At 54.9% G+C, this 70,785-nt stretch overlaps 1 protein-coding gene across 1 annotated transcript; it reads left to right on the forward strand.

The window, feature by feature from the left end:
* Positions 1 to 29,640: 29,640 nt before the first annotated feature.
* On the forward strand, positions 29,641 to 49,422 carry LOC142924195 (uncharacterized). Its single transcript, XM_076066003.1, has 11 exons — positions 29,641 to 31,774; positions 33,393 to 33,550; positions 35,081 to 35,217; positions 36,456 to 36,602; positions 37,626 to 37,764; positions 42,318 to 42,399; positions 44,083 to 44,255; positions 45,243 to 45,303; positions 46,444 to 46,561; positions 47,050 to 48,387; positions 48,687 to 49,422. Exons 2-11 carry the CDS (start codon positions 33,452 to 33,454, stop codon positions 49,024 to 49,026), a joined length of 2,634 nt encoding a protein of 877 aa, XP_075922118.1. The 5' UTR covers positions 29,641 to 31,774; positions 33,393 to 33,451; the 3' UTR covers positions 49,027 to 49,422.
* Positions 49,423 to 70,785: the final 21,363 nt, after the last annotated feature.

A 70,785-nucleotide genomic window follows, 5' to 3' on the forward strand; every position in this document is an offset into this window, starting at 1 on the left:
TGGGATTGGGAGGGTGAACGAGTGTGTGGGAGGGTGAGTGGGTGGATGAACGAGTTATTTGAATGGTGAGTGTTTGGGTGAACGAGTGTATGCTAGGGTGAACGAGTGAGTGGGAGGGTGAACGAGTGAGTGGATGGGTGGACGAGTGAGTAGGAGTGCGAGTGGGAGGGTGAACGAGTGAGTGGGAGGGTGAGTGGGATGGTGAATGAGTTATTTGAAGGGTGAGTGTATTGGTGAACGAGTGTGTGCGAGGGTGAACGAGTGTGTGCGAGGGTGAACGAGTGTGTGCGAGGGTGAACGAGTGAGTAGGAGGGTGAGTGGGTAGGTGAACGAGTGAGTGGGTGGAGGAACGAATGGATGGAAGGGTGAGTGGGAGCGCGAGTCGGGTGGTGAACGAGTGAGTGTGAGGGTGAATGGGTGGGTGAACGAGGGAGAGGGAGGGTGAGCGAGTGGGAGGGTGAACGAGTGAGTGGGTTGGGGAACGAATGGATGGAAGGGTGAGTGGGAGCGTGAATGGGAGGGTGAACGAGTGAGTGGGAGGGTGAGTGAGAGGGTGAACCTGTGAGTGGGAGCTTGATTGGGAGGGTGAACGAGTGAGTGGGTGGGTGGACGAATGAGTAGGAGGGTGAGTGGGAGGGTGAACGAATGAGTGCAAGGGTGAGTGGGATGGAGAACGAGATATTTGAAGGGTGAGTGTTTGGGGGAACGAGTGTGTGCGAGGGTGAAAGAGTGAAGGGGAGGGTGAGTGGGTGGGTGAACGTGTGAGTGGGAGGGTGAGTGGGAGGGTGAGTGGGAGGGTGAACGAGTGAGTGGGTGGGTGGGTGGACGAGAAAGTGGGTGGAGGAACGAATGGATGGAAGGGTGAGTGGAAGGGCGAACGAGTGAGTGGGATGATGAATGGGTGGGTGAACGACTGAGTAAGACGGTGAGTGGGAGCGTGACTGGGAGAGTGAACGACTGAGTGGGACGGTGTGGAAGGGTGAACGAGTGATTTGGATGGTGAGTGTTTGGCTGAACGAGTGTGTGGGATGGTGAACGAGTGAGTGGGAGGGTGAGTGAGTGGATTCGTGAATGATTGAGTTGGATGGTGTAGGAGTGAGTAAATGGGAGGGTGAACGAGTGTGTGCGAGGGTGAACAAGTGAGTGGGAGGGTGGATGGAAGAGTTAGTAGGAGGGTGAGTGGACGAGTGAGTGGGAGCGTGAGTGGGAGGGTGAACGAGTGAGTGTAAGGGTGAACGTGTGAGTGGGAGGGTGCGTGTGTGGCTGAACGAGTGTGTGGGAGGGTAAACGAGTGATTGGGAGGGTGAGTGGGTGGGTGAACTAGTAAGTGGGTGGGTGAACGAGTGAGTGGGACGGTGTGGGAGGGTGAACGAGTGTGTGGAAGGGTGAATGAGTGAGTGGGAGGGTGAATGAGTGGATTCGTGAACGAGCGAGTGGGTGGAGGGGTGGACGAGTGAGTAGGAGGGTGAGTGGGAGGGTGAACGAGTGAGTGGGTTGGGGAATGAATGGATGGAAGGGTGAGTGGGAGGGTGAGTGGGAGGGTGAACGAGTAAGTCGTTGCGTGGAGGAGTGAATGGGAGGGTGAACAAGTGATTGGGAGGGTGAGTGGGTGGGTGAACGAGTGAGTGGGAAGGTGAGTGGAAGGGTGAGTGGGAGGGTGAACGAGTGAGTGGGTGGGTGGACGAATGAGTAGGAGGGTGAGTGGGAGGGTGAACGAGTGAGGGGGTTGGGAACGAATGGATGGAAGGGTGAGTGGGAGCGTGAGTGGGAGGGTGAACGAGTGAGTGGGAGGGTGAGTGGGAGAGTGAGTGGGAGGGTGGACGTGTGAGTGGGTTGGAGAACGAATGGATGGAAGGGTGAATGGGAAGGTGAGTGGGTGGGTGAACAATTGAGTGGGATGGTGAATGGGTTGGTGAACGAGTGAGTGGGTGGGTGGACGAGTGAGTATGAGGCTGAGTGGACGAGTGAGTAGGAGGGTGAGTGGGAGGGTGAACGTGTGAGTGGATTGGGGAACGAATGGATGGAAGGGTGAGTGGGAGGGTGAGTGGCTGGGTGAACGAGTGAGTGGGAGGGTGATTGGGTGGCAGGATGAGTGGGTGGGTAGGTTAATGAGTGGGAGGTTGAGTGGGAGGGTTAGTGTGAGGGTGAACGAGTGAGTGGGAGCGTGAGTGGGAGCGTGAGTGGGAGGTGAACGTGTGAGTGGGAGAATAAGAGGGTGGGTGAACTAGTAAGTGGGTGGGTGAACGAGTGAGTGGGACGGTGTGGGAGTGTGAACGACTGAGTCGGAGGGTGAGTGGTAAGGTGAACTAGTGAGTGGGTTGGGGAACGAATGGGTGGAAGGGTGAGTGGGATCGTGAGTGGGAGGGTGAACGAGTGAGTGGGAGGGTGAGCGTTTGGCTGAACGAGTGTGTGGGAGGGTGAACGAGTGAGTGGGAGCTTGAGTGGGAGGGTGAACGAGTGAGTGGGTGGTCGGACGAGTGAGTAGCAGGGTGAGTGGGAGGGTGAACGAGATATTTGAAGGGTGAGTGTTTGGGTGAACGAGTGTGTGCGAGGGTGAAAGAGTGAAGGGGAGGGTGAGTGGGTGGGTGAACGTGTGAGTAGGAGGGTGAGTGGGTGGGTGAACTAGTAAGTGGGTGGGTGAACGACTGAGTGGGACGGTGTGGAAGGGTGAACGAGTGATTTGTACGGTGAGGGTTTGGCTGCACGAGTGTGTGCGAGGGTGAACGAGTGAGTAAATGGGAGGGTGAACGAGTGTGTGCGAGGGTGAACGAGTGAGTGGGAGGGTGAGTGGGTGGCTGAACGAGTGAGTGGGTGGGTGGATGGAAGAGTGAGTAGGAGGGTGAGTGGACGAGTGAGTGGGAGCGTGAGTGGGAGGGTGAACGAGTGAGTCTGAGGGTGAGTGAGTGAGTGGATTCGTGAACGAGTGAGTTGGATGGTGTACAAGTGAGTAGGTGGGTTTGGGAGGGTGAACGTGTGAGTGGGAGGGTGAGTGGGTGGGTGAACGAGAGAGTGGGAGGGTGAGTGGGAGGGTTAGTGGGAGGTGAACGCCTTGACTCACACATCACCTCACCTCGTCTCTCCTCACCTATTGACTCAGCTCTTCTGCCTCTTAATCACCCATCTACTCACCTCGACTCTCCTCACCCATCACCTCACCTCGTCTACCTCACCCATCACCTCACCTCGTCCCCTTCCTCACCCATCGACTCACCTCGTCTGCCTCCTCACCCCTCACTTCACTTTGTTTCCCTCCCATCACCTCACCTCGTCTCGTCTCCCTCCCATCAACTCACCTTGTCTCTCCTCACCTATCAACTCATCACCTCGCCTCGTCGCCTTCCTCGCCCATCAACTCACCTCGTCTGGGTTCTCACCCATCACGTCACCTCGTCTCTGCTTGCTCATCACCTCAACTTGTCTCCCTGCCATCACCTCACCTCGTCTCTCCTCACCCATCACCTCGCCACGTCTTTCGGCAACTGTCACCTCAACTCTTCTAACTCCTAATCACTCATCTCCTCACCTCGCCTCCCTCCTCACCCATGACCTAACCTCATCTCTCCTCACCTATCACCTCACCTCGTCTGCCTCCTACTCACCCATCACATCACCTCGTCTCTCCTCACCTATCACCTCAAATCGTCTCCTTCCTCACCCATCAACTCCCCTCGTCTGCCTCCTCACCCATCACTTCACCTCGTCTCCCTCCCATCACCTCACCTCGTCTCTCCTCACCCATCACCACATCTCTTCTACTTCACCTCGTCCCCTTCCTCACCCATCACCTCACCTCTTTACTGCTTACTCATCACCTCACCTCGTCTCCCTCCAAACCCATCACCTCACCTTGTCTCTCCTCACCCATCATTCACCTCGTCGCCCTCACCCATCACCTCACCTTGTTTCTCCTCACCCATCACCTCACCTCGTCACTCCTCATCTATCTCCTCACATCTTCTGCCTCGTAATCACCCAAAACCTCACCTCGTCTAATCCTCACCGATCAACTCATCTCGTCTACCTCACCCATCACCTCATCTCCCTTCTCAAACGTTACCTCACCTCGTATCTCCTCACCCATCCCCTCAACTCGTCCTCTTCATCACCCATCCCCTCAACTCGTCTCTCCTCACGCATCACCTCACCTTGTCTCTCCTCACCCAACACGTCATCTTGTCGATCCACACTTAACACCTCTTCTGTCTCCTAATCACTTATAACCTCACCTCGTCTCTCCTCACCAATCAACTCACGTCATATGCCTCCTCACCCCTCACTTCACCTCGTCCCCTTCCTCCCCCATCAACTCACCTCGTCTGCCTCCTCACCCCTCACTTCACCTCGTCTCCCTCCCATCAACTCACCTTGTCTCTCCTCACCTATCATCTCATCACCTCACCTCGTCCCGTTCCTCACCCATCACCTCACCTCGTCTCTGCTTGCACATCACCTAACCTTGTCTCTCCTCACCCATCACCTCATCACGTCTCCCCCCCATCACCTCACCATGTCTCTCTTCACCCATCACCTCATCTCGTCGACCTCCTCACCCCTCACTTCACCACGTCTCCCTCCCATCACCTCACCTCCTTTCTCCTCACCTATCAACTCACCTCTTCTGCCTCCTAATCACCCATCGCCTCTCCTCGACTCTCCTCACCCATCACCTCACCTCGTCTACCTCACCCATCACCTCAACTCGTCCCCTTCCTCACCCACCAACTAACCTCGTCTGCCTCCTCACCCCTCACTTCACCTCGTCTCCCTCCCATCAACTCACCTTGTATCTCCTCACCTATCAACTCATCAACTCACCTCGTCCCCTTCCTCACCCATCACCTCACCTCGTCTGCCTCCTCACCCTTCACCTCACCTTGTCTCTCCTCACCCATCACCTCACCTCGTCGGCCTCACCCATTCACCTCACTTCTTCTCCCTCCTCACCCTTCACCTCACCTTGTCTCTCCTCACCCATCACCTCACCTCATCTCTCCTCACCTATCAACTCACCTCGTCTGCCTCATAATCACCCATCTCCTCACGTCGAAATCCTCACCAATCACCTCACCTCGTTTACCTCACCCATCACCTCCCCTCGTCCCGTTTCTCACCCATCGACTCACCTCGTCTGCCTCCTCACCCCTCACTTCACCTCGTTTCCCTCCCATCTCCTCACCTCGACACTCCTCACCCATCACCTCATCTCGTGTACCTCTCCTCGTCCCCTTCCTCACCCATCACTTCTTCTCATCTGCCTTCTCACCCATCACCTCACCTCGTTTCTGCTTACTCATTACGTCACCTTGTCTCTCCCCACCCATCACCTCACCTGCCTCCTCACCCATCACCTCACCTCGTCTGCCTTCTCACCCATCACCTCACTTCGTCTCTCCTCACCCATCAGCTCATCTCGTCTCTCCTCAACCATCACCTCACCTCGTCTGCCTTCTCACCCATCACCTGACCTCGTCTCTCCTCACCTATCACCTCACCTCTTCTGCCTCCTAATCACCCATAACCTCACCTCGTCTCTCCTCACCCATCAACTCACCTCGTATGCCTCCTCACCCCTCACTTCACCTCTTCTCCCTCCCATCAACTCACCTTGTCTCTCCTCACCCATCACCTCACCTCGTCTCTCCTCACCTATGAACTCACCTCTTCTGCCTCCTAATCACCCATCGCCACTCCTCGACTCTCCTCACCCATCACCTCACCTCCTCTACCTCACTCATCACCTCACCTCGTCCCCTTCTTCACCCACCAACTCACCTCGTCTGCCTCCTCACCCCTCACTTCACCTCGTCTCCCTCCCATCAACTCACCTTGTCTCTCCTCACCCATCACCTCACCTCGTCCCCTTCTTCACCCACCAACTCACCTCGTCTGCCTCCTCACCCCTCACTTCACCTCGTCTCCCTCCCATCAACTCACCTTGTATCTCCTCGCCTATCAACTCATCACCTCACCTCGTCCCCTTCCTCACCCATCACCTCAGCTCATCTGCCTTCTCACCCATCACCTCACCTCGTCTCTCCACAGCCACCACCTCACCTCGTCTCCCTCCTCACCCATCACCTTACCTAGTCTCTCCTCACCCATTATTTCTTCTCCCACATCACCCATCACCTCACCTCGTCTCCCTCCTAACCCATCAACGTACCTCGTCCCCCCCCCAACCCATAAACGCCAACCCTTAAACACCAACCCTTAAACGCCAACCTTAAACACCAACCCATAAACGCCAACCTTAAACACCAACCCATAAACGCCAACCTTAAACACTAACCGTTAAAAGCCAACCCTTAAACGTCAACCTTCATTAAACGCCAACCCTTACACACCAACCCATAAACGCCAACCCTTATTAAACGCCAACTCTAAAAGCCAACCCTTAAACCCCAACCCCTAAACATCAACCCTTAAACACCAACCCTTAAACGCCAACCCTTAAACACCAACCCTTAAACGCCAACCCTTAAACCCCAACACTTAAACATCATCCCATAAACACCAACCAATAAACATCAACCCTTAAACACCAACACTAAAACGCCGAAGCTTAAACGGCCAACCCAAAAAACACCAACCCTTAAACGCAAACTCTAAAACGCCAACCCTTAAAGCCCAACCCTTAAACACCATCCGATAAACATCAACCCGTAAACGCCAACCATTAAACACCAATCCTGAAACGCGAACCTTTAAATAGCATCCCTTGAACGCCAACCCTGAAACACCAATCCTTTAACGCCAAAGATTAAACAACCAGGTAAAAACTTAACTGTTTAATGGTTATTCCATCATATCTGCCGGGTACTAGTCTATTTTTCCGAGTTAATTTCCCCCCGGATCCCCAGCGTTTGGCATTGTTGCTGCATTGGCATTGTTGCTGCATTGGCAGTGTTGCTGCATTGGCGTTGTTGCTGCATTGGCGTTGTTGCTGCATTGGCATTGTTGCTGCATTGGCGTTGTTGCTGCATTGGCGTTGTTGCTGCATTGGCATTGTTGCTGCATTGGCGCTGTTGCTGCATTGGCATTGTTGCTGCATTGGCGTTGTTGCTGCATTGGCGTTGCTGCTGCATTGGCATTGTTGCTGCATTGCACCGCTCGTGTGTCCCAGTTAACTTCCCCCCCCGCATCCCCAGCTCTCTCGGCCTCCCACTGCCAGCCCCACCTATTTCCTCCCTGTCCAGCTTCACGTCCCTCTCCGAGCGTCCACGCAACACCCCCCCCTACCCCCCCCCCTCTCTCTCCCCTTGCCCCTCCCCAGTCTCTTACCTATATAACCTCTTACCACGGCATCTCTCTCCCACTTCAGCAAAAAAAAATCTTGCTGTGGTTTTTCCCACCTGATGATGATTGCTTGTGTTGCAATCGAAACGTCGCGATTTGTTTTATTTGATTTTATTTCTAACTACGTGACTTTACCGAAAGAACCAAAGAGTATGGATTCCTGCAGTCACGAAAGCTTTAAATGAAGATTTTACCTTACCTTTATTATTTTTCTATCGACGCGACTCTACCAAAATAACCAAATAATTATTTCCGGCAGTCACGAAAGTCTAAGTCAAAACTTAGCCAGATCTTCAAACCTCAAGATATCAAAATACAACTCGTGAATAAAAAGCACGGATCACTGGATACAGACGGGGAACAAAGATTAATAAAACCCTAGGAATACATGTGGTAACAACTATGTCATCACAAAAACTTGGTTAAACATAGACCAAATAATACTTAGTAAGCATTAGACCGAGGGCCATCTAGAAGAAATACAATGCAAAACAGGTCAATCACACACAACCAAGATAATATGTATTCCATAGAATCAGTCTCCCAACCGCCTTTGTCTTCCAAACCACGACGGACGCACTGTAAACACTGCTCAAAACATACCTTGAGTCACTTAAAGAGTCAACACCGCAAAAAGGGACACATTCTAAGATAAGGTGTGGAAAATCATGTTTATTGTTCTCGCAACTCACAACCCATCAGAGTGAACGGAACACATGGTAACGGGAGGTCAAACTTCAAGAGACGGCGCCCCTCTTCGTGAGAGACAAGAAAATGTAACACCTCCAACCGGGAGGGAAGAGGAGGAGGTAGAACGCAGCCTGACAAAAGGAACCCCTCCTCCTTCCAGATTAATTATTGCAGAAAGTTGAAAAACTAGAAAAACACACTTAGGGGCAATTTGGAGCATCTGTTTCCATTGATCGCGGGGTGGCTTGCGGAGGGGGACGGGAACCAGGTCTTGATGAGACTTAACAGTTACTTCAATAAATTAAAACAGACACACACACACGTACACCGGACAAACAACTGCCCCCACAAGCTGAGAGCGAAATCAAAGGAATTCCGGTCCTTTCTGAGAAGGCGAGCCGAGGGGAGGGAATTTCAGATATAAGCAGAGACACAACACACACAATTCAGTTCTGCAAGTGGCAGGCTCCGGCAATCTGTCTCTGTAACAGGCACATCGATAGGGAGCTGCATCGGCGCTAACCACTGCACCACCGCTCCCCTAACAGACACACACACAGTGCGCTAACCAAAGAGTATGGATTCCTGCAGTCACGAAAGCTTCAAATGAAGATTTAACCTTACCTTGATTATTATTTTTCTATCGACGCGACTCTACCGCTCCCCACACACAGTGCGCTAACCGCTGCACCACCGTTCCCCACACACAGCACGCTAACCACTGCACCACCGCTCCGCACACACACAGCGCACTAACCACTCCACTACCGCTCCCCACACACACAGTGCGCTAACCACTGCATCACCGCTCCCCACACACACAGTGCGCAAACCACTACACCACCGCTCCCCACACACACAGTGCGCTAACCACTGCACTACCGCTCCCCACACACACAGTGCGCTAACCACTACACCACCGTTCCCCACACACACAGCACGCTAACCACTGCACCACCACTCCCAACACACAGAGCACTAACCACTCCACTACTGCTCCCCACACACACACAGCACGCTAACCACTGCACCACCGCTCTCCACACACAGTGCGCTAACCACTGCACTACCGCTACCCACACACACAGCGCACTAACCACTGCACCACCTCTCCCACACACACAGCACACTAACCACTGCACCACCACACAGAGACCCACAGACTCACCACAGAGACACAGACTCACCACACAGACTCACCACACAGAGACTCACCACACAGAGACCCACAAACTCACCACAGAGACCCACAAACTCACCACAGAGACCCACACACTCACCACACAGAGACCCACAGACTCACCACACAGAGACTCACCACACAAAGTTCCACAGACTCACCACACACAAAAACCTACACTCACCACACAGATCCACAAACCACACAGAAACCCACAGACTCGCCACACAGAGACTCACCACACTGAGACCCACAAACTCATCACATAGACCCACAGACTCACCACACATAGACCCACAGACTCGCCACAGAGATCCACAGACTCACCACACAGAGACCCACAAACTCACCACAGAGACCCATAAACTCACCACCCAGAGACCCACAGACTCACCACACAGAGACCCACAGACTCGCCACACAAACTCACCACAGAGACCCATAAACCACACAGAGGCCCACAGAGACCCACAGACTCATCACACTGAGACCCTCACTCATCACACTGAGACCCACAGATTCACCACAGAGACCCACAGACTCACCACACAGAGACTCACCACACAAAGTTCCACAGACTCGCAACACACAAAAACCTACTCTCACCACACAGAGATCCACAAACCACACAGAAACCCACAGACTCGCCACACAGAGACTCACCACACTGAGACCCACAAACTCATCACATAGACCCACAGACTCACCACACATAGACCCACAGACTTACCACAGAGATCCACAGACTCGCCACACAGACTCACCACACAGAGACCCACAAACTCACCACAGAGACCCATAAACTCACCACACTGAAACCCACAGCCTCACCACACAGAGACTCACCACACACAAAAACCTACACTCACCACACACAAAAACCTACACTCACCACACAGAGATCCACAAACCACACAGAAACCCACAGACTCGCCACACAGAGACTCACCACACAGAGACCCACAAACTCACCACAGAGACCCATAAACTCACCACACAGAGACCCACAGACTCATCACACTGAGTCCCGTGTAGGCACCTTCAGGCTGCGTCGACCTAGAGGAGGCCCAGATAGGGTTCAGATTTTCCCGCCACCGCCTCCAATCTCCATAACCCGGAAGTAGACGCGGGGGTGGTGGGTGGTGCCCAGGGGAGGAGCTGTCGGTGGGCGTGGTCGCGTTGTAAGACGTCACTCGACGGGGCGTGGCTGCAATAACGTCTCTTCAGAATTTTAGACGGATGTGAAGGAGGCGGCTGCTGCTGGATCTACGGCTGCTTCATTTTCATCATCGACTTTCGAGCAGGTTCTGTCGAAGCCATCCACTCGAAAATCTTTACGAGGTGAGCTGTGTGTGTCCGTGTTGTGGATTCGTGGTGAGTGTGTGGGTCCGTGTTGTGGGTTCGTGGTGAGTGTATGGGTCCGTGTTGTGGGTTCGTGGTGAGTGTGTGGGTCCGTGTTGTGGGTTCGTGGTGAGTATGTGGGTCCGTGTTGTGGGTTCGTGGTGAGTGTGTGGGTCCGTGTTGTGGTAAGAGTGTGTGGGTCCGTGTTGTGGGTTCGTGGTGAGTGTGTGGATCCATGTTGTGGGTTCGTGGTGAGTGTGTGGGTCCGTGGTGAGTGTGTGGGTCCGTGTTGTGGGTTCGTGGTGTGGGTTCGTGGTGAGTGTGTGGGTCCGTGTTGTGGGTTCGTGGTGAATGTATTGGTCTGTGTTGTGGGTTCTTGATGAGTGGGTGGATCCGTGTTGTGGATTCTGGTGAGTGTGGGTTTGTATTGTGGGTTCGTGGTGAGTGTGTGGGTCCAAGTTGTGGGTTCGTGGTGAGTGTATGAGTCCGTGTTGTGGGTTCGTGGTGAGTGTGTGGGCCCATGTTACAGGTTCGTGGTGAGTATGTTGGTCTGTGTTGTGGGTTCGTGGTGTGTGGGTCCGTGTTGTGGGTTCGTGGGAAGAGTGTGGGTTCGTGGTGTGTGGGTCCGTGTTGTGGGTTCGTGGGAAGAGTGTGGGTCCGTGTTGTGGGTTCGTGTTGAGTGTGTTGGTCTGTGTTGTGGGTTCGTGATGAGTGTGTTGGTCTGTGTTGTGGGTTCGTGGTGAGTGTGTGGGTCCGTGTTGTGGGTTCGTGTTGAGTGTGTGGGTCCGTGTTGTGGGTTCGTGGTGAGTGTGTGGGTCCGTGTTGTGGGTTCGTGGTGAGTGTGTTGGTCTGTGTTGTGGGTTCGTGGTGAGTGTGTGGGTCCGTGTTGTGGGTTCGTGGTGAGTGTGTTGGTCTGTGTTGTGGGTTCGTGGTGAGTGTGTGGGTCCGTGTTGTGGGTTCGTGTTGAGTGTGTGGGTCCGTGTTGTGGGTTCGTGGTGAGTGTGTGGGTCCGTGTTGTGAGTTCGTGGTAAGTGTGTGGGTCCGTGTTGTGGGTTCGTGGTGAGCGTGTGGGTCCGTGTTGTGGGTTCGTGGTGAGAGTGTGGGTCCGTGTTGTGGGTTCGTGGTGAGTGTGTGGGTCCGTGTTGTGGGTTCGTGGTGAGTGTGTGGGTCCGTGTTGTGTGTTCGTGGTGAGTGTGTGGGTCCGTGTTCTGGGTTCGTGGTGAGTGTGTGGGTCCGTGTTGTGGGTTCGTGGTGAGTGTGTGGGTCCGTGTTGTGGGTTCGTGGTGAGTGTGTGGGTCCATGTTGTGGGTTCGTGGTGAGTGTGTGGGTCCGTGTTGTGGGTTCGTGGTGAGTGTGTGGGTCCGTGTTGTGGGTTCGTGGTCTAGTGTGTTGGTCCGTGTTGTGGGTTCGTGGTGAGTGTGTGGGTCCGTGTTGTGGGTTCGTGGTGAATGTATTGGTCTGTGTTGTGGGTTCTTGGTGAGTGGGTGGATCCGTGTTGTGGGTTCTTGGTGAGTGTGGGTTTGTATTGTGGGTTCGTGGTGAGTGTGTGGGTCCGTGTTGTGGGTTCGTGGTGAGTGTATGAGTCCGTGTTGTGGGTTCGTGGTGAGTGCGTGGGTCGGTGTTGTGGGTTCGTGGTGAGTGTGTGGGTCCGTGTTGTGGGTTCGTGTTGAGTGTGTGGGTCCGTGTTGTGGGTTCGTGGGAAGTGTGTGGGTCCATGTTGTGGGTTCGTGGTGAGTGTGTGGGTCCGTGTTGTGGGTTCGTGGTGAGTGTGTGTGTCCGTGTTGCGGGTTCGTGGTGAATGTATTGGTCTGTGTTGTGGGTTTTTGGTGAGTGTGTGGGTCCGTGTTGTGGGTTCTTGGTGAGTGTGGGTTTGTATTGTGGGTTCGTGGTGAGAGTGTGGGTCCGTGTTGTGGGTTCGTGGTGAGTGTGTGGGTCCGTGTTGTGGGTTCGTGGTGAGTATGTGGGTCCGTGTTGTGGGTTCGTGGTGAGTGTGTGGGTCCGTGTTGTGGTAAGAGTGTGTGGGTCCGTGTTGTGGGTTCGTGGTGAGTGTGTGGGTCCGTGTTGTGGGTTCGTGGTGAGTGTGTGGGTCCGTGTTGTGGGTTCGTGGTGAGTGTGTGGGTCCATGTTGTGGGTTCGTGGTGAGTGTGTGGGTCCGTGTTGTGGGTTCGTGGTGAGTGTGTGGGTCCGTGTTGTGGGTTCGTGGTCTAGTGTGTTGGTCCGTGTTGTGGGTTCGTGGTGAGTGTGTGGGTCCGTGTTGTGGGTTCGTGGTGAATGTATTGGTCTGTGTTGTGGGTTCTTGGTGAGTGGGTGGATCCGTGTTGTGGGTTCTTGGTGAGTGTGGGTTTGTATTGTGGGTTCGTGGTGAGTGTGTGGGTCCGTGTTGTGGGTTCGTGGTGAGTGTATGAGTCCGTGTTGTGGGTTCGTGGTGAGTGCGTGGGTCCGTGTTGTGGGTTCGTGGTGAGTGTGTGGGTCCGTGTTGTGGGTTCGTGTTGAGTGTGTGGGTCCGTGTTGTGGGTTCGTGGGAAGTGTGTGGGTCCATGTTGTGGGTTCGTGGTGAGTGTGTGGGTCCGTGTTGTGGGTTCGTGGTGAGTGTGTGTGTCCGTGTTGCGGGTTCGTGGTGAATGTATTGGTCTGTGTTGTGGGTTTTTGGTGAGTGTGTGGGTCCGTGTTGTGGGTTCTTGGTGAGTGTGGGTTTGTATTGTGGGTTCGTGGTGAGAGTGTGGGTCCGTGTTGTGGGTTCGTGGTGAGTGTGTGGGTCCGTGTTGTGGGTTCGTGGTGAGTATGTGGGTCCGTGTTGTGGGTTCGTGGTGAGTGTGTGGGTCCGTGTTGCGGTAAGAGTGTGTGGGTCCGTGTTGTGGGTTCGTGGTGAGTGTGTGGATCCATGTTGTGGGTTCGTGGTGAGTGTGTGGGTCCGTGGTGAGTGTGTGGGTCCGTGTTGTGGGTTCGTGGTGAGTGTGTGGGTCCGTGTTGTGGGTTCGTGGTGAATGTATTGGTCTGTGTTGTGGGTTCTTGATGAGTGGGTGGATCCGTGTTGTGGATTCTGGTGAGTGTGGGTTTGTATTGTGGGTTCGTGGTGAGTGTGTGGGTCCATGTTGTGGGTTCGTGGTGAGTGTATGAGTCCGTGTTGTGGGTTCGTGGTGAGTGTGTGGGCCCATGTTACAGGTTCGTGGTGAGTATGTTGGTCTGTGTTGTGGGTTCGTGGTGTGTGGGTCCGTGTTGTGGGTTCGTGGGAAGAGTGTGGGTTCGTGGTGTGTGGGTCCGTGTTGTGGGTTCGTGGGAAGAGTGTGGGTCCGTGTTGTGGGTTCGTGTTGAGTGTGTTGGTCTGTGTTGTGGGTTCGTGGTGAGTGTGTTGGTCTGTGTTGTGGGTTCGTGGTGAGTGTGTGGGTCCGTGTTGTGGGTTCGTGTTGAGTGTGTGGGTCCGTGTTGTGGGTTCGTGGTGAGTGTGTGGGTCCGTGTTGTGGGTTCGTGGTGAGTGTGTTGGTCTGTGTTGTGGGTTCGTGGTGAGTGTGTGGGTCCGTGTTGTGGGTTCGTGGTGAGTGTGTTGGTCTGTGTTGTGGGTTCGTGGTGAGTGTGTGGGTCCGTGTTGTGGGTTCGTGTTGAGTGTGTGGGTCCGTGTTGTGGGTTCGTGGTGAGTGTGTGGGTCCGTGTTGTGGGTTCGTGGTAAGTGTGTGGGTCCGTGTTGTGGGTTCGTGGTGAGCGTGTGGGTCCGTGTTGTGGGTTCGTGGTGAGAGTGTGGGTCCGTGTTGTGGGTTCGTGGTGAGTGTGTGGGTCCGTGTTGTGGGTTCGTGGTGAGTGTGTGGGTCCGTGTTGTGTGTTCGTGGTGAGTGTGTGGGTCCGTGTTCTGGGTTCGTGGTGAGTGTGTGGGTCCATGTTGTGGGTTCGTGGTGAGTGTGTGGGTCCGTGTTGTGGGTTCGTGGTGAGTGTGTGGGTCCGTGTTGTGGGTTCGTGGTGAGTTTGTGGGTCCGTGTTGTGGGTTCGTGGTGAGTGTGTGGGTCCATGTTGTGGGTTCGTGGTGAGTGTGTGGGTCCGTGTTGTGGGTTCGTGGTGAGTGTGTGGGTCCGTGTTGTGGGTTCGTGGTCTAGTGTGTTGGTCCGTGTTGTGGGTTCGTGGTGAGTGTGTGGGTCCGTGTTTTGGGTTCATGGTGAATGTATTGGTCTGTGTTGTGGGTTCTTGGTGAGTGGGTGGATCCGTGTTGTGGGTTCTTGGTGAGTGTGGGTTTGTATTGTGGGTTCGTGGTGAGTGTGTGGGTCCGTGTTGTGGGTTCGTGGTGAGTGTATGAGTCCGTGTTGTGGGTTCGTGGTGAGTGCGTGGGTCCGTGTTGTGGGTTCGTGGTGAGTGTGTGGGTCCGTGTTGTGGGTTCGTGTTGAGTGTGTGGGTCCGTGTTGTGGGTTCGTGGGAAGTGTGTGGGTCCATGTTGTGGGTTCGTGGTGAGTGTGTGGGTCCGTGTTGTGGGTTCGTGGTGAGTGTGTGTGTCCGTGTTGCGGGTTCGTGGTGAATGTATTGGTCTGTGTTGTGGGTTTTTGGTGAGTGTGTGGGTCCGTGTTGTGGGTTCTTGGTGAGTGTGGGTTTGTATTGTGGGTTCGTGGTGAGAGTGTGGGTCCGTGTTGTGGGTTCGTGGTGAGTGTGTGGGTCCGTGTTGTGGGTTCGTGGTAAGAGTGTGGGTCCGTTTTGCGGGTTCCTGGTGAGTGTGTTGGTCTGTGTTGTGGGTTCGTGGTGAGTGTGTGGGTCCATGTTGTGGGTTCGTGGTGAGTGTGTGGGTCCGTGTTGTGGGTTCGTGGTGAGTGTGTGGGTCCGTGTTGTGGGTTCGTGGTGAGTGTGTGGGTCCGTGTTGTGGGTTCATGGTGAGTGTGTGGGTCCGTGTTGTGGGTTCGTGGTGAGTGTGTGGGTCCGTGTTGCGGGTTCGTGGTGAATGTATTGGTCTGTGTTGTGGGTTCTTGGTGAGTGTGTGGATCCGTATTGTGGGTTCTTGGTGAGTGTGGGTTTGTATTGTGGGTTCGTGGTGAGAGTGTGGGTCCGTATTGCGGGTTCGTGGTGAGTGTGTGGGTCCGTGGTGAGTGTGTGGGTCCGTGTTGTGGGTTCGTGGTGAGTGTGTGGGTCCGTGTTGTGGGTTCGTGGTGAATGTATTGGTCTGTGTTGTGGGTTCTTGATGAGTGGGTGGATCCGTGTTGTGGATTCTGGTGAGTGTGGGTTTGTATTGTGGGTTCGTGGTGAGTGTGTGGGTCCATGTTGTGGGTTCGTGGTGAGTGTATGAGTCCGTGTTGTGGGTTCGTGGTGAGTGTGTGGGCCCATGTTACAGGTTCGTGGTGAGTATGTTGGTCTGTGTTGTGGGTTCGTGGTGTGTGCGTCCGTGTTGTGGGTTCGTGGGAAGAGTGTGGGTCCGTGTTGTGGGTTCGTGTTGAGTGTGTGGGTCCGTGTTGTGGGTTCGTGGTGAGTGTGTTGGTCTGTGTTGTGGGTTCGTGGTGAGTGTGTGGGTCCGTGTTGTGGGTTCGTGTTGAGTGTGTGGGTCCGTGTTGTGGGTTCGTGGTGAGTGTGTTGGTCTGTGTTGTGGGTTCGTGGTGAGTGTGTGGGTCCGTGTTGTGGGTTCGTGGTGAGTGTGTTGGTCTGTGTTGTGGGTTCGTGGTGAGTGTGTGGGTCCGTGTTGTGGGTTCGTGTTGAGTGTGTGGGTCCGTGTTGTGGGTTCGTGGTGAGTGTGTGGGTCCGTGTTGTGGGTTCGTGGTAAGTGTGTTGGTCTGTGTTGTGGGTTCGTGGTGAGTGTGTGGGTCCGTGTTGTGGGTTCGTGGTGAGTGTGTTGGTCTGTGTTGTGGGTTCGTGGTGAGTGTGTGGGTCCGTGTTGTGGGTTCGTGTTGAGTGTGTGGGTCCGTGTTGTGGGTTCGTGGTGAGTGTGTGGGTCCGTGTTGTGGGTTCGTGGTAAGTGTGTGGGTCCGTGTTGTGGGTTCGTGGTGAGCGTGTGGGTCCGTGTTGTGGGTTCGTGGTGAGAGTGTGGGTCCGTGTTGTGGGTTCGTGGTGAGTGTGTGGGTCCGTGTTGTGGGTTCGTGGTGAGTGTGTGGGTCCGTGTTGTGGGTTCGTGGTGAGTGTGTGGGTCCGTGTTCTGGGTTCGTGGTGAGTGTGTGGGTCCATGTTGTGGGTTCGTGGTGAGTGTGTGGGTCCGTGTTGTGGGTTCGTGGTGAGTGTGTGGGTCCGTGTTGTGGGTTCGTGGTGAGTGTGTGGGTCCGTGTTGTGGGTTCGTGGTGAGTGTGTGGGTCCATGTTGTGGGTTCGTGGTGAGTGTGTGGGTCCGTGTTGTGGGTTCGTGGTGAGTGTGTGGGTCCGTGTTGTGGGTTCGTGGTCTAGTGTGTTGGTCCGTGTTGTGGGTTCGTGGTGAGTGTGTGGGTCCGTGTTGTGGGTTCGTGGTGAATGTATTGGTCTGTGTTGTGGGTTCTTGGTGAGTGGGTGGATCCGTGTTGTGGGTTCTTGGTGAGTGTGGGTTTGTATTGTGGGTTCGTGGTGAGTGTGTGGGTCCGTGTTGTGGGTTCGTGGTGAGTGTATGAGTCCGTGTTGTGGGTTCGTGGTGAGTGCGTGGGTCCGTGTTGTGGGTTCGTGGTGAGTGTGTGGGTCCGTGTTGTGGGTTCGTGTTGAGTGTGTGGGTCCGTGTTGTGGGTTCGTGGGAAGTGTGTGGGTCCATGTTGTGGGTTCGTGGTGAGTGTGTGGGTCCGTGTTGTGGGTTCGTGGTGAGTGTGTGTGTCCGTGTTGCGGGTTCGTGGTGAATGTATTGGTCTGTGTTGAGGGTTTTTGGTGAGTGTGTGGGTCCGTGTTGTGGGTTCTTGGTGAGTGTGGGTTTGTATTGTGGGTTCGTGGTGAGAGTGTGGGTCCGTGTTGTGGGTTCGTGGTGAGTGTGTGGGTCCGTGTTGTGGGTTCGTGGTAAGAGTGTGGGTCCGTTTTGCGGGTTCCTGGTGAGTGTGTTGGTCTGTGTTGTGGGTTCGTGGTGAGTGTGTGGGTCCATGTTGTGGGTTCGTGGTGAGTGTGTGGGTCCGTGTTGTGGGTTCGTGGTGAGTGTGTGGGTCCGTGTTGTGGGTTCGTGGTGAGTGTGTGGGTCCGTGTTGTGGGTTCATGGTGAGTGTGTGGGTCCGTGTTGTGGGTTCGTGGTGAGTGTGTGGGTCCGTGTTGCGGGTTCGTGGTGAATGTATTGGTCTGTGTTGTGGGTTCTTGGTGAGAGTGTGGGTCCGTATTGCGGGTTCGTGGTGAGTGTGTGGGTCCGTGGTGAGTGTGTGGGTCCGTGTTGTGGGTTCGTGGTGAGTGTGTGGGTCCGTGTTGTGGGTTCGTGGTGAATGTATTGGTCTGTGTTGTGGGTTCTTGATGAGTGGGTGGATCCGTTTTGTGGATTCTGGTGAGTGTGGGTTTGTATTGTGGGTTCGTGGTGAGTGTGTGGGTCCATGTTGTGGGTTCGTGGTGAGTGTATGAGTCCGTGTTGTGGGTTCGTGGTGAGTGTGTGGGCCCATGTTACAGGTTCGTGGTGAGTATGTTGGTCTGTGTTGTGGGTTCGTGGTGTGTGCGTCCGTGTTGTGGGTTCGTGGGAAGAGTGTGGGTCCGTGTTGTGGGTTCGTGTTGAGTGTGTGGGTCCGTGTTGTGGGTTCGTGGTGAGTGTGTTGGTCTGTGTTGTGGGTTCGTGGTGAGTGTGTGGGTCTGTGTTGTGGGTTCGTGTTGAGTGTGTGGGTCCGTGTTGTGGGTTCGTGGTGAGTGTGTTGGTCTGTGTTGTGGGTTCGTGGTGAGTGTGTGGGTCCGTGTTGTGGGTTCGTGGTGAGTGTGTTGGTCTGTGTTGTGGGTTCGTGGTGAGTGTGTGGGTCCGTGTTGTGGGTTCGTGTTGAGTGTGTGGGTCCGTGTTGTGGGTTCGTGGTGAGTGTGTGGGTCCGTGTTGTGGGTTCGTGGTAAGTGTGTTGGTCTGTGTTGTGGGTTCGTGGTGAGTGTGTGGGTCCGTGTTGTGGGTTCGTGGTGAGTGTGTTGGTCTGTGTTGTGGGTTCGTGGTGAGTGTGTGGGTCCGTGTTGTGGGTTCGTGTTGAGTGTGTGGGTCCGTGTTGTGGGTTCGTGGTGAGTGTGTGGGTCCGTGTTGTGGGTTCGTGGTAAGTGTGTGGGTCCGTGTTGTGGGTTCGTGGTGAGCGTGTGGGTCCGTGTTGTGGGTTCGTGGTGAGAGTGTGGGTCCGTGTTGTGGGTTCGTGGTGAGTGTGTGGGTCCGTGTTGTGGGTTCGTGGTGAGTGTGTGGGTCCGTGTTGTGTGTTCGTGGTGAGTGTGTGGGTCCGTGTTCTGGGTTCGTGGTGAGTGTGTGGGTCCATGTTGTGGGTTCGTGGTGAGTGTGTGGGTCCGTGTTGTGGGTTCGTGGTGAGTGTGTGGGTCCGTGTTGTGGGTTCGTGGTGAGTGTGTGGGTCCGTGTTGTGGGTTCGTGGTGAGTGTGTGGGTCCATGTTGTGGGTTCGTGGTGAGTGTGTGGGTCCGTGTTGTGGGTTCGTGGTGAGTGTGTGGGTCCGTGTTGTGGGTTCGTGGTCTAGTGTGTTGGTCCGTGTTGTGGGTTCGTGGTGAGTGTGTGGGTCCGTGTTGTGGGTTCGTGGTGAATGTATTGGTCTGTGTTGTGGGTTCTTGGTGAGTGGGTGGATCCGTGTTGTGGGTTCTTGGTGAGTGTGGGTTTGTATTGTGGGTTCGTGGTGAGTGTGTGGGTCCGTGTTGTGGGTTCGTGGTGAGTGTATGAGTCCGTGTTGTGGGTTCGTGGTGAGTGCGTGGGTCCGTGTTGTGGGTTCGTGGTGAGTGTGTGGGTCCGTGTTGTGGGTTCGTGTTGAGTGTGTGGGTCCGTGTTGTGGGTTCGTGGGAAGTGTGTGGGTCCATGTTGTGGGTTCGTGGTGAGTGTGTGGGTCCGTGTTGTGGGTTCGTGGTGAGTGTGTGTGTCCGTGTTGCGGGTTCGTGGTGAATGTATTGGTCTGTGTTGTGGGTTTTTGGTGAGTGTGTGGGTCCGTGTTGTGGGTTCTTGGTGAGTGTGGGTTTGTATTGTGGGTTCGTGGTGAGAGTGTGGGTCCGTGTTGTGGGTTCGTGGTGAGTGTGTGGGTCCGTGTTGTGGGTTCGTGGTAAGAGTGTGGGTCCGTTTTGCGGGTTCCTGGTGAGTGTGTTGGTCTGTGTTGTGGGTTCGTGGTGAGTGTGTGGGTCCATGTTGTGGGTTCGTGGTGAGTGTGTGGGTCCGTGTTGTGGGTTCGTGGTGAGTGTGTGGGTCCGTGTTGTGGGTTCGTGGTGAGTGTGTGGGTCCGTGTTGTGGGTTCATGGTGAGTGTGTGGGTCCGTGTTGTGGGTTCGTGGTGAGTGTGTGGGTCCGTGTTGCGGGTTCGTGGTGAATGTATTGGTCTGTGTTGTGGGTTCTTGGTGAGTGTGTGGATCCGTATTGTGGGTTCTTGGTGAGTGTGGGTTTGTATTGTGGGTTCGTGGTGAGAGTGTGGGTCCGTATTGCGGGTTCGTGGTGAGTGTGTGGGTCCGTGGTGAGTGTGTGCGTCCGTGTTGTGGGTTCGTGGTGAGTGTGTGGGTCCGTGTTGTGGGTTCGTGGTGAATGTATTGGTCTGTGTTGTGGGTTCTTGATGAGTGGGTGGATCCGTGTTGTGGATTCTGGTGAGTGTGGGTTTGTATTGTGGGTTCGTGGTGAGTGTGTGGGTCCATGTTGTGGGTTCGTGGTGAGTGTATGAGTCCGTGTTGTGGGTTCGTGGTGAGTGTGTGGGCCCATGTTACAGGTTCGTGGTGAGTATGTTGGTCTGTGTTGTGGGTTCGTGGTGTGTGCGTCCGTGTTGTGGGTTCGTGGGAAGAGTGTGGGTCCGTGTTGTGGGTTCGTGTTGAGTGTGTGGGTCCGTGTTGTGGGTTCGTGGTGAGTGTGTTGGTCTGTGTTGTGGGTTCGTGGTGAGTGTGTGGGTCCGTGTTGTGGGTTCGTGTTGAGTGTGTGGGTCCGTGTTGTGGGTTCGTGGTGAGTGTGTGGGTCCGTGTTGTGGGTTCGTGGTAAGTGTGTGGGTCCGTGTTGTGGGTTCATGGTGAGCGTGTGGGTCCGTGTTGTGGGTTCGTGGTGAGAGTGTGGGTCCGTGTTGTGGGTTCGTGGTGAGTGTGTGGGTCCGTGTTGTGGGTTCGTGGTGAGTGTGTGGGTCCGTGTTGTGGGTTCGTGGTGAGTGTGTGGGTCCGTGTTCTGGGTTCGTGGTGAGTGTGTGGGTCCATGTTGTGGGTTCGTGGTGAGTGTGTGGGTCCGTGTTGTGGGTTCGTGGTGAGTGTGTGGGTCCGTGTTGTGGGTTCGTGGTGAGTGTGTGGGTCCGTGTTGTGGGTTCGTGGTGAGTGTGTGGGTCCATGTTGTGGGTTCGTGGTGAGTGTGTGGGTCCGTGTTGTGGGTTCGTGGTGAGTGTGTGGGTCCGTGTTGTGGGTTCGTGGTGAGTGTGTGGGTCCGAGTTGTGGGTTCGTGGTAAGAGTGTGGGTCCGTGTTGTGGGTTCGTGGTCTAGTGTGTGGGTCCGTGTTGTGGGTTCGTGGTGAGTGTGTGGGTCCGTGTTGTGGGTTCGTGGTGAATGTATTGGTCTGTGTTGTGGGTTCTTGGTGAGTGGGTGGATCCGTGTTGTGCGTTCTTGGTGAGTGTGGGTTTGTATTGTGGGTTCGTGGTGAGTGTGTGGGTCCGTGTTGTGGGTTCGTGGTGAGTGTATGAGTCCGTGTTGTGGGTTCGTGGTGAGTGTGTGGGCCCATGTTGCAGGTTCGTGGTGAGTATGTTGGTCTGTGTTGTGGGTTCGTGGTGAGTGCGTGGGTCCGTGTTGTGGGTTCGTGGGAAGAGTGTGGGTCCGTATTGCGGGTTCCTGGTGAGTGTGTTGGTCTGTGTTGTGGGTTCGTGGTGAGTGTGTGGGTCCGTGTTGTGGGTTCGTGGTGAGTGCGTGGGTCCGTGTTGTGGGTTCGTGGTGAGGGTGTGGGTCCGTGTTGTGGGTTCGTGTTGAGTGTGTGGGTCCGTGTTGTGGGTTCGTGGGAAGTGTGTGCGTCCATGTTGTGGGTTCGTGGTGAGTGTGTGGGTCCGTGTTGTGGGTTCGTGGTGAGTGTGTGTGTCCGTGTTGCGGGTTCGTGGTGAATGTATTGGTCTGTGTTGTGGGTTTTTGGTGAGTGTGTGGGTCCGTGTTGTGGGTTCTTGGTGAGTGTGGGTTTGTATTGTGGGTTCGTGGTGAGAGTGTGGGTCCGTGTTGTGGGTTCGTGGTGAGTGTGTGGGTCCGTGTTGTGGGTTCGTGGTAAGAGTGTGGGTCCGTATTGCGGGTTCCTGGTGAGTGTGTTGGTCTGTGTTGTGGGTTCGTGGTGAGTGTGTGGGTCCATGTTGTGGGTTCGTGGTGAGTGTGTGGGTCCGTGTTGTGGGTTCGTGGTGAGTGTGTGGGTCCGTGTTGTGGGTTCGTGGTGAGTGTGTGGGTCCGTGTTGTGGGTTCGTGGTGAGTGTGTGGGTCCGTGTTGCGGGTTCGTGGTGAATGTATTGGTCTGTGTTGTGGGTTCTTGGTGAGTGTGTGGATCCGTATTGTGGGTTCTTGGTGAGTGTGGGTTTGTATTGTGGGTTCGTGGTGAGAGTGTGGGTCCGTATTGCGGGTTCGTGGTGAGTGTGTGGGTCCGTGGTGAGTGTGTGGGTCCGTGTTGTGGGTTCGTGGTGAGTGTGTGGGTCCGTGTTGTGGGTTCGTGGTGAGTGTGTGGGTCCATGTTGTGGGTTCGTGGTGAGTGTATGAGTCCGTGTTGTGGGTTCGTGGTGAGTGTGTGGGCCCATGTTACAGGTTCGTGGTGAGTATGTTGGTCTGTGTTGTGGGTTCGTGGTGTGTGCGTCCGTGTTGTGGGTTCGTGGGAAGAGTGTGGGTCCGTGTTGTGGGTTCGTGTTGAGTGTGTGGGTCCGTGTTGTGGGTTCGTGGTGAGTGTGTTGGTCTGTGTTGTGGGTTCGTGGTGAGTGTGTGGGTCCGTGTTGTGGGTTCGTGTTGAGTGTGTGGGTCCGTGTTGTGGGTTCGTGGTGAGTGTGTGGGTCCGTGTTGTGGGTTCGTGGTAAGTGTGTGGGTCCGTGTTGTGGGTTCATGGTGAGCGTGTGGGTCCGTGTTGTGGGTTCGTGGTGAGAGTGTGGGTCCGTGTTGTGGGTTCGTGGTGAGTGTGTGGGTCCGTGTTGTGGGTTCGTGGTGAGTGTGTGGGTCCGTGTTGTGGGTTCGTGGTGAGTGTGTGGGTCCGTGTTCTGGGTTCGTGGTGAGTGTGTGGGTCCATGTTGTGGGTTCGTGGTGAGTGTGTGGGTCCGTGTTGTGGGTTCGTGGTGAGTGTGTGGGTCCGTGTTGTGGGTTCGTGGTGAGTGTGTGGGTCCGTGTTGTGGGTTCGTGGTGAGTGTGTGGGTCCATGTTGTGGGTTCGTGGTGAGTGTGTGGGTCCGTGTTGTGGGTTCGTGGTGAGTGTGTGGGTCCGTGTTGTGGGTTCGTGGTGAGTGTGTGGGTCCGAGTTGTGGGTTCGTGGTAAGAGTGTGGGTCCGTGTTGTGGGTTCGTGGTCTAGTGTGTGGGTCCGTGTTGTGGGTTCGTGGTGAGTGTGTGGGTCCGTGTTGTGGGTTCGTGGTGAATGTATTGGTCTGTGTTGTGGGTTCTTGGTGAGTGGGTGGATCCGTGTTGTGCGTTCTTGGTGAGTGTGGGTTTGTATTGTGGGTTCGTGGTGAGTGTGTGGGTCCGTGTTGTGGGTTCGTGGTGAGTGTATGAGTCCGTGTTGTGGGTTCGTGGTGAGTGTGTGGGCCCATGTTGCAGGTTCGTGGTGAGTATGTTGGTCTGTGTTGTGGGTTCGTGGTGAGTGCGTGGGTCCGTGTTGTGGGTTCGTGGGAAGAGTGTGGGTCCGTATTGCGGGTTCCTGGTGAGTGTGTTGGTCTGTGTTGTGGGTTCGTGGTGAGTGTGTGGGTCCGTGTTGTGGGTTCGTGGTGAGTGCGTGGGTCCGTGTTGTGGGTTCGTGGTGAGGGTGTGGGTCCGTGTTGTGGGTTCGTGTTGAGTGTGTGGGTCCGTGTTGTGGGTTCGTGGGAAGTGTGTGCGTCCATGTTGTGGGTTCGTGGTGAGTGTGTGGGTCCGTGTTGTGGGTTCGTGGTGAGTGTGTGTGTCCGTGTTGCGGGTTCGTGGTGAATGTATTGGTCTGTGTTGTGGGTTTTTGGTGAGTGTGTGGGTCCGTGTTGTGGGTTCTTGGTGAGTGTGGGTTTGTATTGTGGGTTCGTGGTGAGAGTGTGGGTCCGTGTTGTGGGTTCGTGGTGAGTGTGTGGGTCCGTGTTGTGGGTTCGTGGTAAGAGTGTGGGTCCGTATTGCGGGTTCCTGGTGAGTGTGTTGGTCTGTGTTGTGGGTTCGTGGTGAGTGTGTGGGTCCATGTTGTGGGTTCGTGGTGAGTGTGTGGGTCCGTGTTGTGGGTTCGTGGTGAGTGTGTGGGTCCGTGTTGTGGGTTCGTGGTGAGTGTGTGGGTCCGTGTTGTGGGTTCGTGGTGAGTGTGTGGGTCCGTGTTGTGGGTTCATGGTGAGTGTGTGGGTCCGTGTTGTGGGTTCGTGGTGAGTGTGTGGGTCCGTGTTGCGGGTTCTTGGTGAATGTATTGGTCTGTGTTGTGGGTTCTTGGTGAGTGTGTGGATCCGTATTGTGGGTTCTTGGTGAGTGTGGGTTTGTATTGTGGGTTTGTATTGTGGGTTCGTGGTGAGAGTGTGGGTCCGTATTGCGGGTTCGTGGTGAGTGTGTGGGTCCGTGGTGAGTGTGTGGGTCCGTGTTGTGGGTTCGTGGTGAGTGTGTGGGTCCGTGTTGTGGGTTCGTGGTGAATGTATTGGTCTGTGTTGTGGGTTCTTGATGAGTGGGTGGATCCGTGTTGTGGATTCTGGTGAGTGTGGGTTTGTATTGTGGGTTCGTGGTGAGTGTGTGGGTCCATGTTGTGGGTTCGTGGTGAGTGTATGAGTCCGTGTTGTGGGTTCGTGGTGAGTGTGTGGGCCCATGTTACAGGTTCGTGGTGAGTATGTTGGTCTGTGTTGTGGGTTCGTGGTGTGTGGGTCCGTGTTGTGGGTTCGTGGGAAGAGTGTGGGTCCGTGTTGTGGGTTCGTGTTGAGTGTGTGGGTCCGTGTTGTGGGTTCGTGGTGAGTGTGTGGGTCCGTGTTGTGGGTTCGTGGTAAGTGTGTGGGTCCGTGTTGTGGGTTCGTGGTGAGCGTGTGGGTCCGTGTTGTGGGTTCGTGGTGAGAGTGTAGGTCCGTGTTGTGGGTTCGTGGTAAGTGTGTGGGTCCGTGTTGTGGGTTCGTGGTGAGCGTGTGGGTCCGTGTTGTGGGTTCGTGGTGAGAGTGTAGGTCCGTGTTGTGGGTTCGTGGTGAGTGTGTGGGTCCGTGTTGTGGGTTCGTGGAGAGTGTGTGGGTCCGTGTTGTGGGTTCGTGGTGAGTGTGTGGGTCCGTGTTCTGGGTTCGTGGTGAGTGTGTGGGTCCATGTTGTGGGTTCGTGGTGAGTGTGTGGGTCCGTGTTGTGGGTTCGTGGTGAGTGTGTGGGTCCGTGTTGTGGGTTCGTGGTGAGTGTATGAGTCCGTGTTGTGGGTTCGTGGTGAGTGTGTGGGCCCATGTTGCAGGTTCGTGGTGAGTATGTTGGTCTGTGTTGTGGGTTCGTGGTGAGTGCGTGGGTCCGTGTTGTGGGTTCGTGGGAAGAGTGTGGGTCCGTATTGCGGGTTCCTGGTGAGTGTGTTGGTCTGTGTTGTGGGTTCGTGGTGAGTGTGTGGGTCCGTGTTGTGGGTTCGTGGTGAGTGCGTGGGTCCGTGTTGTGGGTTCGTGGTGAGGGTGTGGGTCCGTGTTGTGGGTTCGTGTTGAGTGTGTGGGTCCGTGTTGTGGGTTCGTGGGAAGTGTGTGCGTCCATGTTGTGGGTTCGTGGTGAGTGTGTGGGTCCGTGTTGTGGGTTCGTGGTGAGTGTGTGTGTCCGTGTTGCGGGTTCGTGGTGAATGTATTGGTCTGTGTTGTGGGTTTTTGGTGAGTGTGTGGGTCCGTGTTGTGGGTTCTTGGTGAGTGTGGGTTTGTATTGTGGGTTCGTGGTGAGAGTGTGGGTCCGTGTTGTGGGTTCGTGGTGAGTGTGTGGGTCCGTGTTGTGGGTTCGTGGTAAGAGTGTGGGTCCGTATTGCGGGTTCCTGGTGAGTGTGTTGGTCTGTGTTGTGGGTTCGTGGTGAGTGTGTGGGTCCATGTTGTGGGTTCGTGGTGAGTGTGTGGGTCCGTGTTGTGGGTTCGTGGTGAGTGTGTGGGTCCGTGTTGTGGGTTCGTGGTGAGTGTGTGGGTCCGTGTTGTGGGTTCGTGGTGAGTGTGTGGGTCCGTGTTGTGGGTTCATGGTGAGTGTGTGGGTCCGTGTTGTGGGTTCGTGGTGAGTGTGTGGGTCCGTGTTGCGGGTTCTTGGTGAATGTATTGGTCTGTGTTGTGGGTTCTTGGTGAGTGTGTGGATCCGTATTGTGGGTTCTTGGTGAGTGTGGGTTTGTATTGTGGGTTTGTATTGTGGGTTCGTGGTGAGAGTGTGGGTCCGTATTGCGGGTTCGTGGTGAGTGTGTGGGTCCGTGGTGAGTGTGTGGGTCCGTGTTGTGGGTTCGTGGTGAGTGTGTGGGTCCGTGTTGTGGGTTCGTGGTGAATGTATTGGTCTGTGTTGTGGGTTCTTGATGAGTGGGTGGATCCGTGTTGTGGATTCTGGTGAGTGTGGGTTTGTATTGTGGGTTCGTGGTGAGTGTGTGGGTCCATGTTGTGGGTTCGTGGTGAGTGTATGAGTCCGTGTTGTGGGTTCGTGGTGAGTGTGTGGGCCCATGTTACAGGTTCGTGGTGAGTATGTTGGTCTGTGTTGTGGGTTCGTGGTGTGTGGGTCCGTGTTGTGGGTTCGTGGGAAGAGTGTGGGTCCGTGTTGTGGGTTCGTGTTGAGTGTGTGGGTCCGTGTTGTGGGTTCGTGGTGAGTGTGTGGGTCCGTGTTGTGGGTTCGTGGTAAGTGTGTGGGTCCGTGTTGTGGGTTCGTGGTGAGCGTGTGGGTCCGTGTTGTGGGTTCGTGGTGAGAGTGTAGGTCCGTGTTGTGGGTTCGTGGTAAGTGTGTGGGTCAGTGTTGTGGGTTCGTGGTGAGCGTGTGGGTCCGTGTTGTGGGTTCGTGGTGAGAGTGTAGGTCCGTGTTGTGGGTTCGTGGTGAGTGTGTGGGTCCGTGTTGTGGGTTCGTGGAGAGTGTGTGGGTCCGTGTTGTGGGTTCGTGGTGAGTGTGTGGGTCCGTGTTCTGGGTTCGTGGTGAGTGTGTGGGTCCATGTTGTGGGTTCGTGGTGAGTGTGTGGGTCCGTGTTGTGGGTTCGTGGTGAGTGTGTGGGTCCGTGTTGTGGGTTCGTGGTGAGTGTGTGGGTCCGTGTTGTGGGTTCGTGGTGAGTGTGTGGGTCCATGTTGTGGGTTCGTGGTGAGTGTGTGGGTCCGTGTTGTGGGTTCGTGGTGAGTGTGTGGGTCCGTGTTGTGGGTTCGTGGTGAGTGTGTGGGTCCGTGTTGTGGGTTCGTGGTAAGAGTCTGTGGGTCCGTGTTCTGGGTTCGTGGTCTAGTGTGTGGGTCCGTGTTGTGGGTTCGTGGTGAGTGTGTGGGTCCGTGTTGTGGGTTCGTGGTGAATGTATTGGTCTGTGTTGTGGGTTCTTGGTGAGTGGGTGGATCCGTGTTGTGGGTTCTTGGTGAGTGTGGGTTTGTATTGTGGGTTCGTGGTGAGTGTGTGGGTCCGTGTTGTGGGTTCGTGGTGAGTGTATGAGTCTGTGTTGTGGGTTCGTGGTGAGTGTGTGGGCCCATGTTGCAGGTTCGTGGTGAGTATGTTGGTCTGTGTTGTGGGTTCGTGGTGAGTGCGTGGGTCCGTGTTGTGGGTTCGTGGGAAGAGTGTGGGTCCGTATTGCGGGTTCCTGGTGAGTGTGTTGGTCTGTGTTGTGGGTTCGTGGTGAGTGTGTGGGTCCGTGTTGTGGGTTCGTGGTGAGTGCGTGGGTCCGTGTTGTGGGTTCGTGGTGAGTGTGTGGGTCCGTGTTGTGGGTTCGTGTTGAGTGTGTGGGTCCGTGTTGTGGGTTCGTGGGAAGTGTGTGGGTCCATGTTGTGGGTTCGTGGTGAGTGTGTGGGTCCGTGTTGTGGGTTCGTGGTGAGTGTGTGTGTCCGTGTTGCGGGTTCGTGGTGAATGTATTGGTCTGTGTTGTGGGTTTTTGGTGAGTGTGTGGGTCCGTGTTGTCGGTTCTTGGTGAGTGTGGGTTTGTATTGTGGGTTCGTGGTGAGAGTGTGGGTCCGTGTTGTGGGTTCGTGGTGAGTGTGTGGGTCCGTGTTGTGGGTTCGTGGTAAGAGTGTGGGTCCGTATTGCAAGTTCCTGGTGAGTGTGTTGGTCTGTGTTGTGGGTTCGTGGTGAGTGTGTGGGTCCATGTTGTGGGTTCGTGGTGAGTGTGTGGGTCCGTGTTGTGGGTTCGTGGTGAGTGTGTGGGTCCATGTTGTGGGTTCGTGGTGAGTGTGTGGGTCCGTGTTGTGGGTTCATGGTGAGTGTGTGGGTCCGTGTTGTGGGTTCGTGGTGAGTGTGTGGGTCCGTGTTGCGGGTTCGTGGTGAATGTATTGGTCTGTGTTGTGGGTTCTTGGTGAGTGTGTGGATCTGTATTGTGGGTTCTTGGTGAGTGTGGGTTTGTATTGTGGGTTTGTATTGTGGGTTCGTGGTGAGAGTGTGGGTCCGTATTGCGGGTTCGTGGTAAGAGTGTGTTTGTCTGTGTTGTGGGTTCTTGGTGAGTGTAAGGGTCCGTGTTGTGGGTTCGTGGTAAGTGTGTGGGTTCGTGTTGTGGGTTCGTGGTGAGTGTGTGGGTCCGTGTTGTGGGTTCGTGGGAAGTGTGTGGGTCCGTGTTGCGGGTTCGTGGTGAGTGTGTGGGTCCGTGTTGTGGGTTCGTCGTGAGTGTGTGGGTCCGTGTTGTGGGCTCGTGGTGAGTGTGTGGGTCCGTGTTGTGGGTTCCTGGTGAGTGTATGAGTCCGTGTTGTGGGTTCGTGGTGAGTGTGTGGGCCCATGTTGCAGGTTCGTGGTGAGTATGTTGGTCTGTGTTGTGGGTTCGTGGTGAGTGCGTGGGTCCGTGTTGTGGGTTCGTGGGAAGAGTGTGGGTCCGTATTGCGGGTTCCTGGTGAGTGTGTTGGTCTGTGTTGTGGGTTCGTGGTGAGTGTGTGGGTCCGTGTTGTGGGTTCGTGGTGAGTGCGTGGGTCCGTGTTGTGGGTTCGTGGTGAGTGTGTGGGTCCGTGTTGTGGGTTTTTGGTGAGTGTGTGGGTCCGTGTTGTGGGTTCTTGGTGAGTGTGGGTTTGTATTGTGGGTTCGTGGTGAGTGCGTGGGTCCGTGTTGTTGGTTCGTGGTGAGTGTGTGAGTCCGTGTTGTGGGTTCGTGTTGAGTGTGTGGGTCCGTGTTGTGGGTTCGTGGGAAGTGTGTGGGTCCATGTTGTGGGTTCGTGGTGAGTGTGGGTCCGTGTTGTGGGTTCGTGGTGAGTGTGTGTGTCCGTGTTGCGGGTTCGTGGTGAATGTATTGGTCTGTGTTGTGGGTTTTTGGTGAGTGTGTAGGTCCGTGTTGTGGGTTCGTGGTAAGAGTGTGGGTCCGTATTGCGGGTTCCTGGTGAGTGTGTTGGTCTGTGTTGTGGGTTCGTGGTGAGTGTGTGGGTCCATGTTGTGGGTTCGTGGTGAGTGTGTGGGTCCGTGTTGTGGGTTCGTGGTGAGTGTGTGGGTCCGTGTTGTGGGTTCGTGGTGAGTGTGTGGGTCCGTGTTGTGGGTTCGTGGTGAGTGCGTGGGTCTGTGTTGTGGGTTCGTGGGAAGAGTGTCGGTCCGTATTGCGGGTTCCTGGTGAGTGTGTTGGTCTGTGTTGTGGGTTCGTGGTGAGTGTGTGGGTCCGTGTTGTGGGTTCGTGGTGAGTGCGTGGGTCCGTGTTGTGGGTTCGTGGTGAGTGTGTGGGTCCGTGTTGTGGGTTCGTGTTGAGTGTGTGGGTCCGTGTTGTGGGTTCGTGGTGAGTGTGTGTGTCCTTGTTGCGGGTTCGTGGTGAATGTATTGGTCTGTGTTGTGGGTTTTTGGTGAGTGTGTGGGTCCGTGTTGTGGGTTCTTGGTGAGTGTGGGTTTGTATTGTGGGTTCGTGGTGAGAGTGTGGGTCCGTGTTGTGGGTTCGTGGTGAGTGTGTGGGTCCGTGTTGTGGGTTCGTGGTAAGAGTGTGGGTCCGTATTGCGGGTTCCTGGTGAGTGTGTTGGTCTGTGTTGTGGGTTCGTGGTGAGTGTGTGGGTCCATGTTGTGGGTTCGTGGTGAGTGTGTGGGTCCGTGTTGTGGGTTCGTGGTGAGTGTGTGGGTCCGTGTTGTGGGTTCGTGGTGAGTGTGTGGGTCCGTGTTGTGGGTTCATGGTGAGTGTGTGGGTCCGTGTTGTGGGTTCGTGGTGAGTGTGTGGGTCCGTGTTGCGGGTTCGTGGTGAATGTATTGGTCTGTGTTGTGGGTTCTTGGTGAGTGTGTGGATCCGTATTGTGGGTTCTTGGTGAGTGTGGGTTTGTATTGTGGGTTTGTATTGTGGGTTCGTGGTGAGAGTGTGGGTCCGTATTGCGGGTTCGTGGTAAAAGTGTGTTTGTCTGTGTTGTGGGTTCTTGGTGAGTGTAATGGTCCGTGTTGTGGGTTCGTGGTAAGTGTGTGGGTTCGTGTTGTGGGTTCGTGGTGAGTGTGTGGGTCCGTGTTGTGGGTTCGTGGGAAGTGTGTGGGTCCGTGTTGCGGGTTCGTGGTGAGTGTGTGGGTCCGTGTTGTGGGTTCGTCGTGAGTGTGTGGGTCCGTGTTGTGGGCTCGTGGTAAGAGTGTGTTTGTCTGTTTTGTGGGTTCTTGGTGAGTGTGTGGATCCGTGTTGTGGGTTCTTGGTGAATGGGGTTTGTATTGTGGGTTATTGGTGAGGGTGTGATTCCGTAGTGTGGATGCGGGTTCGTGGTGAGGATGTGAGTTTGTGATGAATGTGTGAGTCCGTGTTGACGATGTGAGTCCACTTGTGATCGCGGTGACCTCGCCCTCCACTGACTCTCTCCTCCGTCCCCCCCCTCCACTCTCCACGCAGAGACACCGAGATATTTACGGAGCACAACAACGCTACTCTCAGAATTAGCGCCATGGTATGCGTGACCCCTTTTGCTCGACATATGAACCACACCAGGACTTACAAAACACCACCCACACTGATGAACACCCTCACTTACAAACACCACACCAACACCCTCACTGACGAACACCCTCACTGACGAACATCCTCACTTACGAACACCACCCACACCTATGAACACCCACACTTACGAACACCACCCACACTTACAAAGATCCACACTTGCGAACACTACCCACCTACGAACACCCACACTTACAAACACCACCCACACTTACAAAGATCCACACTTACGAACACTACCCACCTACGAACACCCACAATTACGAACACCACCCACACTCATGAACACCCACACTTACAAACACCCACACCTTTGAACACAGTTTTGTTACAGCCTCAAGGGGACCGTTGTCTTTGTGTGTGTGTGTTGACGAGTCTACTGCACCTTTGTCTATGTGTGTGTGTATGTGTGTAGCGATAGTGTAGCGGTTAGCGCGCTGCGCTATGAACCTGGCGACCCGGGTTCGATTCCCGCTCACGGCCAACACCAGTGACGATTATCTGAACCGGTCCCGGGCCTCCCCTAGGTCGACTCAGCCTCAAATGAGTACCTGGTGCGGTGTGTAAACATCGCCACTAGGGAGAAAAAGGCGGTCGGGCGTGGTGCTGGCCACCCACCCCCTCGTGTACCGTTCCGGCCTTCATAGGTGCTCGCTAACAGCACTTGCCCCCTACAGTCTGTTAAGGCTATATGGGGGATCTTTATTTTTTATTTATGTGTATGTGGGGAGCGGTAGTGTAGCAGTTTGCGCACTGCCACGAACCTGGCAACCCGGGTTCGATTCCCGCTTATGGCCAACACCAGTGACGATTATTTGAACCGGTCCTGGGCCTCCCGTAGGTCGACTCAGCCTCAAATGAGTACCGTGTGTGGTGTGTAAACATCGCCACTGTGGAGACAAAGGCGGCCGGGCATGGTGCTGCCCACCTACCCCCTCGTGTGCCATGCTGGGCTTCATAGGGGCTCGCTATAAGCACTTTCCCCAACAGTCTGTTACAAGCTATACGGGGGATCTTTGTCTTTGTACGTGTGTGTGTTTGTGTGTGTGTAGACAAGTCGAGCTGGACCGAGTGGGAGGCAGCCTCCATCTATCACCACGTGGAGCGCGTTCACCTCCGGCACCGGATTAATCCGCAGCAAATCACCCAAAGGTTAGAGAGAGAGAGAGATGAGCAGGAAAATCGTCAAAGTCTAAGAATGATAGCAGCTCAAATAGCAGCAGCTCAACCAAGTGGCCTGATATCATCAAATCATCATCATTGTCATCGCCTGGAAATGCACAGCAGCAGCGAAAAAACACTTTGATAAAAGCGTGACGATGGTGATTCCTCAAAATGTGAAGGGGAACAAATCCACGCAGTGACCACCACGGAGACCCACAGAGACACACATAGAGACCCACAGACACCCAGCCACCCACAGAGACACCCATAGAGACCCTTAGACCCACAGAGACACCTATAGACACATAGAGACTCACAGATATACCCATAGACACATAGAGACACCCATAGAGACCCATAGACACACAGAGATACCCAAAGAGACTCCAAAGACACATAGAGACACCCATAGAGACCCATAAACACACAGATACACCCCACAAAGAACCATAGATCCACAGAGACCCATACCTTAGCACGGTTAGCTACGTGCAGTGCGAACGAAGTTCATCATCCGTACACGCACCCTGTACCGCTCCGTGGGTCTCTGAGTATCGGTCTCTGTGGGTCTATATGGTTCTATATGAGTATAGGTCTTTGTGGGTCTCTGGTTCTATATGAGTGGCAGTCTCTGTGGGTCTCTATGGTTCTATATGAGTATGGGTCTCTGTGGGTCTATGAGGGTCTCTGTGCGTCTCTGTGGGGCTCTATGGTTCTATATAAGTATGGGTCTCTGTGGGTCTCTGGTTCTATATGAATATGGGTCTCAGTGGGTCTCTGAGGGTCTCTGCGTCTCTGTGGAGCTCTATGGGTATCCTTGGGTCTCTATGGTTCTATATGAGTATGGTTCTGTGTGGGTCTCTGTGGGTCTCCATGGTTCTATATGAATATGGGTCTCTGTGGGTCTCTGGTTCTATATGAGTATGGGTCTATGAGGGTCTCTATGCATCTCTGTGGGGCTCTATGGTCTATATGAGTGGGTCTCTGTGGGTCTCTGGTTCTATATGAGTATGGGTCTCTGTGAGTCTATGAGGGTCTCTGTGCATCTCTGTGGGGCTCTATGGGTCTCCTTGGGTCTCTATGGTTCTATATGAGTATGGTTCTTTGTGGGTCTCTGAGGATCTCTGTGGTTCTCTATGAGTCTCTATAAGTCTGTATCAACGTGCACTTAGAGCAAATGGCTCCCACATGGTGATGACGACGATGGTGACGATGATGATGACGGTGATGATGACGACGACGATGACGTTGATGATGATGTTGACGATGATGATGATGATGACGACGATGACGACGATGATGATGATGACGACGATGATGATGACGATGATGACGACGATGACGACGATGACAACGATGATGATGACGATGATGATAATGAAGATGACGACGATGATGATGACGATGACTATGACGACGATGATGACGACGATGATGACAATGATAATGATGACGACGACGATGATGACAATGATGATAATGATGATGACGATGATGACGACGATTAGGATGATGATACCAGTCACTTCGGTGGGGGGCTTAACCCGGTGTGTGCGTAAATAAAATTAGTTTATAGTTTAAGTTGTTATTGTTGTCACGTGTGCAGCGATCCTGAGTCTCTTCAAGCCTCACTTGACTGAGCGCCAGAAGCTGGAGCTGGCCACCATGCAGGAAGTTTGGTTCTTCACTCTGGACGGGGAAGGAAGCTCACGAGGGGGAGTGAAGAACGGAGAATTTGACGACGACGACAACAACTACATCCTTGTGAGACTCACAGACACACACAAAGACACAGACACAACAACCGCCATTCGCCACTAAGTGGCGGTGACGTCACCACAACGCTTGTGCCAGGCCAGGTGCACCTTGAGGCCACGTGAAGTGTTGAACGCCCGCTGCCAGGAGGTCACGGGGTAGACCCAGGTGCCACGGGACGACTGTCTGAGATGACTGGCTGATGCACCACCTGTGCCCCCTACTGTGCCATCCTGCTGTGCTTTAGCCACCCGGCGCTCCGCTCATTGTTGTGACCGTCGCTCCTCCGCCCTCCGTTGTTGTTGGAGGGCGGCTGCCTCCAACTTCCCAGTAGCGTCCTTCACGAGCCTCCTCCACAGAGGCTGATCTTGACACCGCATCCTCCTGTACCACATCACTCCATCTCTTCTCTAGCCCGTGCTGCGCCCGTTTAGCCCCCTTGATCCGGCCGAATAAAATCTGTTTCGGCATGCGTTGGCTGGGCATGCGGGCTACATGACCCATCCAACGCAGCCTTGCCTGCCGGAGGAGCTCACCGATGGGACCTTGCCCAGATCTTTCAAAGATTTGTGAGCTCCTCACACAATCCAGCCTGGTTAAACCCATGATGGATCGTAGGCAGGCTAGCCTAAATGTTTCTAACCGGTGAAGATGTTCCATTTGGGGGGTCCACGTTTCGCAAGTGTAGAGAAGGGAGGGAATGACCGTGGCCGAGAAGACCTGAAGCTTAGTGCGGAGCGACAGACCAGGTAGCTTCCACACAGCGTTACACAACCGATGAAAATATATTGCCGCCCGACTGATTCTGAGTGAGACCTCTGCTGTTAAACTGTAGCTGGTCATAAGCACACTGCCCAGGTATGGGAAACTCTCCACTCTCTCCACAATTGCCCCATCACCGATTGGGAGTTGTGGGGGTGGAGTATCCGATGGTACAAAATACCCAGGCAGGTGCTTAGTTTTGGTGGGGCTGATGGTAAGGCCCCATCTCTTAGTGGCACACTCCAGTCTCAGCAGCAGCGTCTCCAACTCCTCCTCTGAATGAGCAGCTATTACCAAATCATCGGCATACATAACGTGGTTGAGCAATAGGGAGCCATCCGTTGACCGCACCCGGGCATCGATCAGCCTCCCATTATATCTGTACCAAATGGAGATTCCCCCGGTACAGCTATTGAAGGCTTCACGAACTACGTGGTCAAAATAGATGTTAAATAATATGGGAGCCAGAGGACATCCCTGTCACACCCCAAGGTGTACAGGGAATGGCTCTGACTCCCGGCCACGTAGTTTTACCCGGGCCTGTTCACTATCATGAAGGCCCACACAGAGACACTGATACCCATAAAGCACCACAGATTAGCACGGTTGGCTACGTACATTGCGAAAGAAGTTCAACATACACACATACAGAGACACACAGACACATAGAGACGCACAGAGACACCCACAGACACCCACAGTGACCCACAGATTAGCACTGTTGGCTACATGTGACCTCCTCGTGACCCCCACCCTGACCTCCCGTGACCCCTGCAGGTCCAGAACGAGCACTTCTACTACCGCTTCCAGCTGGACAGGAAGATTGGGCAGGGTGGGCAGAGCGTGGTGGTGAGGTGTCTGGACCACAAGACTCGGACGATGGTGGCTCTCAAGATCCTCGCCTCGCCCTCCACGTGAGTGGGCCCTGGCGCAGCAGTGCAGTCAACAACAACAATAACACCACCAATAACAAGAACAATAAACAAACACACACTATGGGACTGCTGCTGGCTGTGAACCACAACAACAAACAATGACTGAACATCCTTTACTTGAATCTCCATCGCTCAACCACCACCTCCCCACCACCACCTCCACAGCGACACTCCCACCCCACCACCACCTCCCCACCACCCTCACCACCACCGCCACCACTGGTTGTGTGTTGGAGACGAACCCCACCACAACACTGACAATTGACTTTGACACTTTCCAACACAACAACCAGTTAAGTGCTGAGCAAGTAACGAGCTGGCCAAGCGTTTTGTGTTTAGGTGACAAACCACCTCAACCAATTGGGCGTGTGTCAGTGTGGCGGGTTTAATGACACAACATTTATATTTACGTCATATAACCCAAACTCACCTCTATTGTGGATAATATTGATAGCGACAGACCAACTACGCATTACCCATTACTACTACTCAGTGTTACAGACACAGACCCACTACTACTAATCAGTGTTACACACATAGACCCACTACTACTACTCAGTGTTACACACACAGACACATTACTACTACTCACTGTTACACACACAGACCCACTACTACTACTCAGTGTTACACACACAGACCCACTACTACTACTCAGTGTTACACACACAGACCCATTACTACTACTCAGTGTTACACACACAGACCCACTACTACTCAGTGTTACACACACAGACCCACTACTACTACTCAGTGTTACACACATAGACCCACTACTACTACACAGTGTTACACACAGATCCAATACGACTTCTACTCAGTGTTACACACACAGACCCACTACTACTATTCAGTGTTACACACACAGACCCACTACTACTACACAGTGTTACACACACAGATCCAATACGACTTCTACGCAGTGTTACACACACAGACCCACTACTACTACTCTGTGTTACACACACAGACCCACTACTACTACTCAGTGTTCCACACACAGACCCACTATTACTACTCAGTGTTCCATACACAGACCCACTACTACTACTCAGTGTTCCACACACAGACCCACTGTATATTAAAGTCTAAACTCTCTGTCTCTGTCTCTCTCTGTCTGTCTCTGTCTTGATCTCTGTTTCTTTATGTCTCTTTCTCTCTATCTGTCTCTCTTTCTTTCTCTCTCTCGTTCTGTGAACTTGCTCACTCGCTCGCAGCTCCAGGGAAGAAAAGCACCAGAGAACAGAGCTGCTAATGTCCATGGAGCTCCAGAGGGACCGTAGCAACGTGGACTACAACGTAGTCAGGGTCCTGGAGACTTTCTACTTTCGAGGCCACAAATGCCTTGTCATGGAGCTGTTGAAGTACGCACACCACCAGCACCACTACCACCACTCACTCACTCATTAACTCACCACCAACATTCACTCACCCACTCACTCGTTCACTCACTCACCCACCACCCACTCACTCACCACCACCACCGACTAACTCACCATCACCACCACCACCACTCACCCACCACCACCACCACTCACCCACTCACTCACTCACCACCACCACTTACTCACTCACTCACTCACCACCACACCACTCACCCACTCACCCTCCACCACCCACCCACCATCACCACCACACCACCCACTCAACCACCCACCATCACCAGCACAACCCCTCACCCAACCACCCACCATAACCACCCACCCACCACCCATCCACCATCACCCACCAGCACCCACCACCACCAAACACCACCACCAAACACCACCACCACCACCAAACACCACCACCACAACACCACCACCACCCATACAGACCCATAGAGACACCCATACCCATACATTAGTACGGTTGGCTATGTATGGTGCAAAAGAAGTTCTGCATACATTCACACACAGAGACCCACAGACCCCCAGACCCACAGAGACCCATAGAGACCCACAGAGACACCCACACAGACACCCATAGAGACCCACACATTAGCATGCTTGGCTACGTACGGTGTGAATGAATTTCAACATACGCACACAAAGATCAAAGATCCCCCATATAGCCTTAACAGACTGTAGTGGCAAGTGCTGTTAGCGAGCACCTTTAAAGGCCGGCACGGCACACGAGGGGGTGGGTGGCCAACACCACGCGCGGCCGCCTTTGTCTCCCCAGTGGCGATGTTTACACATCGCACCAGGTACTCATTTGAGGCTGAGTCGACCTAGGGTAGACCCAGGACCGGTTCAGATAATCGTCACTGGGTGTTGGCCATGAGCGGGAACCGAGCCCAGTTCGCCAGGTTCGCAGCGCAGCACGCTAACCGCTGATGTCACTGACGTCGTCGCTGACGTCGTCGCTGATGTGACTGACATGGTCGCTGTCTCTCCGCGTGGCAGGGCGAAACTCCATTGCGTGCTCAGACAGATGACGCTGTGGCAAAGTCACGAGGATGCGGTGAGGTCGTACACTAGGGCCATCCTCCACTTCCTGGCCCACACCAAGTCCCGGGGCATCGTACACGGGGACATCAAGCCCGTGAGTGGAGTGCATGCTGTGTAATGGTGTCTGTGTGTGTGGGTGTATATGTGTGTGGGTGTCTGTGTGTGAGTGTGTGTGTGTGAGTGTCTGTGTGTGGGTGTGTCTGCGTGTGTGGGTGAGTACACGGTAAAACAACCCGCTAACTCCTCGCATTTCCGGATGGGCAACTCTGTCGTGGACAGTGCTGTGGGGGGAGGGCCAATTCCGATTGGCTACTCCCCTCATGGCGTCTGTGACCACCACAGTGGCTAAACGGGGGGCTCTGGATGGGTGCGAGGGGCTGGTAACCCCTCCACCTTCAAAATTTTACCACTAAACCACGACTGAAATATGTAACTAATAAGCTTGTGCCGGAGGCCCCAGGGGGACAAGCATTTTTGACGTCTCCTGGCCAAACTCCAATTGGCGGAGCCAGGAGATTGAATCTCTACACTCGGGGCTCCTCCAGAAACAACGAAAAGCCACTTCGTGTGGCCACGTGGAATGTTCGAACGCTCACTGCGGAGGAGAGGCTGCCACTCCTCTGTCGGGAGCTGGACCGGTACCGCCTGGATCTCTGTGGCATTCAGGAGGTCCGGTGGACCGGTTCTGGCTCCTGCCACCATGAGGGGTGGACAGTCCTCTACTCGGGGCAACAGACTGCCAAACAACAGGATGTGGCTCTTCTTTTGAACAAAAGAATGAAGGGGGCGTGGGAGCGTGGCGGTGAGGTGTGGGAAGCTGTAAGCCCCAGGCTACTTTGGGCTCGCCTTCCCATCAACCGGAGGAGAGGAGTGGTGTTCGTGGTTATTTATGCCCCCTCCGAAGACGAACATCCGTGGAGGGATGCAGGCAAAGCCGATGAGTCAGATGCCTTCTATGACCTCGTGCCACAGGTGCTGGCTAAAGTGGCCCCTCAGGATAGAGTCATCTTGTTGGGTGACTTCAATACCCGAGTTGGTCATGATGCTGGCACCTGGTCTGGAGTGATTGGAGGGCATGGGCCAGATCAGCTCAATAACAACGGTAGGAGGCTGCTAGATTTTTGTGCAACCCATGGGCTTGTAATTACCAACACGCTGTTCCGGCATCGGCGCATCCACACAACATCATGGATGCATGCCGGGTCCAAGCAAGAACATCTGCTGGACTACATAGTGACGGACTAGAGGATGCGAGCCCATGTCCTTGACACCAGGACCTACCGTGGAGCTGATCTGCCCTCTGACCATCGACTAGTCATCTGTAAGATGCACCTGCCATTCTTCCACTCCGGTGTTGGGTGTACACCCAGGACCCCATTCCAACCTAAAGTGGCCTGGTCTCAGTTATCTGATGAAAGTTGCAAGTGAGAATTTCATCATCGCTTGCGGCTGGGGTTGGCATTGTCCCCCACTCCTCCTGATGTCGAGGGTAAATGGGCGAGGTTTAGGACTGTGACTCATGCAGCTGCAATGGCTGCTTTGGGTACGTGGTCCAGACCTCCCCAGAGACCCTGACTGACAGAGGAGGTGTTGAGGTTGGTTGAGAAAAAGCGACAGGCCCACTGTCATTGGCTACAGAATCCCACGTCAGAGAATGAGGAGGCTTACCACAGCCTTCGCTCGGAGGTTTGGAGAGCCGTGAGGCGCTGCAATGATGGGTGGTGGTCGCAGGTTGCTGAGGAGATGGAGTCTGCCTCAGTGGCCCGCGATCACAAATCTCTATTTAACTCCATCAAAAAAGTAACCTGCAGCGCCACACCTATTACCATCATTAGGGGAAAAAACGGTGATCCAATCTCTGACCCCCAGGAACAGGTTTGCAGATTTGCTGAGCATTTCTGTGAGGTCCTGGGGGAGGGGAAATCCATCAGCCAGGAAAACATCGTGGCACAAAGTGGGGATGATCCTGCTGAGGCTGCAGTGCCTCAAATATTGGAAGAAGTCACCCCCTGTGAGTGGCTGGCTGAGGTGCCATCTGTTGAGGAAGTACTGAAGGTGATCCGGAGTCTGAGACCAGGAAAGGCACCGGGTAGAGATGATCTCCCAAGCGAAATGCTGAGGGAGGGTGGCGTTTGTGCACAGACTGCCCTATATGACTTCATAACAACAGTCTGGACCACTGGATGGGTTCCGCAGGATTGGCAGAAGGGGGACCGCAAAAACTGTAACAACTACAGGGGCATCTCACTCCTCAGTGTGCCGGGAAAGGTCCTGGCAAGGATTATTCAACATCGCCTTGCCAGGCACGCTGAGGAGAGGCTTGCGGAGCCCCAATGTGGTTTCAGGAAAGGGCGGTCCTGCACAGATGCCATATTTTCTGTCCGTCTGCTACAGCAGAGGTGTAGGGAATTCCAACAAGACCTACATCTCTGCTTTATTGACCTTGATCTTCGTGCTTTTGGAGTCCCTGACCCTCTGCTCACGATCATTAAGGACCTTCATGATGGTGAGCCGGCCCGGGTAAAACTACGTGGCCGGGAGTCAGAGCCATTACCTGTACACCTTGGGGTGCGACAGGGATGTCCTCTGGCTCCCACATTATTTCACATCAATTTTGACTACGTAGTTCGTTAAGCCTTCAATAGCTGTACCGGGGGAATCTCCATTTGGTACAGATATAATGAGGGGCTGATCGATGCCCGGGTGCGGTCAAGGGATGGCTCCCTATTGCTCAACCACGTTATGTATGCCGATGATTTGGTAATAGCTGCTCATTCAGAGGAGGAGTTGGAGATGCTGCTGCTGAGACTGGAGCGTGCCACTAAGAGATGGGGCCTTACCATCAGCCCCACCAAAACTAAGCACCTGCCTGGGTATTTTGTACCATTGGACACTCCACCCCCACAACTCTCAATCGGTGATTGGGCAGTTGTGGAGAGAGTGGAGAGTTTCCCATACCTGGGCAGTGTGCTTATGACCGGCTCCAGTTTAACAGCAGAGGTCTCACTCCGAATCAGTCGAGTGGCAATATCTTTTCATTGGTTGCGTAACGCTGTGTGGAAGCTACCTGGTCTGTCGCTCCGCACTAAGCTTCAGGTCTTCTCGGCCACGGTTATTCCCTCCCTTCTCTACGCTTGCGAAATGTGGACCCCCCTAATGGAACATCTTTGCCGGTTAGAAACATATAGGCTAGCCTGCCTACGATCCATCCTGGGTTTAACCTGGCTGGATTGTGTGAGGAGCTCACAAATCTTTCAAAGATCTTGGCACGGTTCCATCGGTGAGCTCCTCCGGCAGGCAAGGCTGCGTTGGCTGGGTCATGTAGCCTGCATGCCCAGCCACCGCATGCCGAAACAGCTTTTGTTCGGCCGGATCTAGGGAGCTAAATGGGCGCGGCACGGGCTAGAGAAGAGATGGAGTGATGTGGCACAGAAGGACGTGGAGCTAAGTGGACTTGCCGATGACTGGTACCAGTGGTGTCAAGATCGGCCTCTGTGGAGCAGGCTCGTGAAGGACGCTGCTGGGCAGTTGGAGGCAGTTGCCCTCCAACAACAACGGAGGATGGAGGAGCGACGCTCACAATAACGAGCGGAGCACCGGGTGGCTAAAGCACAGAAGGTTGGCACAGTAGGGGGCACAGGTGGTGCATCAGCCAGTCATCTGAGTCAGTCGACCCGTGGCACTTGGGTCTGCCCCGTGACCTCCTGCCAGCGGGCGTTTGACACTTCACGTAGCCTCAAGGTGCACATGGCCTGGCACAAGCGTCGTGGTGACGTCACCGCCACTTAGTGGCGAATGGCGGTTGTTGTACACGCTGGGGTGCTGGTGCTCGCTCTGCAGATGTAAATGCCACTGATTATTCATGTTCTGCAGATGTAGATGTCACTGGTGTTCTTCATGTTCTGCAGATGTAGATACCACTGGTTCTTCACGTTCTGCAAATGTAGATGCCACTATGTCTTAACGTCCTGTAGATGTAGATGGCACTGGTTTTTCACGTCCTGTAGATGTAGATGCCACTGGTTTTTCACGTTCTGCAGATGCAGATGCCACTCGTTCTTCACGTTCTGCAGATGTAGATGTCACTCGTTCTTCATGTTCTGCAGATGTAGATGCAAATAGTTCCTCATGTTCTGCGGATGTAGATGCGACTGGTTCTTCACGTTCTGCAGATGTAGATGCCACTGGCTCTTCACGTTCTGCAGATGTAGATACCACTGGTTCTTCACGTTCTGTAGATGTAGATGCCACTGGTTCCTCACGTTCTGTAAATATAGATGCCACTGTTCCGTCATGTTATGTAGATGAAGATGTCACTGGTTCTTCATGCTCTGTAGATCCCACTGGTTCTTCACGTTCTGTAGATGCCACTGGTTTTCCATGTTCTGTTGATGTAGATACCACTGGTTCTTCCCGTTCTGTAGGTGCCACAGGTTGTTCATGTTCTGTTGATGTAGATGCCACAGGTTCTTCACGTTCTGCAGATGTAGATGTCACTGTTTTTTTGCGCATATCTCTGAAACTTCGTAAGTTGAACGTCTGTGAGCGGAGGCAGTCCCCCTGCACAGACGCTCGGTCGTAAACGACGCTCACCGCCTTTACCATGCTGGGTGTGAATTCCCTCCCTGCGGCTCACTCCCCATCCAGAGCAACGTTCTGTTGGCGAACATCGCGGATGGCATCGTCAGGGTCAGGAACTTCGCCTCAAGCTTCTTTGTGGATGGCAAAAGTGAGTGGAGACACCCACACACACCCACCCATCCACCCACTGACACCCCCACACACCCATCTACCCACCCATCCACCCACCTACACATCCATTCGCCATCAACCCATCCATTCCCCCACCCATCAAGCCACCCACCGACCCCCCCATCAATCCACCCACCTATCCACCCACCCACTGACCCATCCACCCACCCACCCATCCATCCACCCACCCATCCACCCACCCAGCCACCCACCTACCCATTCACCCACCCAGCCACTGACCCATCCACCAACCCACTCACCCACCCATCCATATATCCATCCATGCACCTACCCACCCACCCAGCCATCCACCCATCCATCTACCCACCCAGCCATCCAGCCACCCACTCACCCACCCACCCATCCACCCACCCACCCACCCATCCACCCACTAGCCCATCCACCCACCTGCTCACCCACCCACCCACACATCCATTCACCCATCCACCCATCAACCCATCAACCCATCAACCCACCGACCCATCCACCCACCCACCCACCCACTCTCCCATCCACCCACCCATCCATCTATCCATCCATCTATCCATCCATGCACCCACCCACACAGCCATTCACCCACCCATCCATCCACCCACCCAGTCATCCAGACACCCACCCACCCAGCCATCCAGCCACCAACTCACCCGCCCACTCACCGAGCGATCCACGCACCCACCCAGCGAGCCATCCACCCACTCACCCACCCACCCACTGATTCAGCTACCCAGCCACCCACTCACCCAGCCACCCACTCACCCAACCACCCACTCACCCACCCACCCATCCATCTATCCATACATCCACCTACCCAGCCATCCACCCACCCACCCACCCAGCCATCCATCTACCCACCCATCCACCCCTCCACCCAGCCATCCAGCCACCCACTCACCCAACCACCCACCCGGCCATCCACCCACCCACTCATCCATCCAGCGACCTACTCACCCATCCACCCAGCCAGCCATCCGCCCACTCACCCACCCACCCACTCACCCAGCCAGCCAGCCAGCCATCCACCCACTTACCCACCCACCCACTCATCCACCCAGCCAGGTAGCCATCCACCCACTCACCCACGCGCCCATCCACCCACCCATCCACCCACCCACCCACCGACCCCCCCCATCCAGCGACCCACCCACACACCCATCCACCCATACACCCATCCACCCATACACCCACTCAACCACCCATCCATCTATCTACCCACCCACCCAGCCATCCACCCACCCAGCCATCAAGCCACCCACCCACCCACCCAGCCGGATATCCACCCACTCACCCACCCACTCACCCACTCACCCACCCAGCCATCCACCCACCCGCCCAGCCACTGACCCACCCACCCATCCATCTATGCACCCACCCACCCACCGACCCATCCAGCCACCTACCCACTCACCCACTGACCTGCCCATCCAGTCACCCACCCATGGATCCACCCACCCACCCACTCACCCACCCGCCCACCCACTCACCCATCCATGTATCCATCCACCCACCCACTCACCCGCCTAACCATCCACCCCCCACCCAGCCACTGCCCCAGCCACCCAACCCAGCCACCCAACCCAGCCACCCAACCCACCCACCCACCTACACACACGTACCTAGTCTACAATCTTCATCATCATCGCTGCTGTTGTCGTCTGCACAGCCTCGCACGTGGGAGGAACCCTCGCCTACGTGGCCCCCGAGGTGCTTCTCGGCTACCCGGCGACCTGCGCTGTGGACACATGGTCGCTGGGCTGCACCGTCGCCAAGCTGGCCACCGACAGGGAACTCTTCCTCTCGTTCAGCCGCGACGACCACCTGGCTTGCTGCATCGAGGTGACTGGGGAGCCTCCCTGGGGGGCCTCGAGCGACGACCTGGCCCACAGCCAGCCAGTCACCCAGCCAGTCACTCAGTCACCCAACCCTGTCAGCCAGTCACCCAACCAGCCACCCAACCACCCACCCACTCACCTACCCACCCACCTACCTACGCATCCTCTCACTCACCTACACATTTACCCACCCACCCATCTACCTACTTACCCGCACACTCACCCACCTACTTACCCAGCCACCCACCTACCTACACACCCACGTAACCACCCACTCACCCACCTACCTACCTACCCACCCACTCACTCATCCACCTACCCACCCACTCGCCCACCCCCTCACCCACCCACCTACCCCCTCACCCACCCACCTACTCACTGACTCACCCACCTACCCACCCAGTAACCCTCCCACCTACACACCCACTGACCTATCCACCCATCCACTCGCCCACTCACCCACTCACCCATCCACTCACCCACTCACCCACCCACTTACCCACCGACCTACCCACCCATTCACCCACTCACCTACCTACCCACTCACCCACCCACCTACCTATCCACTAACCCACCCACTCACCCTCCCCCCACCCACCTACTCACCCATGATGCTAGATGCGCTGAGCAACAACGATAATGTCACGTTCAGGTCTTTCGTCGTACAGCCAATGAAAAACAGCCACGTAGCTCAGTGGGGCCTTCCCTGGTGAAATCAAAATAGTTCAGTTTTAGTGTGGGCCTCTGAGTCTCAATGGTTTTATATGAGTCTCTGGACCTCTATGGGTCTATGTATGGGTCTCTGTCGGTCCGTATGGGTCTCTCTATGGGTCTCTGTGGATCCATATGGGTCTCTGTGAGTCCCTATGGTTTTATATAAGTCTCTGGATCTCTATGGGTCTCTGTATGGGTCCCCGTGTGTAACACGCGTGTAACATTCGTGTAACATGCGTGTGTCCCTCTGTGTGTCTGTCTTGAAATGGTTGCGCAGATCCTGGGCATGCCTCCAAAAGAAATGGTGGAGAAAGCTCGCAAAAGAGCGGCATACTTTGGTGAGTTGAAGGGTGGTGTGATGGTGGTGTGGTGGTGGTGAGGTGGTGGTGTGGTGGTGGTGAAGTGCTGGTGAGGTAGTGGTGAGGTGGTGGTGGTGGTGGTGTAACGCTAGCGGTGTGGTGGTGAGGTGGTGATGGTGTGGTGGTGGTGGTGGTGAGGTGGTGGTGGTGAGGTGGTGGTGGTGGTGTAGAGGTGGTAGTGGTGTAGAGGTGGTAGTGGAGGTGGTGAGGTGGTGGTGAGGTGGTGGTGTGGTGGTTGTGTGGCAGTGGATAGTGGTGAGGTGGTGGTGTGATGGTCGTGAGGTGTAGTGGTGGCGAGGTGTTAGTGGTGGCGATAGTGGTGGTGTGGTGGTGGCGGGGTGGTGGTGTGGTGGTGGTGTAGAGGTGGCAGTGTGGTGGTATGGTGGTAGTGGTGGTGTGGTGGTGTAGAGGTGGCAATAATGGTGGTGAAGTAGTGGTCATGTGGTGGTGGTATAGGGCTAGCGGTGTGGTGTGAGGTGGTGATGGTGTGGTGGTGGTGGTGGTGAGGTGGTGGTGGTATGGTGGTGTAGATGGGGTAGTGGAGGTGGTGTGGTGGTGTTGGTGAGGTGGTGGTATGGCAATGGATAGTGGTGGTGTGGTGGTGGTGGTGAGGTGGTGTTGTAGGGGTAGCGGTGTGGTGGTGAGGTGGTGGTGGTGTGGTGGTGAGGTGGTGGTGTGGTTTTGGTGTGGTTGTGGTGAGGTAGTGGTGAGGTAGTGGTGGTGAGGTGTTGGTGGTGGCGATGGTGGTGGTGTGGTGGTGTTCTAGGGGTAGCGGTGTCGTGGTATGGTGGTAGTGGTGGTGTGGTCAGGTGGTGGTGGTGTGGTGGTGAGGTGGTGGTCGTGCTTTGGTGGTGGCGTAGAGGTGGTAGTGGAGGTGGTGTGGGGGTGAGGTGGTGGTGTTGTAGGGGTAGCGGTGTGGTGGTGAGTGGGTGGGTAGGTGGGTAGGTGGTTGGTGACACTGTGCGTGCCTCTCTCTGTGTGTCTCTCTTTCCATCTCTCTGTCTGTGTATGTGTCTCTCTCTCTGTCTCTCTTCCTCTTTGTTTGTCTCTCTGTGTATCTCTCTGTCTCTATCTCCCTCTCTGTGTGTATGTATATCTCTCTCTGTCTCTGTCCTACAGATGAGGCCGGCCAGCCTCACTGCCCGGCCAGGAAACGACTCCCGGCAAGTGTCCCCCTGCGTTTGGTGCTGCGGGGATGTGGAGCTCAGCTTGTGGCCTTCATTAGCAGCTGCTTGCAGTAAGAACACAGACACATACCGCTCGTGTAGCCTCAAGCCGACTGTAGGGGCAAGTGCTGTTAGTACTAGCGAGTAGCAGCGCCTATACACAGACAAAGATCCCCCGTGTAGACTCTAGCAGATTGTAGGGGCAAGTGCTGTTAGTAGTAGCGAGTAGCAGCACCGCCTATGAAGGCCTCCGGCACTGTGGCACACACAGAGGAGGTGGGTGGCTAGCACCACCACGTCCGGCCACCTTTGTCTCCCCAGTGGCGATGTTTACACTAGGTACTCATTTGAGGCTGAGTCGACCTAGGGGAGGCCTAGGACCAGTTCAGATAATATAATTGCTGTCACTGGTGTTGGCCGTGTGCAGGAATCTAACTCGGGTTTCTGCCGGGTTCATAACACCACCGCTGTCCATTACACACACACACGTACACACACACGTACAGATGGGAACGTCAAATCCTCACCTCCCCTGTCTCCATCCCCCCCGCCTCCCCAGGTGGGATCCAGAACTCCGCATGACACCGGAGCAGGCGCTGAGTCACGGCTGGCTCCAGAACGAGACCACCACCATCGAGGCCACCCCCACCACCATCGAGGCCACCCCCACCACCATCGAGGTCACGCCCACCACCATCGAGGCCACCCCCACCACCATCGAGTCCACCACCATCGAGGCCACCCCAACCACCATGGAGGCCACCCCCACCACCATGGAGGCCACCCCAACCACCATGGAGGCCACCCCCACCACCATGGAGGCCACCCCCACCACCATGGAGGCCACCCCCACCACCATCGAGGCCACCCCCACCACCATCGAGGCCACCCCCACCACCATCGAGGCCACCCCCACCACCATCGAGGCCACCCCCACCACCATCGAGGCCACCCCCACCACCATCGAGGCCACCCCCACCACCATCGAGGCCACCCCCACCACCATCGAGGCCACCCCCACCACCATCGAGGCCACCCCCACCACCATCGAGGCCACCCCCACCACCATCGAGGCCACCCCCACCACCATCGAGGCCACCCCCACCACCATCGAGGCCACCCCCACCACCATCGAGTCCACCCCCACCACCATCGAGTCCACCCCCACCACCATCGAGGCCACCCCCACCACCATCGAGGCCACCCCCACCACCATCGAGGCCACCCCCATCACCATCGAGGCCACCCCCACCACCATCGAGGCCACCCCCACCACCATCGAGGCCACCCCCACCACCATCGAGGCCACCCCCACCACCATCGAGGCCACCCCCACCACCATCGAGGCCACCGCCACCACCATCGAGGCCACCCCCACCACCATCCAGGCCACCACCATCGAGGCCACCCCCACCACCATCGAGGCCACCCCCACCACCATCGAGGCCACCCCCACCACCGTCGAGGCCACCTCCACCACCATCGAGGCCACCCCCACCACCATCGAGGCCACCGCCACCACCATCGAGGCCACCCCCACCACCATCCAGGCCACCACCATCGAGGCCACCCCCACCACCATCGAGGCCACCCCCACCACCGTCGAGGCCACCCCCACCACCGTCGAGGCCACCCCCACCACCGTCGAGGCCACCCCCACCACCGTCGAGGCCACCCCCACCACCGTCGAGGCCACCCCCACCACCGTCGAGGCCACCCCCACCACCATCGAGGCCACCCCCACCACCATCCAGGCCACCACCAGCGAGGCCACCCCCACCACCATCGAGGCCACCCCCACCACCAGCGAGGCCACCCCCACCACCAGCGAGGCCACCCCCACCACCATCGAGGCCACCCCCATCACCAGCGAGGCCTTTGGAGCTGCGGATCTACGGTGAGACTCCCTCTGTATGCTCAGTGCAGGGTCTCTGAGTATGGGTCGTTGTGAGTCTGTATGGGTCTCTGAGTATGGGTCTCGATGCATCTATATGAATTTAGTATTTGGTCTGCCGCTATGAATCCCCACGTGACGATGATGATGATGACATCAGCCACTTGGTTGAGCTGCTTTCATTTGTGATGGCCAGGTCCACTTCTGGCCGTGGGGACCGATCGCGACCTCTGGCTGTAGTACCAGCATGACGATGATTATGATGATGTGCTGCTGTGGTGCTGCTGCCTCTCTCTCCACAGAGCTGAGTCGGAGAAAAAGCCCCCATCATCATCATCCTTGTCATCATCGCTGGATGAGGATGAGACAGAGGAGGTGGAGGAGGAGGAGAACGAGGATCAGACGGAGGATGAGACAGAGGAAGAGGAGAAGATGGAAGTGGAGGAGAAGACAGAAGACGAGGAGCAGATGGAAGTGGATGAGAAGACAGAAGAGGATGAGCAGATGGAAGAGGAGGAGGTGCAACAGCAGCAGGAGAAGAAGAAGAAAAAGAAGCAAAGGGGTCTGGCCCATATGGGCAGGGCGCTCTCCTCGATCTTCCGCCGCCTGCTGCTGTGTGGTGGGCAGCCCACGGCAGAGTAGCGGGGGGGTGGTGGTGGAGTCGGTGCCAACCACCACCACCACGAGCAGCAGCACCGCACCACCCACCCACCCACACACAGTCACCCCACACACACCCAGCCACCCACACTCACTCACCCCACACACACACACCCACTCACCACACTCACTATCGTGGAGACCAGCTGTGGAAGACGACTGAAGAGCGGCCGCCAGACATGGACTGGACACAGCCACTCACTGCACTCACCACACGCTCACCCCACCACACACTCACCAGTAGCTTACCCAGGGCCCCCCTTATCTCAGGCTACAACCCTAACACGTGGTGTGTGTTAAAATAGCATTGTACGTGTGTAGTTTTGTATATTATTATTGTAAATATGATTGTTATAATTATATATGAAGTCACCAGTATGTGAAAAACGTTGCAGACGTTTTTTTTCGTGGGGTTTGGTGCCTTCGATCGTCAGTGCCGTGTGGGGGTCTGGGTTCATAATGTCCAGGTAGGGTGGGGTTATAATGGCCAGGTAAGGTGGGTTATAATGGTCAGGAAGGGTGGGGTTATAATGGTCAGGTAGGGTGGGGTCATAATGGCCAGGTAAGGTGGGTTATAATGGTCAGGAAGGGTGGGGTTATAATGCCCAGCTAGGGTGGGTTCATAATGCCCAGCTAGGGTGGGCATAATGGCGGTTGGGCGCCTTCCCCACGTAAAATGGCGGTTGTGCGGCTTCCCCACGCAAGATGGTGGTTGGGCAAAGTCCCTACCTAAGATGGCGATTGGCCACCTTCCCAACGTAAAATGGCGGTTGGGCACCTTCCCCACGCACAATGGCGGTTTGCCGTCTTCCTTACCTAAGAGGGCGTTTGTGGGGTTATAATGCCCAGCTAGAGTGGGTTCATAATGCCCAGCTAGGGTGGGCATAATGGCGGTTGGGCGCCTTCCCCACGTAAAATGGCGGTTGTGCGGCTTCCCCACGCAAGATGGTGGTTGGGCAAAGTCCCTACCTAAGATGGCGATTGGCCACCTTTCCAACGTAAAATGGCGGTTGGGCACCTTCCCCACGCACAATGGCGGTTTGCCGTCTTCCTTACCTAAGAGGGCGTTTGTGCGCCTTTCCTACGTAAGATGGCGGTTGGACGCCTTCCACGTGAAATAATGGTGGGTGGCCGCCTGGTGGTTGGGCGCCTTCCCCACACAAGATGGCGGCTGAGCACCGTATATACGCTAGAAATGGCTAGATGGTGTGTGAGGGCTGATACCCCCCTCCTCCTCTCCCCCTTGGACCTCCTCTCTTTTACGCCGGGCTGCCGCCGATCGAGTCATCGGCCTCCCCGCACCAGCATCCTCTCTGTCGGGCATGGCTCGTTGCTGGCTCTCCACCACCTCACGTTATTCTGCCTCCCACCCCCCACGTAAACCACCACTCACGCTGCGGGGGCTGCGGGCGCGCGCACAACCGGACCTGCTGCCCACCACGTGCACGCGCTAAAAATAGCGCGGCTGCTGCGCGAGCGCTGGCGCAGGTAATGAGTTAGTGCGCAGCGCAGCCTTACTTGCACACACGCCAGAATTACGCACCACGCCGAACCCTTAATGCGATCGCCGCCACGTAAACCCCCTGCGTAAAACGCGCTCGGTAAATACGCACGCGACCGCAAACACCGGGTGGGTGTGAGAATGAGTGTTGAGTGTGTGTGAGGATGAGTGGCGGGTGGGTGAGCGGGCGTGAGAGTGGGTGGGTGTGAGAATGAGTGGTGAGTGTTTGGTGGCTGGGTGTGAGTGGTGAGTGATTGGACGGGCGTGAGAGTGAGTGGTGAGTGAGCGGGCGGGAGAGTGGGTGGGTGTGAGAGTGAGTGGTGGGTGGGCGTGAGAGTGAGTGGTGAGTGTTTGGTGGCTGGATGTGAGAGTGAGTGGTGAGCGAGTAGGCGGGCGTGAGAGTGGGTGGGTGTGAGAGTTAGTGGTGGGTGGGTTGTGAGAGTGAGTGGTGGGTGGGCGTGAGAGTGAGTGGGTGGGTGGGTGGGAGAGTGTTAGAGTGAGTGGTGGGTGGGTGTGGGTGAGGGTTAGTGGGTGGGCATGAGAGTCGTGAATTAGTGGTGAGTGGGTGTGAGTGAGTGAGTGGGCGGGTGTGCGTGAGTGATTCGTGAGAGTGGTGGGTGGGCGTGAGAGTGAATGGTGGGTGGGTCGGTGTGAGTGGTGTGTGTGAGAGTGGGTATATGCGTGTGAGAGTGAGTGGTGGGTGGGTGTGAGAGTGAGTGGTGGGTGGGTGGGTGTGAGAGTCAGTGGGTGGGTAGGCAGGCGTGAGAGTGATTGGTGAGTGGGTGTTGAGCAGATTACAACAACAAAACAAAACCAAAAGAAGTGCAAAGTGTAAGGAAGTCACACAAAAAAATAAAGCATATAAATACAAATTGTTTAAATCAAATCCTGTCAGTTTTTCAATACTCAATGCAAGCTTGGGTAAGGCAAAAAAAAAACAATAAAAAACTGCCCCAGACCACACCAAGACATCAATAAAATTGCACATTAAAATTTCACTTCCATTCCTTTGGGTTTGGCAGTGGAAGCCTCACACACACGCTGTGCAACAAGTGTTGGATGGACATCCCCGCCAATGTTGGAAATTGAATCTTCAAATCACTCAATTCGGATCACACAGCAGCAGTAGCAGTAAATTTGTTCTGTACTGCAAACAACTTGGCAGGACCCTCCTGAAAAAGACTCTTGAGACTGAGTGAGGCTCGTGCTGGCTAAATAGGCGTAGTCGTAGTCATAAAAAGAAATCGATACTAAACACACACACAGGAGCAGAGTCGTTCCCCAGGTACGGTGTATGGGGGCGACTACACCGGGCCCCATGCTTTGGGGGGCCCTGCGCTTCGGTGTCACAGTGTCAGACATTACTTCCGTTTAACACGTAGGCTATCGCACCGGAATGTCTCACAAGTAATGACATCACATACATCATTCTAATTAAGACCGAAAGAGGATTTATCCGCGATTCGAAGGCCCACACGTTGTGATTAGCCCCAGGCCCCGCACGCCCCTATAGACTTCCTTGACCACGAGACAAGCAGGTAGTGGCTTACCGTGGCTCAGCAGCTCAAGAGCTCTTCACACTGCCAGCAGCAGCAGTGGTGGTGGTGGCTTTGCTGGTGGTGGTGCTGGTGGCCACGGTCCCGAGCCAGCTATGAGCCAGCACCTGCGCTGGCGTCATGCGACAATTCGGATCCCATCTGTTGAGATACGCATGGGGGACACACGCAGCCACGTGGTTAGAGAGTCATGGTGAGAGCTTTGATGTTCCTTCCCTTCTCCCAAGAGGTCCAGGAACGCACAGCAGCAGCGGAAGCAGCAGTAGCAGTGGCAGTCCTCTGATGCCCAGCAGCGTCTTGCACAAACCTCCCACTCCTCCACAGAGGGCTAACTTCACGCCGGTGGTACCGCTTATTGGCAGGTCCACTCGGCTCCACATCTTTCTGGTGATCGGTGGAGAGCAGTCGCGATCACATGGAGGGGAGCAAACTTAGTGGGGAGGTGGTGGGAGTGGTAGGTGGTTCTTACCGCAGCCATGAGCTGTTGAATTCGACAAACTCCGGGTCATCGCTTTTGAGCACCCTGTGAAGTTGGAAGCACCCCGGCACCCTTTTCTTGCCTGGGCAGAACATCTTCCCCCGATGGTCTGCAGGAGCCATGCACAGCGGGAGAGACCAAGTCACCAACCACCACGTCACCCACCTACCCACTTACTGACCGATCCATCAACCAACGCATACACATTACCCACCCACCCATCCACTCTTCCACCTACCCAATCACTCACCTATCCGCCTATCCACACACCGACCCACCCACTCACCAACCTATTCGCCTACTCACCCACATAACCACCCACTTTCCCACATACTAATTTACCCACCCACACACCCAAATAATTTAAAATACAAAGAGGCTCCCTCCAAAAAAATATAACACACCGAGGCCACTCCCTAAAACAGAATCCGGTCCGTCACTCGCACCACCCTTCAACTCACCAAAGAACTGCGTTCTGTTGGGAGCTGCATCCACCATGTACCTTGGAGGCATCCCCAGAATCTGCACACGGTTGATATGAAGACAAAGGTCACCCGTATAGCTTCGGCACACTGTATGGGGCAAGTGCTGTTAGTATTGAATAGCAAAAGCAGCAGCACACAAAGACAGGGGTGGCGGGCCACGTTGACCAAGGTACTTCACACACTCCACCAGGTACTCAGTTGAGACTGACTCGAACTAGGGGAGGCCCAGGACCACTTTAGATCATCGTCACTGGTGTTGGCCATGAGCTGGACTCGAACTCAGTTTCTAGCACAGCAGGCTAACCGCTACACTACCGCACCCCCACACATGCAAGATGCACACGTGTACACACAACCACACGCAACATACGACGGCCATTATTCACAGATCACAAAGTGGCCACCCACCCTCCTGCCCCCCCCGCCCCCCCCCGCCCCCCCCCCCCATGGCCCACGACTCCAAGGAAAGAGAGGGGGATCACGTGGCTGTCGGACCAAAAAAATTACCTGCCCGTCGCCAACTCCTCCACCGTGCAGCCCAGTGCCCACATATCCTCTCCACAGGTCAAGCTATAGCCCAGCAACAGTTCCGGAGAAAAGTATTCCAGGGTCCCATGAACATCCATAGCTGCACAATAATCACAAGAACAACATACATATGTGTGTTAACACACTGACTTAAACAGCATCAACATTACACACATAAACAGTCACAAGTACAGACACTCAGATACACAGAGACAGTCAGACGGACACTTAGAGACGAATACTTGCACACAGCCACAGAGACTGTGGTGCCGCCGCAGCGGAGCCGCTCCATCGGGGCTGTGCCCACCGCCGTGACACCACCACCGGGGAGTGACAGCGCCGACGCGGCGCGCCTCTCGCTGCCCCTTCTCCCCCCCGCCCCACATGATTGCACACATACCCCACGTAGAGCCGGGAGGGAAGGTCACCTGGCCGACAGGTTTTTATCCAGAAGCCCCTAATGGGATCAAGCTTCATGGTTTCCTGCGGGCGGGCAATTGGGCGATCTACCCCCGAGGCTGACATGCACCTCAGCGCCGTGACCTGATATTAAAGTTACGTGGTCACGGCAGAGGCCGTTGAGCCACCGCGAATGAAACCGCACACACACAAGCACGAGTATGGATCGGAATGCCTTTGTTAGGATTAGGGATCTAGATAACAAAGGGACAAGAATAGCCAGGCCTCTGAATGGACAGGGCGGCACGGGTGCGGAAGCATCTGAATGCCTTTTGTTATAAAGTTGAGATTACGGATCCAAATAACAACGGGACAGGAGCATTCCGACATCTGAATGGACAGGGCGGCACGGGGTGTGGGAACAGCGGAACGCCTTTGTTATAGGCAAGATTAGGGATCTAGATCATGAAGGGACAAGAATAACCAGGCCTCTGAATGGACAAAAGGGCACGGACAAACAAGGTCCGCGGAAATGCCTTTTGTGATAGGTAGGATAAAAGGCAGGTGATTGAGACAGTAGGAGAGTTCTTCTTCAAGAGATCGAGAGCAGCGAGGTGTTAGGGTCAGCCATTCGAGACGTCCATGTGACGAGCTTCAACGCAGCCAGGCACAACCCTCTACGGAGATGACCCACAGCATCGCCCTTCTACAGCTTCCAGCGCAGCAGAGTGGACGTAGGCATAAGTGAGAGAGCGGTGAGTTTGAGCTATTTAATCGAGGGAAGAGAGCAGAGCGATAGGCAGGATAAATTGAGCCTAGGAGCCCAGGGGGAATAGGCTGGCATCCACTGACCCACACAATCACGCGTAGTTTAACGGGTTACTCGCGGTAAATAAAATAGCTAGTAGGGGGATAAACTGTGTCGTGTGGTCTTTGGGAGTGTGAAGAGGAGGGTAGAGCATGCTTGGTGTTCGCGTGCATGCGCGGTTGTTTACCACGAGGCGGAGTGTTCAGCGTGCGCGTGCCTGCGCGACTGTTTTCGGCGGTGTTTAGTGCTCGCGTACCTGTGCGATTGTTTACAGTAGTGCTTAGCGCTCGCATGCCTGTGTGACTGTGTTGCGGTCGCGTGCCTGCGCGATTGTTTATAGCGAGGTAGCGAGCTAGGCGCCTGGCGTGCGCGTATTCGCGCGGCTGTTTAAACGACCCTTTAAATCGGAGCGAAGTGACCCTCTCCAATCAGCAGCCCGCGCATGGCAGACACCCCTGGCCTCCCGCCCCTGACCCCCCACTCCCTCGCGTGGGATTTGTGTACGGGGCTCGGCAGGTAGCAGCATCGTGTTTGTTATTGCCTGAGCGTGTGTGTGAGGGAATCACACGTCGGCGCACCATACCTGTTTGTTCACGTGCGGGACGGGGTTTTACTTTGCGAGCGCGCTCACCGCGGCACGCCGCCACTGAACAACATAGCGCATCATAAGCGTAGAACAGGCGGCCCCCCTAATTGAGCCATGCCTAAGCGGTCGGCAACAAAGTCAGGGGCCCCGGGGGGGTGAGGAGGTGGAGGTTGCTAACCCGAACCCCACAGAACAACCGGCGGGTAGTGGTATGAATGGAACGGGGGAGTCGGAGGGCAACGGCCTCGACAATTCGGTGATAGCGGGGGACAGTAGCCCCCACAGTTTGGCGTCAGAAGCGGTACGAACCCCCGCGTAACCCCACATAAAAAGAAGGCATATATTTACTGGCCAGGGGACCCCGTCATTGAAGGCGTTTGCCCGCAACGTTTTAGGGGCTAAAAAAAATAATGGGTGGACAGACGCACAGGAGTTAGAGCAACTAACCATACACTTAGATGGACGGGCGGCTGACTTCACAGAAACCCTACCCACGAGCACACAAACCCAGCTAGCAGAGCTAATGCGCCAACTTGACTTGGGTTCGGCGTGAGCAATGAGGAGGAGGCAAAGACCGCCTTAGAGGCACGCCGCCGCCAACCCAACGAGGACTTGTGTGACTATGCCGAGGACGTGCGTACGCTAATGCAGCTCGCACACCCAGGGTACACGGCGGAGGCAGTTGAGGACCTCGCCTCCGAGAAAATCCTACAATACTTGACTCGCACCTCATGGTGGCACCCCGATCTAAGCTGCATCCGCCTTTCCTTTAATGCCCTAGTTGAGCGCGCGCGTAAGTGTGAAAGACTTTCCAGCCAACGCGCGCAGCTCCGGGGCCCAGGACGAGAGCGAGCCATCGCGAGCCTGGGCCCAGAGGAAAAGGAAGAGGAGGAGCAAGAGGGACTCACCCGCACGATAAAGGGTCGAGCAAGAGAGTCTACGGGGCCCTGCGAGACAACCCCGGGCTGGGTAGCGGGGATACAGACGGGTATAAAAGATATACGGGACGAAGCGAACAAAAATGTAAAAACCATTCAATCCGAAATGGGTGAGATACGCTCCACAGTAGGGGGACTGGCCGGACGGGTGACCCAGTTAGAAGCCGACCTTGGGCAGCTACGTACGGGAAGGGGGAAAGGGGGTGGACAGGGGACCTCCTACGGAACCGCCCCCCGGGCATGTTACCTGTGCGACCACAGGGGACATCTAGTGAGAGACTGTCCTCAGATCACCCACGCTAGAAACGTGCCAGGGTTAAGCGCCAACGCCCCCTAGAGAGTGGACCACCTAGGAGGGCAATCAATGAGGTCCCGAAACAAACGACAATAATAATAATGGTGAGCGAGTGACCCCCACGCAGATTCCGACCCCAACACCCAAGGATGCGGTGAGGACGGGCGACTGGCTGCGGGAGCTGGTGGCAGGAATCACGGGGGCCACGTCGCTGGTGGAAGGACAGGTGAACGGGCAGCGCACCCGGATCCTACTGGACACGGGGGACGTAGCCTCACTCGTGAGCGCCGCACACTGCAGCGTGCTCGGGGTTGACGTGAGCCGCCTGCAGGCCCCGGATCGCCCGCTGCACACAGCGAGCGGAGCCGGGATGGGGTTGCTGGGAAGGATCTCCCTCGAGGTCCGTTTCGGACACCAGGTGTGCACACAGGAATTCTATGTCTTGAGTGTGTTATGCCACGAGTGTATTGCAGGTACGGACCTGCTGGAAAAGCTGGGGCTCAACGTGCAGCCCCGCCAGCGATGCGCCACCGTGGAGGGCAGTGGGGAGCGGATCCCGTTCCTGGGACCCGAGCCGAATCGCCCTCGCCTCACACCCGTGGCCGCTACACTGGTGTCGGCCGTCACCATCGGGCCGCTTGCCGAGATGCTGGTGCGAGTGGCAACCCCCTCCGCCGACCCCACACACCGACGATCGGGCGAGGTAATGCTAACTCCTCATTCGGAGTTGGCAGCACGGTACGGAGTTGTAGGGTCAGCCACGCTGGTAAACGCAGATGGGGGCCGACTGTTCATGCGGGTGTTTAACTCACACAGTACCCCGGCGATGCTATGACGACGCACCCCAGTAGCTACCATACACCCCCTGCACGCACGACACTCTAACGACTCGGTGTTTGCCCTCTGGGCAGAGGACCCTGGCCGCCCCGAGGACAACCAGGACCTGGCCTGGCGAGTCAGCCCCACTCCCCAAGCCGAGATCGTCCCCCTACATGATGCGTTACATGTACCTTGGGCAGATTTACCTAAGGGGGAGGCCGACCAGCTGCGCAGGTTATTGCAGGAGTACGCCGACGTGTTCGGTGAGCACGATTCAGATGTAGGCCGGACAGACCTTGTTAAACACCAAATTGACACAGGTGAAACCCGACCTATCAAACTCCCCGCATACCGAGTGGGCGCACCTGAACGGACCCAGATCAAGGAGCCAGTCGCGGATAGTGCTACGTGATAACATAATCCAGCCCTTGGCGAGCCCCTGGTCTGCCCCAGTGGTGGTAGTGATGAAAAGGGATGGGTCGACCCGGTTCTGCGTTGATTAGCGAAAGTTGAACGCAGTCACCCTCGGCGACGCCTTCCCCATACCGCGCATCGATGACACCTTTGACAGCCTCCCAGGAGCACGGTATTTTTCCACCCTCTATCTGGCGTCCGGGTACTGGCAGGTGGAGATGGCGGAGGAGGATCGGCCAAAAACCGCATTTACCACCCCGATGGGACTGTTCGAGTTTCGAGTGCTTCCGTTCGGACTCACTAACACGCCCGCGACGTTCCAACGGTTGATCGAGTTGGTAATTCGGGGCTTGCAGTGGGAACAGTGCCTGATTTACCTGGACGACGTGATAGTGTTCAGCAGTTCTCTGTCTGAGCACTGGTCTAGGCTGCGAGAGGTGTCCAACGATTGCGAGTAGCTCATCTCAAGCTCAAGCCGCGTAAGTGTTACCTTGCACAGCGCGAGGTGGGGTACCTCGGACACCGAGTAAGCAAGGCAGGGGTGCGCACCGATCCAGAGAAGGTGCGCGCCGTAGTGGAATGGCCACGGCCAAGGAACCTGACGGAAATCAGATCATTCTTGGGGCTCGCCACCTATTATCGCCGATTCGTAAAGGGATTCAGCGAGGTTGCAAGCCCCCTCACCCAACTCACCTCCCCTAAGAACCCTTATCAGTAGACGGAGGCCTGCCAGACGGCTTTCACCACCCTCAAAGACCACCTCACCCACACCCCCACCCTAGCTTTCCCCGATTTCACCACTGATTTTATTTTAGACACCAACGCCTGCAGCAGTGGGCTGGGCGCGGTGCTGTCACAAGTGCAGGGTGGGATGGAGCGGGTCATCGCATACGCCAGTCGGACCCTGAGTGGGGCCGAGCTGAATTATTGCGTGACCCGTCAAGAACTGTATGCCGTGATCTTCGCGTGTAAACAGTTATGACCGTATTTGTACAGCAGGAAATGTCGGGCGTGCACCGACCATTATGCCCTGCAGTTCCTCCTTACGAGCAAGGAACCACGGGGGCAGATGGCCCGATGGTTGGCACAGTTGCAGGAGTATAACCTGCAAATCGAGTACCAAGCGGGGCGTACACACGCAAACGCGAACGCCTTGTCGAGGCAACCCGCGGTGTGCGCCGAAACAAGGGCGGAGGAAGTCTGCCCGTGCTTCACGGGGGGCCGTTGCCAGCAGGTGGCAGGCCCCCAGGAGCACGCCAAGACTAACCCTCCTCCAATGAGAGACAGTGCAGTATGTGCCACGGAGACCCCGGCAGGAGAGATCAGGGACCCAGAGGACCACCCGGTGGGCACGGAGCCCACACCCCGGGGCCCGACGGGTCACGCAACCCCACCCGATCAGATCCAAGAGGACGTCGGCTGCGCCTTCCCGGGCCTGGACGACGAGCAGCTGAGACGGACCCAGCTGCAGGATCCAGATCTGGCGGTGGTGGAAGCGGCCCTACGGGAGAAGAAGGACGCCTTACCAGGACCCTGGAGTGGTTTGTACGCCCGGTTGTGCGTGCAGAACGGGGTGGTACGAGAGCTGACCAAAGCCGGCCAGCCTGGGTGCATCTGTGTTCCCGCCCAGGTGCGACCCCAGCTGCTAAGGCTGGTGCACGACCACCCGCTCGGGGGCCATGACGGGGAACGGCGCACTCGGGAAATCCTGCATCGCCAATATCTCTGGCCCAAGTTAGCACAAGACATGGCCGCCTGGGTACAGGGCTGCCACGTGTGTCAGCAATGCGGGCCAAAACCACCGCGATATCAGGTACCCCTGAAGCCGTTCCGCGTCAGTCGAACGAATCAGCTGGTTGGGATTGACCTGCAAGGGCCATTCCCGCGATCCCACCGGGGCAACTGATATATTCTCGTAGCGGTGGAGTACTTCACACGCTATCCCGTAGCGGTGGCCATTCCCGATAAGACAGCCCTCGTAGTGGCCCGAGTATTCGTGGAACACTACGTACTTAAGAAAGGGATCCCCGAACGAGTCATCACCGACCAGGGTAGTGAGTTCAAGGCAGAGCTATTCCAGGCGCTGTGCCGGGAGTTCGGGATCCAGAAGGACTGAACTACGGCGTATCACCCCCAGGCAAATGGGATGGTAGAGAGGATGAACCAGACTCTAGCCGGGAAGCTTAAACACATGGCGGCCGCGAATCAACGGGACTGGGACGAACACCTCCCCTATGCCCTGTTCGCCTACGCCACCACAGTACACACATCTACAGGACAGACCCGAGTCTCGCCTGCCCGCAGATCTACTGTTCGGTGTCCCTCCACCACAACGGGAGGAAGGGAGCCGCCCTGTGGAGCACCTGATGGAGACCCTACGAGGAGCTAGGGTCCGGGCATACCCGCAAGGCGAGGCCGCACACCAGCGGCAGGAACAGGGCGCCCGACCCCGCATAGAGCCCCCCTTCTACTCGGCGGGCTCTAAGGTGTGGCTGCACACCCCTCGCGTTGGGGCCGGACAGGTGGGGAAGCTAACCACCTACTGGCGGGGACCCTGGACCGTGGGGCAACAGATCTCCCCCTGGACTGTACTGATTCAGCGGGGAGAGAGGGGCCGGGAGATGGTGGTCAATGTCCAGCAGCTAAACCCATGGAGGACGGCCCCAGCGAGGGAGAACCCCGCCGTTCGAGCACCCCGAAACCCCGGGGTCCCCACACCCCCATACCCGGGGGCCTCGCACAGTATATGGGCCCCACGGAGCCCCGGGCTCCAGGGGGTCCCGACCCAAGGCAGGAGAGACGGGGACGACGGCCCCTGAACCCTACCGCCCCCGACTTTGTCTCCCAGCCCGCAGGTACCCAGGACCGGAGAAAGCCACTGGAGTAGAGGAGGAGACCGCCGCCAGAACCCCGAGAGACGGAGCCACCACCGCCGAGGCCAGCCACGAGAGCCGGACGAGTCCCGCGGACCCCGCGGCGCTACCTCATAGGGGCAACCCAGGCGAGGTGCTCTAGTCAACTCGGGACGGGGACTGACACCTCGAGGGGTTGTGTGGTGCCGCCACAGCGGAGCCGCTTCATTGGGGCCGTGCCCACCGCGATGACACCGCCACCGGGGAGTGACGGCGCCAATGCGGCGCGCCCCTCGCTGCCCCTACCCCCCCCCCCCCACCCCCCACATGAATGCACGCACACCCCACGTAGAGCTGGGAGGGAAGGTCACCTGGCCGACAGGTTTTTATCCAGAAGCCCCTAATGGGATCAAGCTTCATGGTTTCCTGCGGCCGGGCAATTGGGCGATCTACCCCCGAGGCTGACATGCACCTCAGCGCCGTGACCTGATATTAAAGTTACGTGGTCACGGCAGAAGCCGTTGAGCCACCGCGAGTGAAACCGCACACACATAAGCACGAGTACGGAGGCCAAAGGGGTACGGATCGGAATGCCTTTGTTAGGATTAGGGATCTAGATAATAAATCGACAAGAATAGCCAGGCCTCTGAATGGACAGGGCGGCACGGGTGCGGAAGCAAGCATCTGAATGCCTTTTGTTATAAAGTTGAGATTACGGATCCAAATAACAACGGGACAGGAGCATTCCGACATCTGAATGGACAGGGCGGCACGGGGTATGGGAACAGCGGAACGCCTTTGTTATAGGCAGGATTAGGGATCTAGATAACAAAGGGACACGAATAACCAGGCGTCTGAATGTACAAAAGGGCACAGGCAAGCAAGGTCCGCGGAAATGCCTTTTGTGATAGGTAGGATAAAAGGCAGGTGATTGGGACAGTAGGAGAGTTCTTCAAGAGATCGAGAGCAGCGAGGTGTTAGCGTCAGCCGTTCGAGACGTCCGTGTGACGAGCTTCAACGCAGCCAGGCTCAACCCTCTACGGAGACGACCCACAGCATCGCCCTTCTACAGCTTCCAGCGCAGCAGAGTGGACGTAGGCATAAGTGAGAGAGCGGTGAGTTTGAGCTATTTAATCGAGGGTAGAGAGCGGAGCGATAGGCAGGATAAATTGAGCCTAGGAGCCCAGGGGGAATAGGCTGGCATCCACTGACCCACACAATCACGCATAGTTTAACGGGTTACTCGCGGTAAATAAAATAGCTAGTAGGGGGATAAACTGTGTCGTGTGGTCTTTGGGAGTGTGAAGAGGAGGTTAGAGCGTGCTTGGTGTTCGCGTGCATGCGCGGTTGTTTACCACGAGGCGGAGTATTCAGCGTGCGCGTGCGCGTGCCTACGCGACTGTTTACGGTAGTGTTTAGCGCTCGCATACCTGTGCGATTGTTTACAGTAGTGCTTAGCGCTCGCGTGCCTACGCGACTGTTTTCGGTGGTATTTAGCGCTCGCGTACCTGTGCGATTGTTTACAGTAGTGCTTAGCGCTCGCATGCCTGTGTGACTGTGTTGCGGTCGTGTGCCTGCGCGATTGTTTATAGCGAGGTAGCGAGCTAAGCGCCTGGCGTGCGCGTATTTGCACGGCTGTTTGAACGGCCCTTTAAATCGGAGCGAAGTGACCCCCTCCAATCAGCAGCACGCGCACGGCAGACGCCCCTGGCCTCCCACCCCCGACCCCCCACTCCCTCGCGTGGGATTGGTGCACGGGGCTCGGCAGGTAGCAGCGTCGTGTTTGTTATTGCCTGAGCGCGTAGAGCGTGTGTGTGAGGGAATCACGCGTCGGCGCACCGTACCTGTTTGTTCACGTGCGGGATGGGGTTTTACTTTGCGAGCGCGCTCACCGCGGCACGCCGCCACGGAACAACGTAGCGCGTCGTAAGCGTAGAGCAGGTGGCCCCACTAATTGAGCCATGCCTACGCAGTCGGCAACAAAGTCAGGGGCCCCGGGAGGTGAGGAGGTGGAGGTCGCTAACCCGAACCCCACAGAACAACCGAGGGGTAGTGGTATGAATGGAACGGGGGAGTCGGGGGGCAACGGCCCCAACAATTTGGTGATGGCGGGGGACGGTAGCCCCCACAAAACACCCATACACAATGACACCAACACAGACACCAACACAGACGCTCAGATACTCACACAGACAAACTCACAGACACTTACAGACACTCAGACAGACGCAGATACACCCATGCATAAAGACAGTCATACAGACACCCACACGAAGGCACCCACACACCCAGGTGAGGTCACTCACGTGGACTTTCCACAAAAAAGCTCGTGCCAAAGTCCGTGACCCTCACAGTGTCAGTCACAGTGTGCTTGACGAGAACATTTTTCTGGAGGAGGAGTAGAATGAATTCAAACTCAGAGGTTATGCTGATATAATTCAGTCAGCAGTGGACCGATCACGTATCACGACACATGCTAAACAGGGGAACTAGATGAGGCATAGGGCTGTCAACAAGCGTCAGTCAAGTGCAACATTCGCTGTTTTCTGACAGTTGTCACTGGGGGGTGCCCCTTTCAAATGCGTCAAGATTGGCGATGTGAGTAGATGGATATCACATTCAAAGCACTCTCAGGCACCATCAAAGTAAAGGGGGTGGCTCTATCGACAACCGATTGCCATTGCTCTGACGAGAGCTGTATGGAGCTTCACAGCTGCACGAGTGCCCTTTAACGAGTTACAGACAAGCCATGCACAAGAGAGCGTGCAGATTCCGTGAGGCTTTCCACTGCGCGTTTGTCTTCGGACGTTTTCCATTTACAGTTTGGAATTCGACAACGGGCAGTTGTCAGGCTAAAACGCGCGTTTCGCACGTTTAGAAATGCGTTCTTTTCGGCTCCGGTTCGTGTTTCCCAAAGTTTGGGGCAATGCTCATCAACGTTGCCGGTTTTCTCTCTGGTGAATCCCCAAGAGCGACACGACTCAACACTATAGTTTAATTCATACCGGATAATCTGCACCAAAAATAGCGTGACCCTGCCTCCTTCCAGTGAGATGGGCAGAGCGAACATATTGATCCTGTGACCAATGTGGCCGGTTTTTTCTGTGGAACGAGTCCCCAATAAAGATACACCTATGCACCAAAATAAAGGCTAAACGCTGTGTCCACTCACTGGCTTGATGTTCGCGTGGACGTTTTTCCTGGAATTAATGTGGCACAAGAATTGAGGATGCCCCTGGTGTAGGTTTTCACCATCACCATGTCCAACCGCCGGAGCCCCGCTTTTCTAATCACTTCATGAAGGCTCTTCCTGTGAGAGAGGCAGAAGCAGCAACAAAAACACAGCGTCAGTGCCATCCCCTGCAATGCCGCACTGATTCTGATAACGATAATCATGTTAATATTGTACGTGCACATTCACAACCAATATTAAGAGTCATAGTTCCGTGTGGGTTGAGGTCGTTGGTTTGCAGATTAACCAAATCAGTTGGCACATCTGCTCACTTGACAACTTGATTTCATTGGCTTTGTTGCCGGATGGTGGAGGGTTATCGTTTGGGAGAAGATAAAAACTCCAAAGAGAAAGGCGCCCGAATTGAGAACCAAAGCTCGGAATTCTCGCCGAGATGCACAAGCATCACCACTGCCATGTAGCCACCCTGCTGATTGAGTCGAGGTGTGGCTCGGTAAAAGTAACAGGGCTAATGGAGAAAAGATAATTGGCCTCCAATGAACCCGTGACACATGGCAGCTCCACAGTATTACAATGCATGGGTGGCGTGTGCGTCTCAAAAGTAACTTGCTGCGGTGGCGATATGTTATCTCCCCCACGTGGTATGAAGGAGGTCGTAGGTTCGATCCTGATCCTGACACCTGTACATTTGGGGTTTGCATGTTCTCTCCGTGGTCACTTGGATTTTTCTGTGGGTCCACTGGTTTTCCCCTCCACATTTAAAATCAACATGCTACTTTATTAAGCTTTAATTTGTGGCCAGGTCACTTAAAAAATATTATGAAAGGTTGTTAAGTTAGTTAACCACGTTACAGGCGGGGGGGGGGGGGGCAGCACACAGTGCAGGTAATCTTTCAGCAATGGGATGTTTTGCCCCAATACCAGTTTACACTGTCTGCGTGTATTTTAAGCTTTAGGGAGGAAAGATATGAAAACCCAGAAGGAAATGATGCAGAACAGAGGTAGAACATGCAAACTCCATACAAGACGGCGCCTGAATCAGGAGTCGAACCCAGGCCCCCCTCCTCGCTGCGAAGCATGAGTGTCACCACTACATTGCACGGCCGCCCGTGGAAACGGACTTAACACAAACGTCGGCCTCAAAGGGTGTTCCTTTTGTGATCAAGGCACTGGATCACCTGGCCTTGACCTCCAATCTTTTTCAGCAAGTCATGTGTAGTATTTCAGGGGATTCTGAAGTGCGTTGGTGTGTGCGTGTGTGATAGCCCTGTTTGGTACTTCAGGTGCAATAATAAGAGGCCACAAGCCCTGCTACCGATGGGCCCTGTGACCACGCCCACAGCCGGTGTTTTGTGGCAAGCTTCACCAGAGTGGAATTTTGTCCGTAGTTGACACCCTAGGATTTGTTGTAGAGTGCAAAGTACCACACTTGCTGCATGGCTGCGAGTTCCCGCTTCTCACAGTTGGTTAAGTGAGGGCCAAAGAGAGCCAGGATTTGTGCAGACATGAGAATAACAACAGCTGTTTGATCCAAAATTGAAGCAATTTGTAGGCAAAATATATTAATGATTGGGATGTTTTGGCCAATCCCAGTTATGTCTGTATATATGTTGAGCTTATTTTGCACCATACATAGCCAATTGTGCTAAATGGATATGTGGGGAAAGGACAATAAACTAAACATGAAAGAAGTTCTAAAGAAATGAGTCTTCAATCTAGATGATTTAAAAGTGTATAGCTCCAGTGGCTTTCTAATATCGGAAGTGCATCTGAAAGCGTGATGTCCTAAGGCTAGAGCACAGATAATGATCCCCATACAACATGGCCACCATGATGCAGTCCCTCATGCAACATGGTTGCCATTAAGTCCCCCATGCAACTTGGCTACTGTGACTTCCCCATGTAACATGGCCATCGTGATGTTCCACCATTCACCATGGCCTTCTGTGACATCCCACATGACTGTTCTGACCTTGCTGCAATTTGCTGCAGATGGAGGCGGTGTCCTCTGAGGACAGCGCACTCCACGTGGTGCAAGATTCGCCCTTACTCCTCGCCTCTCCACACAAACAAAGACAAAGGTCCACCACATAGGCTTTAGCAAGATGTTAGGAAAAGTGCAGGAGGCTGGCACTGAGCCAGGATCTCTGAGATCCTGGGCTCGACTTCCAGGATGGTTCTTCCGAGATTTCGTCAGTTCTCAGCGTTGGGATATTTGGCCAATATCAGATGTCACACTTGGATTTACAATGAGACACGTGTGGATTTAGAGGACACACGCAGGTTATTGGATCCTTCAAACTGTTAAGAGGAGTGGGGCTGGGCCAGGACGTGCCACGGCCAGGAGGAACAACGATGGCCAATGGTTAAGAACAACAATGGAGCTGCAGCCAAGTATCGGAACACACCTGAGAGGACAGTTGCCAGAAAGATGGAGCGACGAAATCGGTGCTTGGTGGATTATTACATCACAGGATTGTGCGGGGTAGCAGGGTCTCAGGGAAGGAGGCCTTCATCCAGTGGTGGATAGATAAAAGTACTGTAGAACATTCACGTGTAGACAGGCAGGTACACAGACAGGATCTCGGGGAGATACTCTGATAGATGCACACACACTCTGGCGGGCAAGCAGATGCACATGCAGGTATATGTATAGATGACAGGTAGGTAAACAGAAAGTGGAGAGCACACGTCCATCCATAATTCACCACACGAGTGGAGGAGCCACACGTACCTCCATCGTGGCAACTTGCAGAGCAGGGTGCACAGAACTTCAAGCGTCTCTGCATGCGGAGCAGGAGACGAAGGCGAGGATCACACAGAGTCGAGGGGGCGTGACAGCACCGCGTCTCAACACGAGTCAAGTCACAACGCGGATTCACATTCACACCATGAACCTACATCATCAACACAAACTCGCATCATCACCACTTACCCAAAACACGAAACAAAAAAAACAAGAACCGACATTCGCCACAAATTACCGGGGATGTCACCACGGCGCCTGTGCTAGGCCAGGTGCACTTTGTGGCCACGTGAAGTGTCGAAGGCTCGCTAACAAGACATCACAGGACAGACCCAGAGTTTCAAAGGTTGGCCAACTGAGATGACTGGTAGATACACCAGTTGCACCCCTAACAGTGCCTACTTGCTGAATTTTATCCACCCAGTGCTCCACTCATTGTGAATGTCGCTCCTCTGCCCTCAGTTGTTGTTGGAGGGCGACTGCCTCCAACTGCCCAGTAGCATCCTTCACGAGCTTCCTCTACAGATACCGATATTTACACCGCTGGTACCAGTCTTCTGCAAATCCACTCAGCTCCACAACCTCCCGTACTTCATGAGTCCATCTACTCTACAGCCCATGTCATACCCGTTTAGCCCTCTTTATGCGGCCAAAAAAAAACTGCTTGGGTATGCGGGCTACAAGACCCAGCCAACACAGCCTTACCTGCCGGAGGAGCTTACTGGTGGAAATGTGTCCAGATCTTTCAAGGATCTGTGAGCTCCTCACACAATCCAGCTAGGTTAAACCCAGGATGGATCGTAGGAACCACCACCAACACCACCAATAACACCACCCACAACACCACCACTACCAACACTACCACCAACATCACTACCACCAGCAACACCAGCACCAACAACGCCACCACCAACAACGCCACCACCAACACCACCGCCAACAACATCACCATCAACACCAACACCACCACGAACACCAGTAACATCACCACCAGCTCGACGACCAACATCAACACCACCAACACCACTATCAACACCACTAACACCACCACCAACTCGACCACCAACACCACCATTAACACCATCAACATCACCACCCACATAGAATCCTATCTGAAACCTGATTCTCACCACCATCAAGCCCAGAAGAATTCCCTCATCAAAACACTACACCATAGAGCCCACTGCATTTCCGACCAACACCAACTAGCCAGTGAACTGGAACACGTACACCAGGCCCTCAAAATGAATGGGTACTCGGACCGCATTATTCGCAAAGCTGTTTCTCCAACCATGGAGAAACAATCCCTTGAGAAGCCATTTAAAACCATTAACTCTACCATACATCGCAAGATTAACCAAAAATATTTCTAAAATCTTAAACAAACACAAGATCCAGGTCAGATTCAAAACCGTACTCAAAATCGGACCACGAATTTCAGAAGAGTGTTAAATTTCGTGTTAAACCTTTGGATTGCACATACCAGCATAGATAGAATGAAAAATTCGAGGTACACGGTCAGTAGAAATACATATACAAGTCCACCAAGAGGTAAGGAGGGAGGAAAGACGGACAGGGAGGCAGAGAGAGGGGGGGGGGGGCGGAGGGATGAACAGAAGCTTAAATAGGAAATACGGTTGGAGGGGGGGAGGGGCCAGAGCGAGAGCGGCAGCTCAAACATGCACATCTTACACATACAAAACGGCAGCTCAAAAAAGGACCACCTCTTGTAAATACAAAACGGCAGCTCAAAAAGGGCACATCTTACACATAATTACAACGGTAACTTCCCCGTAGAAGTGTGATAATAAAGTATTAAAGCTTTCGTGACTGCATAAAATTACTCATTGGTTTTTTCGGTAAAGTCACGTATGTAAAAATACAATAAAATTATGTTAAAACAAAAAACAATCACGACGTTTCGATCATTGGAAGGATGTTATTAACCAGTCAAAGCCTTAACTGGTTCGAAATGTAATTTTATTGTATTTCTACATACGTGACTTTAATGAAAAAAACAATGAGTAATTTTATGCAGTGACGAAAGCTTTAATACTTTATTATCACACTTCTACGGGGAAGTTACCGTTGTAATTATGTGTAAGATGTACCCTTTTTGAGCTGCCGTTTTGTATTTACAAGAGGTGGTCATTTTTTGAGCTGCCGTTTTGTATTTACAGGAGGTGGTCCTTTTTTGAGCTGCCGTTTTATATGCGTAAGATGTGCGTGTTTGAGCTGCCGCTCTCGCTCTGGCCCCTCCTCCCCTCCAACCGTATTTCCTATTTTAGCTTCTGTTCATCCCTCCGCCCCCCCCACATCTCTCTGCCTCCCTGTCCATCTTTCCTCCCTCCTTACCTCTTGGTGGACTTGTATATGTATTTCTACTGACCGTGTACCTCGTATTTTTCATTCTATCTATGTTGGTATGTGCAATCCAAAGGTTAAACACTAATTTTTACACTCTTCTGAAATTCGTGGTCCGCCAGGACGTGTCTAATTGTGTTGTTGGCCTGACTGGATGTGCTTCACATAATGTTTTTTCAGGTTTGTTGAATTCTCGTCTCTCATCTTTTTGTTGTATTTACCTCCATGATTTGTTCTTGACACCTGATGAAGATCGCTTGCGTTGTGATAGAAATGTTGTGATTGTTTTTTGTTTTAATATAATTTTATTGTATTTCTACATACGTAACTTTACTGAGAAAACCAATGAGTAGGCACTGCCTTACCAACACTTTCTTCACCTGGAATGGTACTTTCTACAAACAAAATGAAGGTACCCCCATGGGTTCCTCTTATCACCAGTGATAGCAAATGTTTTCATGGAAAAAAATTCACCATGGAAGTGGAGAAGGATGGTAAGCTACCATTCCTGGATGTTTTGTTTGAGAACAGACACTCTGTCCACAGGAAAGCCACCCACACATTCCTATCTGAAACCTGATTCCCACCACCATCCAGCACAGAAGAATTCCCTAATCAAAACACTACAACATAGGGTCCACTGCATTTCCGACCAACACCAGCTAGCCATTGAACTGGAACATGTACACCAGGCCCTCAAGATGAATGGGTACCCGGACGGCATTATTCGCAAAACTGTTTCTCCAATAATAGAGAATCAATCCCGTTAGAAGCCAATCAAAACCATCACTTTACCATACATAACAGGTGTTACCAAAAATATTTCTAAAATCTTAAACAAACACAAGATCCAGGTCCGATTCAATGCAGTATACAAAATCTGTGATCTAATCCCATATGTGAAGGAGGAAATCCCTGACATGCAATATCCTGGAGTCTACAAACTGAGTTGTATCTGCGGTAGCAGATACATTCGGGAAACGAAACGACATGTCTCGGACCATGTTTGCGAACACAAGGCAGATCTGAAACACAGCAGAACCAATACCTCTGCCGTGGCTGACCATTGTTATAACGCTGTGGGCTCACATGATATTGTTTTTTCCGAGACCAAGGTGATCTGCAAACCTTCGGGCAACGAGCAAAGGTTTGTTCATGAAGCCATCCAGATAAATAAACATAGACATAACTTCAACCGAGAAGATGGATACAAATTGAGCAATCATTGGAAGAATGCTATTAACCAGGTAAAGCCTTAACTGGTTGTGGTTGTTTCCATCATACCTGCCGGGTACTAGTGTTGAGGCATAAGTGATGACCCCGAGGCAGATCTTCGTGGAGGGGCTCACGCCAGTTTTATTAAGGGCTTACGCCAGTTGTTTTATTAAAGACCTCTCTGACACTCCACACCCCAGGGGAAAGTTACTGGGAAGGTCCCTAGCATACCCACGGCTACCCTAGCCTGGTGCCAATTTCCCCCTACCCCAGGGTCCCATCGCTCTCCCAGGGGAAAGGTCCTGGGGAGGTCCCTAGCACACCTACGGCTACCCTAGCCTGGTGCCAATTTCTCCCTACCCCAGGTCCCGACTGTGCAGTACACGTTCCCGGACTCTCCAGACGACCCTGAACCCGTGACGGGTTCCGGCTTAAATCCCCCAGGGGGACATGATGTCACCGTCCCGCCCCCTCTGCATGACGTCACCATCCGTGACGTCATCGTACCAGAGGGCGAGCGTGACATGACGTCACTAACTCCTACTCTACATCACCCCCCCGTGA

Source organism: Petromyzon marinus, chromosome 10, assembly GCF_048934315.1.
Source record: "Petromyzon marinus isolate PM22_M1 ecotype Great Lakes invasive population chromosome 10, UKy_Petmar_22M1.pri1.0, whole genome shotgun sequence".
NCBI classification, from domain to species: Eukaryota; Metazoa; Chordata; class Hyperoartia; order Petromyzontiformes; family Petromyzontidae; genus Petromyzon; species Petromyzon marinus.

Bases quoted from the DNA above. Each gene is read 5' to 3' on its own strand.
- LOC142924195 (XM_076066003.1), top strand. From the start codon at position 33,452: ATGCAGGAAGTTTGGTTCTTCACTCTGGACGGGGAAGGAAGCTCACGA. The intron at 33,551-35,080 runs GTGAGACTCACA...TGACCCCTGCAG, and splicing joins ACGACAACAACTACATCCTT to GTCCAGAACGAGCACTTCTA. The intron at 42,400-44,082 runs GTGAGTGGAGAC...TCGTCTGCACAG, and splicing joins CTTCTTTGTGGATGGCAAAA to CCTCGCACGTGGGAGGAACC.